Source organism: Gossypium raimondii, chromosome 11 (assembly GCF_025698545.1).
Source record: "Gossypium raimondii isolate GPD5lz chromosome 11, ASM2569854v1, whole genome shotgun sequence".
In the NCBI taxonomy this organism is placed as follows: Eukaryota; Viridiplantae; Streptophyta; class Magnoliopsida; order Malvales; family Malvaceae; genus Gossypium; species Gossypium raimondii.
In genome coordinates, this window is record NC_068575.1 from 17,460,028 (window position 1) to 17,532,116 (window position 72,089).

The 72,089-nt window shown below is 32.7% G+C and overlaps 4 protein-coding genes across 5 annotated transcripts; all 4 read left to right on the forward strand.

Annotated features, from left to right (window-relative positions):
• Positions 1 to 20,036: 20,036 nt before the first annotated feature.
• Positions 20,037 to 25,808, forward strand: LOC105804417 (probable inactive leucine-rich repeat receptor-like protein kinase At3g03770). Of its 2 annotated transcripts, none has more exons than XM_012637028.2 (10): positions 20,037 to 20,284; positions 20,658 to 20,703; positions 20,890 to 22,434; positions 22,529 to 22,662; positions 23,023 to 23,263; positions 23,763 to 23,965; positions 24,059 to 24,108; positions 24,564 to 24,675; positions 24,843 to 25,134; positions 25,314 to 25,808. In XM_012637028.2, the coding sequence occupies exons 3-9, from the start codon at positions 21,081 to 21,083 to the stop codon at positions 25,119 to 25,121; spliced, it is 2,373 nt and encodes a 790-aa protein (XP_012492482.1). In that variant the 5' UTR covers positions 20,037 to 20,284; positions 20,658 to 20,703; positions 20,890 to 21,080; the 3' UTR covers positions 25,122 to 25,134; positions 25,314 to 25,808. The 2 variants fall into 2 exon arrangements, with proteins under 2 accessions (XP_012492482.1, XP_012492486.1); XM_012637032.2 differs by lacking the exon at positions 20,037 to 20,284 and adding an exon at positions 20,313 to 20,457.
• Positions 25,809 to 27,309: 1,501 nt separating this feature from the next.
• Positions 27,310 to 31,478, forward strand: LOC105804416 (probable zinc metalloprotease EGY1, chloroplastic). The gene is made up of 10 exons (XM_012637026.2): positions 27,310 to 27,787; positions 28,416 to 28,880; positions 29,016 to 29,156; positions 29,350 to 29,451; positions 30,075 to 30,286; positions 30,482 to 30,532; positions 30,623 to 30,692; positions 30,793 to 30,861; positions 30,962 to 31,012; positions 31,103 to 31,478. Exons 1-10 carry the CDS (start codon positions 27,428 to 27,430, stop codon positions 31,259 to 31,261), a joined length of 1,680 nt encoding a protein of 559 aa, XP_012492480.1. The 5' UTR covers positions 27,310 to 27,427; the 3' UTR covers positions 31,262 to 31,478.
• An 8,448-nt stretch (positions 31,479 to 39,926) lies between these two features.
• LOC105804414 (histone-lysine N-methyltransferase SUVR3) lies at positions 39,927 to 42,357 on the forward strand. Its single transcript, XM_012637024.2, has 2 exons — positions 39,927 to 40,692; positions 41,787 to 42,357. The coding sequence occupies exons 1-2, from the start codon at positions 39,996 to 39,998 to the stop codon at positions 42,173 to 42,175; spliced, it is 1,086 nt and encodes a 361-aa protein (XP_012492478.1). The 5' UTR covers positions 39,927 to 39,995; the 3' UTR covers positions 42,176 to 42,357.
• Positions 42,358 to 44,776: 2,419 nt separating this feature from the next.
• On the forward strand, positions 44,777 to 48,813 carry LOC105804415 (ubiquitin-conjugating enzyme E2 2). The gene is made up of 5 exons (XM_012637025.2): positions 44,777 to 45,113; positions 45,199 to 45,224; positions 46,276 to 46,365; positions 46,469 to 46,557; positions 48,261 to 48,813. The coding sequence occupies exons 1-5, from the start codon at positions 44,989 to 44,991 to the stop codon at positions 48,387 to 48,389; spliced, it is 459 nt and encodes a 152-aa protein (XP_012492479.1). The 5' UTR covers positions 44,777 to 44,988; the 3' UTR covers positions 48,390 to 48,813.
• Positions 48,814 to 72,089: the final 23,276 nt, after the last annotated feature.

Here is a 72,089-nt window from a genome sequence, read left to right on the forward strand (position 1 = left end):
CAGAATTACAGAAAATTCATGATGTTTTTCATGTTTCAATGCTTAGAAGATATCGATCGGATCCATCTCATGTTATTTCGACAGAAGATATTGAGATTCAACCTGATTTATCATACGAAGAAGAACCAGTTGAGATTTTGGCATTTGAGGTGAAAGAGTTGCGTAATAAGCGAGTTCCGTTAGTGAAAGTATTATGGCGTAGTCATAGTGTTGATGAAGCGGCTTGAGAACCAGAAGAAACTATGAGATCTCAGTACCCCCACCTCTTTTTAGGTAAATTTTAGGGACGAAATTTATTTAGGGGGAGAATTGTAATGACCCGATAGTCACGAAATTTATTTTTGGGACTCCATTACCGTGAATCGGACTCATAAATATTTATTAAAAATATTTACGAAGCTAGTTGTGTGGTTAATTAGGTTTTGGTTGGGGGAATTTGCATGAATTAAGAGTATTTAGGTATAAGGACTAAATTGCATATAAGGTGAAAGTTGAATTATAGATTAAAAATTAAAGGGACTAAAGAAGCAATTATGCCATTTACATTAAATGAGGCGGCATAAGATTTAAAACATGTGAAAATTTATTATATATTATAAAATAAACATTAAATGTTATTATTATATAATAATATATTATATTATTATGATAAAACAAAATAAAGAAAGAAAAGAAATAGAAAGATAGAAACGAAACAAAAAAGAAGAAAGAAAGAAAAAGAAAAAGGAAATGAAAGAAGGAAGGAGAAGTGAGAATTTCAATTGTTCAAAGTTCAATTGGTTAGTCAATTTAGTCCATTTTCTTGTAATTTTTATGTTTTGGAATCCGGTATTAAATACTACTTGACTCATGTCGAAATTTTAGAAATTATTATATTTTTAAGTGTTGTTTATGTTGAATAATTTTAGTATTAGGGATTAAATTGATAGATTTTAAGTTAGAAATGAAAAAGGATTGAATTGTAGAATAAATTATAAATTTTGAGTAATAGGGACTAAATTGTGAAAATTCAAAATTCAAGGATTCAAGTGAAATTAGGGAGTTAAATTTAGTTTAAAGTAGAATTTGTATGAAAATAGAAGATTAATTGTAAAGAAATAACGTTAGTCTCGGTTTAGAGACTAAATTGAAATTTAGACAAATATTGAGTAAAAATTGAAATATTAAATATGAAACTAAATTGAGTTGTATTGATAAACTTTAATTGTTTTAATTTCGTAGCTAACGTCGTACCAGAATCCTCGACTAAAAAGGGAAAAGATAAAGTCGACAAGGAATAGCTCCGAATTTCCGGTTTGTATTTCTATAATTCGAATCTAATTATTAATTGTTGTATTTTGATTTAATGCTTATGGCAAGTGGTTGAGGTGAGTATTTGGCATTTTGATATTGAATTGAATTGAATTCATATGTATATGTGATTATATGAAAAGTTGATACTAGATATTGATTGTTTTTGAATGGAGAAATTAAACCCTATTAACTGTATCAGGCTGAGTCGGATATAGATGGCATGCCATAGGATTGGAAGAGTTCAGAGATTTCTTCGACTTCGAGTCGATGAGACACTGGGTGTCAATTTACTACTTCGAATTAATTCGATGAGGCACTGAGTGTCAATTTACTTTGGTTTAGCCAATGAGACACTGCGTGTCAATTTATTACTTCGAATTATCCGATGAGGCACTGGGTGCCAAACTGATGTGTTTTGGTTGGATCCATGTATCCGTTCGAGTCTGAGTCGTGTTAATAGGGGTAAATGAATAAATAAGTTCTATAATTGATATTGAAATGGTATGGTATGAAAAATGGAAGTGAAATAGTGAATTGAATATGGTATAAATAAGCAATTGCATAAATGAAATGTGAGTTAAATTGTGAAAGGCTATTTTTATAGCAAATGATGGAAATTGAGTAATGTATGGTTTTAAATGTTCAATTGTGCTTAATATTTTCTTTATACATATTATATTATTTATCATCAAATATATTCGGATTATAGAAATACCACTGAGTTTTACTCAACGTACGGTTTTGTTTTCCGTGCGCAGGTTAGGTACTAAATTTTGATCATCGATTCAACATCCAACAACGGTCCCGAACTCAAATGTGGTGACATTTTTCCTTTTGTGTCGGCATGTACCTAGGGCATCTAAATATTAATCCTTTTGTGGATTGATTGTAAATAAAATTAAAAGTTAATATTGGTTGGATATATATATATACATATAAATATGTGTTTAGGTTTGAGGCCATATTATGGCATGTTTAAGTTTATGTTTAAATGAACATGAATTAGGAAAAATAGATTAAATTTGGCATGTTTACAAATTGGACTTAAATAATTTTTTATTGATATGTTTTGATGATATAATTGCGATACCTCTAACCGTACATTGGTTATGCACCTAGGATGATTGTTTTGACATATTTTGGATGTGTTTGTTTGGTTTTTGAATTGGTTAAACGAATGACTTTTGAGTTGCTTATTGTTCAAGCTTTCAGGGAATGGTAAACTTGTCATTTAAGGTACATTTTGTGTCCACACGGCCAGACACATGGGCATGCAAGTGGGCCGTGTGCGACACACGGCTAGCACACGGGCGTGCAAAGCGATTTCGAAAGGGCACACAGTCTGGCACACGGGCGTGTGGCTTGGCCGTGTGACCCAAGTCAAAGAGTTACAGGGGTATAGGCACGGGCTGGGACACGACCCTGTGTCCCTACTTCGAATGCCCATACGGTCTAAGATACGGGCGTGTCTCTTGGCCGTGTGAGTCACACGACCATCTGAACCCTGCAGTTTTGAAATTTTTTAATATTTTTTAAAAAATTCTCTGAGTTTCTAAATTAGTCCCAATTTGTTTGTAACTCGTATTTTTGGCCTCGAGGGCTAAAATAAGGGACATTATGTATGAATTTAATTGGTTTTTACCAGAATATTATATGATATCTGTAACAGCCTGATTTTGACCCTAATCAGAACAGTGGTTTCGGGACCACAAATTTGAGTCCAAAAAATATTTTAATATTATTTTCTGTGTTAAAGATGTGTGAACTTATATATGTGAAAGTTTCGTGAAATAATTTTATCGTTTGTGTGCTTAATTTGAGAAAATGACTTAATAGCGTAAAGTAAAAAATTTGAGGGTTAAATATGAAAGTGCTTAATTGTTGTTGTCTTTATAAAATGGAGGTTTTATGTGGTAATTAGGCCATTTTAATGTTAGTGGGTGGCAATGGTCAAAATTAGCCTTATATTATATGTTACAAATATTTATTACTAAAAGGTTAATTTTGTAACTTAGTTAATAAATTAAGTTATAATAAAATAAAACATAAAAGATGGCTACTTTCATCTTTGTTGGCCAAATGGAGAAAAGAAAGAAACCATCCATGTTTTCTTTAGGTTTCGGCATTATCTAGCTTGATTTAAGGTATGTTTTACTTCGGTTTTTGTTAATTTTTACGTTTTTGAGATCGTTACTTCGTGTTCTTCAAAACCCATGGCTTCATTTTTTGAATTGATGGTGATTTTGAAATGTGCCATTGATGAATGTTTGAGATTTTTTTTTGTTTGGTCATGAAATATTAAAGATATGTGTTAAATTATCATGTTTTGTCCTTGGATTTTTGATGAATTTGAGTAAATTGAACTAAATTGTGAAAATAAATTTTTGAGGGACTAAAATGTGAAATAAATGAAATGTATGGACTTAGATGAGCTAGAGTGATATTCGGCCAAGCATGGGTATTATGAAATTTTGTGTATTTTGTGTTTTATGCAATAGGGACTAAATTGTAAAAAGTGTAAAACATCAGGGGAAAAATGGTAATTTTCCCGTTTATGTGTTTGTGGATTAAATTGAATGGAATTATGTTTAAATAAGTTTATTTTGAATATGTTTAGATCATGAACCAAAGAAAACGGATTTGGATCGGAGAAAAACAAAAATAATCAAATAGTCGTCTATTCTGTTCGTCGATATCTGAGGTAAGTTTATAAGCAAATAGACGTTGTTAATTTTAATTAAATGTGAATTATATGTGATGAAATGAATATGTGAATAAATATATGTATTAGTCGAATGTGTACAAGTTTGGCAGCTATGTTTATAAATTCGTTTCGACTGAGTTACGTCGTCCGAAAGCCCCGTATGAGCCTTAGGAATAGTTAGGATACATATGTCATGACATAGGATTTCGATATGTGTTTTCATGTAAGACCACGTCTGGGACGTTGGCATCGACTTGTGTTGACGTGTAAGACCATGTCTGGGACATTGGCATCGTATTTGATTTGTGTATGACCCTGTCTGGGACAGTGGCATCGATATGTGATTACATGTAAGACCACGTCTGGGACATTGGCATTGTACAAGTCTTCCGACTATCCGAGTATCTTTTTTAATTCCGAATGGTTCAACGGGCAAAGATAAGTTGTGTACGAATGTATAAATCAGGCTAAGTGACCAGGTATGTGATAGTTGATTACCTATTTGAAAATAAGGTAAGTTGTATACTTGAATTGATCATATAAAGTTATGTGAAATATGAATTATGTGATTGCATATTTGAATATATATGTATTCGGCCTTTGATGAATATGTGTATTGAGGAAAGTGATGATTGGTTATATTAATGTTCAATTGATTATTCGGTAAATAGAGAAGTTATTACAAATTATATAAGTTTTGATATATAAGTTGATAAATTGAATTATATGTGAAATTATAATGGTTTATTACTAATTGGCTAGCTTAATTTATGTAAATGATTAAATATTTATTTGCTTATGACTTACTAAGCTTTAATAGCTTACTGTGTGTAATTGCTTTTCGTTTTATAGATTTGGAAGTTGGTTAAGAGTTTGGGGATCGTCAGAGAAGTCTATCACACTATCGACTATTTTCGGTATTTTACTAAGTTTGAATTTGAACTTATGGCATGTATAGTCTAGTTAATAAGTTTGATTTTTGGGTATGTAAATATGAGCCATGCGAAAATGGCTTTTTTATTTTGTTAAGCATGGTTTTTATGCTTTTGATCAAGTGATAGATATGTTGATTTTGGTATTTCGGCTATGGCATATTTATTTATGTGAATTATGTTTGATATGTTTTGTTAAGAAGGTGGTAAATAATTCGGCATAGGTGAGCTTAGTTAAAGCATATAAGTGAAGTGAGTTTGGTATAATATGTTAATCTCTGAATCGACCATGGTTTAATCTTATATGGATAGTAATTACATGGTATATATATATGTTATGGTGTTTTAGTCATGCGCTTCGGTAATGAGGTAAATGATATCCAAGCGTAATTAATCTTGGTTATGTGTTATATATATATATATATATGATATGTGTGATATGTTTGGTTTTTGTCTTGGTGTTTGGCTATGGTTTATTTATAAGTAAATATATGTGAATCTTGTTTGATATGCTTTGTTAAGGTATTGTTTTGTAATTTAGTAATTAAGTGAACTCGGTTATGGCATATAGGTGAAATGCTAAGTAAATCATAGATGAAATGATAGTTAAATTTGGTTTGTAAAAGTATATTTGCATTAATAAATTGATTTGAAATAAACTAGTAATGTGCATATGTATGTACGGTTATAAGGTACGGAAGAATATGTGTATATTTGGTCATGATCTAGACCTATTTTGGAAGTGTGTTTTATACTATAAATTGGTGTATGGACATAGGTTTGGAAAATGTGAATTGATATGTATGATTTTATTATTTGAATCGATATGGTTTGATTAGGAAATGGCATATTTTGACTTATGATTTAATGGCTAAGTCTTGTACAATTTATGAGGTTATTTATGGATGCCAACTTGTTATGAAATAAATTAGGAATGTGGAGTATTTAATAAAGGTACGATTTGCTCATGCAAGTGGACTTAATATTCGATTTTATATTTGTAAAATGATATGAATTGTATGAATTTTTGGATATGGCTAAAATGATGTATTCATATGCTAAACTTGTAATAGATAAATATGCATGTTTTGGTCTCTTAAATGATATATATAAATGATTTTAAAGTAGGCTTAAAATTTATGAATAAGATACATACAAATTCGGGTAATGATAGTTAAGTGAGTAATACAAGTTTGACTTTAGCTTTTATAAATTTATTGGATTAGTCGATTAAAGGATAAGTTGATTTGTATTGGCGTGTACAGTTTATGATTGAATGATTTCATTGAAATGGTTATATGTGTATAATATAATGACATCAAAGGTATGTACGGCCATAATATAATGTTACTAATGTTGTATATGTGATTGGACATTAAGTTGTATACATATTGGTTTCATTATGTACATATATAGAAGTTATGAAATGCAATGTTTGATATTTAGATAGTGAAATTATGTACGGACATATTTTCGTATATGAAAAGTGAAGATATATGCTTGAATATGATTTAATTATGAAAATGTCATTAATCGATGGATTTAGGAAATCGAATATTGAAAGTATTATATAATTGAACATGACTCGATGTATACAAGTTTGGTTCGAATTTGTTAATTATAGAATATGTTCGATTGAGCTTTGATGTATGTTTAAATTGAATTAGTTTCAATTTTGAAATGTGTTTATTTGTGATACATGCTTAGTAAGATATGATTGATTCGAATCGTAATTATCATTTATATATTTAATTTTAAAATAAGTAAATTGAGGATATTCAAGTTTGATAATGTTATAAATGTATCGTTATTCTTTGGTGTATGAAAGGTGATAAATGACTGTGCTGAACTGTATCTTGTTCGGTAATGTCTCGTAACCCTAATTCGACGACGGATACGGGTTAGGGGTGTTACAATATCAATGTTTAAATTTATGTCTGTTTGACCGATATGCTTCGATAATGCTCTGAAACCTTATTCCAGCGACGGATGTGGGTTAGGGGTGTTACAGTATGTGAGGAAAGGAATCCGACAGACAATTTCTATCATGATCCTTGTTAGTTCCAGTTGCATGTTCTAGATGCAATGTCAATTGCAACTCACTTTGCAACTAAATGTCGTCTAACTTGCCTTAGTTGTTGGCATGTTTTGAGCTACATATCTTGATTATTTACTTACATCTTTTTGATAATTTTGAACAAAAAATCTCAAGATTATAATTGGAGAAGAGACTGGATCAAGCAAGGATAGGTTTTAAGAGTCTTTGTATGATCTATTTAGCTTATTTAAAAAGATGGTTTTAAACATGTTAAAGGAAAGAAAATCTTTTTTATTTTATTCCATATTAAGTGATTTAATTTGAGATAAACTTTAGAGATTCATTTTTATCATATTTTCTCTTTTACTAAGTACTACTGTAATGACCCAAAATTCATGGGCATTGAAAAAGTATGATATCGGGCCTCCGTCTTAGGAGATTGAGTCATAAATAATTATTAAAAGTAATTATGAGTTTAGTTGAGTGCTTAATTAGGTATTAATTAGGTGAATTTAGCCTAATTGAAAGTAATTAGGAAAAGGATCAAATTGAATAAAGAATGAAAGCCTAATTATAGATTAAAAGAAAGTAAAATGGCTAAAATGACAATTAAGCCATTTATATGAAATTAAGCAGCATATATGCATTAAAATCTAAGATTTTATTTAAGTTATACATAAATATTATGTATATAATTATTATAATTATTAACCATTATTATGGTTTATATTATTATTATTATTATTATTATTATTAAATAAAGTAAATAGTAGACAATTGTATAGTAATAAAATATACATGTGTAAAAATTATATTTGTACATTTGTAAACTAAATACCTAAATTACTTATAATTTAAGTATGAAGATATTTTATAATTATTAATTGAATTAATTATATTATGATATTTTATAGAATAAATAAATTAAAGACATGACAAGTGTATGATGATGATAAGGTACAAATATAATAATATTTATGTGTACAATCGTAATAAATGTAAATGATATTAAAATAATTATTTACTAATTATTATTAAGTTAAAGATTTTATTAAATTAAATAATTAAACTATGAGATTTTTATTTGATAAACAAATTAAATAATAACAATTGTAAAAAATTATTGGTACAAATGTAGAAATATAGGTGTGACCAAATGTAAAATAAATATTGTTATTAAAATAGATATTTATTATAATCATTATATTATGTTAATAAAATAAATAAAATATGAAAAGAAAAAGAAAGAATAGAAACACAATTGAGATGAGAAGCAAGGAGAAAAGCGAAAGGAAAAAAGGAAAGAAAATAAAAAAAAGAAAACTAGGGCTTTGAAGCTTGAAACTTTAATTGGTAAGTTTAATCAAGTCATTTTCTTATAAAATTGATGTTTTGGAATCCAAGAGTGAAATACTCTTGGATTTAAGTTAAAATTTTGAAAGTTAATAGATTTTTAGTAGGGTTTATGTTGAATAAATGATGGAATTGAGGGTTTATTTGATAGAAATTTTAATTGTAATTGAATAAAGGATTGAATTGTAAACTAAGCTATAAGTTTTGAGTTTTAGGGATTAAATTGAAATAAATTTAAAATTAGGAAAATATGTTGAAATTTTAATAGTTAAATTTGAGTTTGGATGAAATTTGAATAGAAATAGAGTGTGAATTGAATTAGGAAAGTAAGTGAACTTAGTTAGGATCAATTTGAGAATAAGGAAGAAATTTAATAGAAATTCAATTATTTATCATAATTAGTCTGTAATTAATAGTGTAAATTATTATTATTTTCGTAGCTAGCAAAGAACCAGAAGCATCGGCATAGAAGGGAAAAGAGAAGATTATCGAGGAGTAAACTCAAGAAAATCACGGTTTGTATTACTATAATTCAAATAACTTTTTATTAAATGTTTTATATAAATTTTATATTTAATAAACGAGTATAAGGTAAGTATTAATATTTGAGTTGAATGGGAATTGGATTGGATGGTGAATGTGTATGTATAATTGAATATTGATTTGAATGTGAATTGAATATTGACTTGAAAAAAAATTGAAAGGTGAATTTTGAATTGAATTGTGATTGAAAGTGAAAAAGGGGAATTGAATTGAAATGTGAATTTGGAAACCCTATTAACTAGTCGAGCTGAGTCAGATATAGTTGGCATGCCATAGGATTGGAAAAGTTCAGGGATACTTCGACCTTGAGTCGATAAGACACTGGGTGTCACTATATTTCTTCGGATAGATTCGATGAGGTACTGGGTACAAACTTTCTTCAGCTTTGCCGATGAGACATTGGGTGTCAACTATTGCTTCGAACTATCCGATGAGGCACTGGGTGCCATACTGGAGTGTTTGGCTGAATCCGTGTATTCGCCAAAGTCCGAGTTTTGTTAATAGGGTAAATAGTAAAATGATAAACTGAATAAGTTGATCAATCGAGCTATTGAAATGAAATGAAAAGTTGAATGGTGAATTGAAATGTGATATGAGATTGGGAAATGAATCTGAGGTTCGAAATGTGTCCAAGTTCCAAATTGTGGATATATGATATTAATTGATGAATTATTACTGTTGAAACATGAAATTTTAGTTTAAATTTGTATGTATGATTTTATACATTACATGCTTATTAATATTATAATTTGAATTATGGTAATACCACTGAGTATGAAATACTCAGCGTAAGGTTGTTTCCATGCGCAGGTCATTAGAGTTCAAAGTCTAGTTCAGTATCCAGAAAGATCCCGACTCCAAGAAAATTTTGGTGATGTATTTCTTCCTTTTATTTAAGTGGCATGTACTAGGTGATTGTACACGAGTCATATATATAAATATATATATGCTAAATGATCTTGGTTGTAAGTAAATGTTTATAATCTTTTGAATGATAAATAAAGTAACGAATCAATTTATTAAGCATGATTTAATAGCGTTTTAAAGTATAAAATTATTGATTGAAATATTGGTATTGGGTTGTTTTCGGTTTTAAGTTTGCAGGGGGTTTTATGTAAAAAATAGCAAAAATACTGCCGAAATTTTAAAAAAAGTAAGCCAATTAGCATAATTTTATAGGAATATATGATTCTTTTATATATGTTCGTTATTTATTTAAGAATTAGTTGTAAATTATCCGAGATGTCCGGAATGCCTCGTAACCTTGTTCCGGCGACGATTTAGGGTTAGGGGGTGTTACAACTACAGTGCTCATATAAAGGCTTGTGTTTTAAAATTTGGAGAAGAACAAGAGAACACTTATTTTTTCAATGTTGGGAACTTGTTTTTAGTGTAATTGTACTTTGAAAACAATTTGTTCTTCATGTTCAGCTTGTAACTAAGATTTTAAAAGGGAAGTCTTAGTGGGGAGTATGATCTAGTTAATGTATAGGAGTGAAGTTGCAACTTGGTTACTGAGTTGAACTTAAGTTACATCTTGTAATGCAAACTAAAAATGAAGAACTTTATGTTAAATCACATCTTGCAATACCAATTAATAGTGGATAACTCTTTATGAAAGGTCCTACGAATTAAGAAAGTTCTTCCAAATTGTGTAACAACTTCTATATCCATCTCTAATATTAAAATTTCAGCTGTTAAAGTCAGTTGCAATTGAACATGCAACTAATAGGAAAATTCAATGAACTTTCAATTGGTATCTAAGCTAAGCATTTAACGTACTAAGTGAAGATCATATTGTTGAATTGCTTAAGAGATGAGAGGAATCTTAAGACTTCTTATGCTCAATGGCACAAATAACGCCTATTAGAAGGCACGCATGAGAGTTTTTACAAAGCGAATTGATGAAAGGGTTTGGAAGGTTGTTTTATCAAGTAATGAGCCACCTACTAATGAAATTAATGGAGCTTGAACCATCAAACCTAAAACCACTTGGACAACAAATGAAGACAAAAGCAGTTGATTACAACTCAAAGGCCTTGAACGCTATCTTTAATGGCATAGATCATCAAAATTTCAGGTGCATCTCCAAGTATATTTCTACTCATAAAGCTTGGACCATTCTCAAAACAAAATATGACACTTTTGTGAAATAGTAAAAATTCTAGATGTTAACATCTATGTTTGAAATTTTGAGAATGTCATATGAAGAAACATTTTTTTATGCTAAATTATGTGTCCTCTTTAACCAAGCTTTTGCCCTTGGTGATGCAAAATTGGTACACAATGTCTTGAGATCTCAACCAAAAAAATTCTACATCAAAGTGACAACCATAATGGAGGCAAAAGATGTTGAATTGAAAAGATGAGAATTGATTATTTGATTGGGTCTTTCCAAACATTCGAGATGAACTTGGAGGAAGCTCAAAGGGGTAAAGTAAAGTTAGAAAAGAATATTACTCTACAAGTTTCTTCTTTAGTTTTTACTAATGCTAAAACTTTTATTGCATATATACAAGAATAGTTGTCCCTTCTTAGAAGAAATTTAAGTAAATTTATCTATAAGTATAACAATGTTGGCCAGTCTGCAACCATGAATAAAACCAAAGATGTCATGGTAGAACATAGAAACAAGAAAAAAGATCAATGTCTTAAATGCATAGGTTATAAATTTACGAAGGTTAAATGTGCAAACACTATTAAAGGGTTGAAGTATTCTAAAGTTACCTTAAGTGATTCTAAAAGTAAAGATGTTGAAGAACAGAATATCAACAACCATGTTGCTTTTACTTCCCAATTGTTAATAGAAGTTGCAACTGATTTAGAATTTGACTGTGACAGTTATGCAAAATCAGCAAAAGACTTTATAGAGTCGTACAAGACCATGTTAGAAAAATGGAATATAATATATAAAGTTAATGAAAAATAAATTGGTGAAAATTTTGCTCTTAAACAAAAAAAATCACAACCTTTTGAAGAATCTTGAGGAGAAAGACTCATTGCTAGTAGAAAAAGAAGTTAATCTCAATGATGATCTAAGGAGTTTGCAACAGCCCAATCTAACTTTAAAAATATGGGATCAAGAAGAGATAAATTGGATGATATATTTGCTATTGGTAAAAGATGGGATAAAAAAGCTTAGAAAAGCTATTGGTAAACGTCTTTCCAATCAAACGTTGGCCTATCGTAGGGTTTATACGATCCGATTTGGGGTATAGAACCCATTGAATGATAATTTGTTTTTGTATAAATTGTTCTTTTACATATATCATCGAATTGTAAACTAGCGAGTATTTGCATTCTGTATCAACTGAGTATAATCTGAATCTATAACACATTATGTTTATATTTGTATCTGTTACATCGACATTGGGGTCGGGATTGAATAAGAAGGAAGTTGTGGGTAGTTTAATAATCTGCCAAGACTAGTGGCTAAGCCACGTATATATATATGATTCTGGTGACTTGTACATTCTGTTTTGGCGGCTAATCTACGACATTTTGAATGTGACATATAGTCACTATGTGGTGTGTAGGAATGGATGGGTACTTAATACCCTTTTTGGTGTGTAAGGCTGGACGAAGGTAGTGTGTAGCAGATGGGGGTAGGAAATCTGCATTTTGTATCTGTCATAATTTGTGTTTGTAACTGATATATTTTGTTCTGCTTGTGTATCTGATTTTGAGAATTGTTTGAACTTTGAGAATCTGAAGATTTGTTCTGTAGTTTCGCTTAATAAAAGTTATAAGTTATAACTATGTATATCGGCTCATTTTATCTATTTGACTAATTTTCAAGTAACTTATCGACTTAGGTCGGTCGGCATGGTGGGAGCTCAGTCATCCTTATCTAGTATTTTGTTGTTCTAATTAAACTTATATTATAGTTGTTTTATCTTGAATTATGGATTTCAAGTTTGGATTCTATATTGGTTCAACTATTTAAACGTTTTCTGACAGTTAAACTTTAATTAGTTAAAAGTGGGATTTCCTGAAATGATTTGATGTAGCTTCCCAGGCTTGATCCTAACGTCTAGGTCGGGCATAGGGTGTTACAAGTTTTAAGCTTAGATTATGAAACGGACTATATTGCAAAGTTAATTTAGCTTATTGTTAACTTTGTTACATTATGGGCCAAATTGAATAAATGAAAAACCTGTCATGATATTTTGTTAGAAAATGAAAATATAGAGTCCCCAATAAAAGAATATGAAATTTAATTTTAATTCGAAGCTAGGGATCAAAATATACAGTTGTCCCAAGTTTAGGGACTCAATTGAATAAAATGCAAAATATTTCTGGCTTTGTATTTGGATTTGAGTTGAATGACATTTTGATATTGTCTTATTATTGAATTATCGATCATGGCTATAGACGACGTTGGGCTGTCGAGAGGGAAAGGAGAAACAAGAGACATCGACGAGTGACGCAAGATATCAATTTGTAATTTTATGATTCGAGATAGATTTAATTGTTTGTAAATAAATGTTAATTGTTTGATAGATTGTTAAGATAATCATATGTTGTTAGTATGAATTGATTTGATTAAGTTTGATGTGAGATGTTAGAATAAATGACTAAACTGAATAAAATGAAAAATGGCATGAATTACTTGATTTATGTTATGTGATATGGTAAATGGATAGAAATATGTTGTGTGGCATGTAATACATGTGATTTGATGATGAATTGGGTTATGGTTGTGAATATATTCAAGAAATGATATATGTATTATATTGCAAAATGAAATTGAATATGAAATTATTTATATTATATAAGAATTGGATTAAATTAAATTAAATGAGATAAATGTTTATAATGCGATAGAACAGTTTTCAGGGTATAGAAGTACAAATGTGATCGAACATAGGGTATGATAGGTGAGTAAGGATGATTACATGTATGATAATGTACATATGTATAAATTATGCCCATATGAACTTAGTAAAATGTTAAGATACGATTAGCATGCCAATAGAGTTATACGCACGTTTGATTAGGGATTTTTGAACTTATAACAAGGTCTAGCATTTGTTGCAAATTCTCGGGTTATATGTAACATAAGTTTAACCCGGATAGGTAACCTAATATAGATTCAGCTTGTGTGAGCAACTTAGTTCACCCGTGTATCTGAGTTCGTTTTACTAGAGTCCATCGGGCGATATATATTATAATTTAAATAAAAAAGTTTGATAATGTATTGAGTATGGAATAGTATGTGCTTATAATAATATATGTGGCATGAAATTACTTTAGTATCAAGTGATATTATTTATAAGGTGTATGTATGTTTAATCTATTGGGATGACTTAATATAAATGGCATGTGTGTATAGATGTTGAATTCATGTTTGGATATGAAAGCTAAATGGTTAAATGATGTTTATTGATCATGGAATTGGGAGACTTGATGTTAAAGGTACATATGTCGGTTCATAAATGGTATGGAATGTTTAAATGGTATAAAGTTTGACTTTTGACAACTGGAATGAATTGGTAAATTCTATTGCAGTGATGAATATATTGATTTGACTTCTATATGTTATTGATAATGGCATTGCTTGGCATGGTAGGGATATAAATTAGGTAGATATTATGTTTGTACTTATTATGATCAATTACTTATGTTAATGTCATGCTATCTTGAATCATAAAAGTATTATTGAGTATTATAGCTCAACTTACAATTTGTTTATTCAGTGTTAGGTTCAAGTATATTTCGAGGTTTCAAAAAAGTGATTCCAACATCTAGCCAAAGAACCTCGACTCAGCAATGTTTGTATAGCTCCTTTCGTTTTGGTATATGGCATGTACCTAGGTTTGAGTCATTTTTGTATATCATATATGGTTAGGTTAAGATTTAAGTCAGAAGGGCTAACTTGATATGGTAAATTGGTATTGTAAATATTATGTTTTTTTATGGCTGAAAATTGAAATGGTCTTAATAGGTATATGATTTATTATGTTAAATGAAATAATTAATGCCAGTTGGTCAAATGGTTACAAAGGAGGAAGTTTTCATAGGTAACAAAGTATTGAATGACATTTTGAAATGATGTATATATGTAAATGTTGATAAATGGTAAGAATTGAGCATATAAATGTAGCATATTTGGTTAAATGACTCAAATAATAGAAATGGACTTGTATGTTAAAGTTAGTTCTTGAATTGAATGGTCAGTATGATGAATTGGTTGGAAAGAAACATTTAAGGTAGTATATGAGGACATTTGGTTAGGTCATTTTGAATTGGTTAATATTGAACTTAGATAATGGGTAAATCCATTTTGAATTGGTACAATTTGAATCATTTGCAAACAGACAATCACGTCGTGATGTCGAGAATTTTTTGTCGCAATGAGACCAAGTCAGTATGTTGCATTGCGATAAGGAACCCCTATAACCGCGACGTCAACTTGAGAGTTTAAAATATTACAATTTGGTCCTAATTTGAACTCGAGTAGAAATAGAGCTTTCGTAAGCTCGTATAAGACCCGTAAATGATGGAAAATCATATTAGGTTTTACTAATATTGCTAATAACATATATAAAAGGGTAAATTGAACCATAGTTGCTTCGACGACGGATGTGGCATCCCGTAGCTCAAACCTAGCGATCAGGTCGGTATAGGATATTACAAGGTGCAACTGAATGTGCAACTAAGAGGCAAATTCAATGAACTTCCAATCCCTAATAACCACTTCAGACCCTACCTTTCTTGAGTTACCTAAAGAAGCTCCATCTGTATTAATCTTTACCTAAAATGGTGGAGTAGGCTTCCAAGAGACTACAATATGTTGGGGAAGATAGTGGGTTGATGAGAGGCTTAGAGAGGGTTTAAAATTCATAGACCTTTTCAACTGCACTTGAACAAGTATAGCCTTATACGATTGGTTCCCAAAAATCTTGTTATTATGAAAAATCCAAATTCGCCAAAATAATAAAGGGGAACATAACTTTATAAGGCAGACGAGATTTTTGGTATCAACATTAGAGGTGTAGTTAGACAAAAGCAAATTTAGCCAATGCTCCTTAGTCAAGGAAAAGTTGTGCCACTAGGATCAATGACATTCCATCATTTCTTGTTCACAAAGAAATAACAAGGAAATAAAGAAACAGATGTTCAATTATTTTTTATCCCACTAAACATAAGAGGCAAGTTAGGGGTAAGATGAAACCTTCCCTCGTAAGAAATAATCTTGTATACATGCTTTATATTAAAGTTTTCGTAAAAAGAGTTTTATTTTAAAGGGATGTTTAATTTCTATAAGTGGCTCTACACCTCATTTTCAACATATTTATGCCTACTCCCAACTATCATATAATTCGTCTTTAGTGTAAATTGTCCATAATACAGAGCATTCTAACAAAAGGTGTCTTTGGAACTCATATCAATTGCCAATGGGGTGTTTAGGAATTACTCAACTAACTCACTTGGAACTTCAAAATTCAATGCATCACCAAAAAGGTTTCCCATTTTTGCTTCATGCTAGTGAAAGACGTGCTCTTCGCATTTTCTAGGAGAGGGGCTCGATTAAGGCTTTAGGTGGGTCCTTACCTAACCACTTTTAACTCCAAAACTTACATGGATTTACCATATTTAATAATCCATCTAATCTCATGTTTCAACAAGTAACTCATTTTTTGAAGTGCTTTCCATGTTACAAAGGTACATTGTTTTGTATTCTTCCTAATGTTGTAGTGCACATATATTTATCAAGTAAAACATGTGTCTATAATCTCTCTCTCTTCTCTCTCTCTCTCTCTCTAATGTGAAGATCCAATCATCTAATGTTCTTTGGCTCTCCATATGAAGTTTTCTATTAACTTAATCAAATTCGATGCAAATAAGCAAACAACACTTTATGTAAAAGGTTGTGATTACTAAAGTAGTGGCTTGGATAAGAGTAAGCTAACTTGTTGGGTATCATAACTTGATTTTTCATGCACTGAGTATGTTTATTTGTCAATAATAAATTATTAGTCGCTTTTCTTGACCCAATTTCCATGGATAGTAAAATCTATATATTTGCCCAAATCCTTTATTGACCGAAACTCCAAGATTTGTGTGCCCCATTTTTTAGTATTTTCACTCACATTTGGGAGAATAGAATTTGAGATTTATTAACACTAACATTTTATCCTGATTCTACTGAGAATTTTTTTGGACATTTTTAATTGTTGAAACCGATTTTTTTGTTTTTTAAGAATATGAGGTGGGAGATTAAAGGTCTCTTTTAGAGTTTTTGAGTGGGGCTCACATGATTTATATGTTAAGATATTCCATGCAAAAGATGAACACAGGTAAAAAGATAACAAAACTCCCTATATAGGATTGACTTACAGATACCAAGTTTCTTTAGTTGACTTGCAGATACAAAGTTTCCCTACATGGACAAGGATTGACATGCTTGATGTTGCCACACAATATAGGATACACTTTTAATCCAAAGATGAGGGAAACCAAAGAAACGAAACATTTTCTTGATAAATCCCCACGCAAACCTATCATAAGATCCAATACTTTCCTTTGTTGATTTCATTGAATGGATCATCTCTTGGACATTATTGGTGATTTGGGGTCCAAGTACAAAACTACCTTAGGTTGGATCAATTAAATGACTTTTGTCTAAGTTTTACAAAATCTAATGGGTGAAGACTGTCCAGTTCTTGGGATTCCAGAATGAATACTAACAATGTGATATTTCTCCCATGTGACCAACATCTTTGAAAGAACCGAACCAGATGCCCTTTATACAGGTTGAAGGATCATACTGCTTTTGCAAACTAAATATTTTATGTCCCTTAAAGCAAATGAATCTAAATCGATGAAATCGAGTAGAATCTAGTCAAATAAATAAGATATTCACTACTTTAATTATGATTTAATTTAAACAAAAATACCAATGAATATCAGAATGAAATTAAACGGAATCTTTTGATGAGCTTAAGTCACATGCTAATTGCAAGTGGCAAAAAGCAAAGAGATGTCCATTTTCTGGTCTAGGATTCAGTTTAGTATTAAATTTCTGACGACCCGGATTTCATTTCAGACACAAACTAATGGTCTCCGTCTCCCTTTCAATATTTATGTTTAATGGTGAGATTAAATTATTATTATTAGAAGAAGAAGAAATGTTCTTTTTCCAGGAATATTTAAATTTAAATTTAGAATATATCACAAAATTTTACACATCCAGTTTTTGTAAAACTCATATTTTCTTCCTGTAAGTTACAGGTAAGGCGATGATGTCTTCATCCAACACTATAGAAAATGTGATTGGACATGGAAGACAGAGCTGAATTTTCCTTTACCCAATAGTATTTTGGGGTGATGAAACAGTAAAAAGATTCCAAATTTCTTAGTTCAGTAATTATTTTGTTTTGTTTTGTTTTGAGATTGGAATTTTGCCTTTAGATAGGGGTCCTGAAGTTTGAAGTACAAAAAATAATTCTTCACTAAAAAGTCGGCTGCTAATTACGCCTCTTAAATATTTTTATATATATTTTTAATAATTTCATTAAAAGATTTTATCCTATTACCCATTATTCCTCCTAACTTATAAATAGGAGAATAATATACTTCAGCGCGCTCGAATCTATATCTTCATGCATTTATAACAATGCCCATGCCAATCAAGTTAAGACTCAATCGACAATAATTATACATTTTTTTTATAAAGTATTTGAGAAAATTTTCTTTTGTAAGATTGGATCAAATTAGTCATTTTATTATTTAATGAATCAATTCAACCTCTATACTAATAAAAAATTAAATAATTTTAAAATTATTTTTCAATTGCAGTTCAAAATCTAAATTAAAAAATTTGCCACTCAACTATTAAATTTTATTTTTCACTCAACTATTTTGGATTTTTGGGCGTTTTCATTTTTATATTAGTCAGTTAGTGACTAAAAAAGACAAAATTGAACAGTTAGGCGACCAAAAAAGAAATTTACTAATAGTTAGGTGGTCATTTTGTAACTTTTCATAGTTGTATGGCCAAAAAAGAAAAAAATTTATAGTTAAGTGACCTCTACTGTAGCTTATCACTAAATTTAATTCTAAAATATATAAATATAAATATAAAATTATTTTATATAAACTCAAACTTGACCCAATAATAGGATTAGGCAAGTTATTTAATTCATGAACACCATTAGAGACAATGTTATGCATTTCTTAAACTATTTATATATGCTAGATTATAATACGCCCATGATATCATGTAACAAATACATTTATAAAAAAAATTAATGTAAAAATAAATAAGGTTTTAGTTAAAATAAATAAGATGTTGAAAATCATGTTGTTTTGAGTTCAAATATCATGATGCTTGTACTTTTTCAAATTTTATAAATAAGTTTTTGTATGGTTGCTTGAATTGAATCAACAATGGTATTGGTTTGGAAGGAGTTATTAGATCAATTAACTTGTAAATTTATACTGAATTAGTTGAATCATTCTAAAATTTTGTATGCATTTTTAAAGATTTATTTAAATAAACTGTAAAAATTAATCCATAGCTTGATTGATTCGACCATTATTTTAACTATAAAATCTTGAATTTCTTATTTTATAAAAGTAATAAAATTTGGATAATTCATTGAATGTAGTTAAACTGGGGGTAGTCGGAGATTGGTGCATGTGACTTTGTTAGGCAGACATTTTAACGATTTTGAAAATATATAAAATGTAATGGGAATTGGATAATATCATAATATAATATCTAGTTTAGAAGTTGCCTTCCTTGAGTTCCATCCAGCCTGGTTTAGTACTTAGGGATGATAACAGTGTAACTTAACTACAAAAGCTGAAACTGGTTTCTCACCACCCACAAACTGAAATTTTCAGTATGAGAAAAAGGTGTGTATTGAACTTAAATGCATGTGGGGACTAACCCTACCACCAAGGCAATGACAACAATGGCGGCAAAGATAACCGAAACATGGCTGTGGGGTCACACCCAACTCAAAGTATACCCAGAAAGCGAAAGCTTACACTGCACACTCTCCCTTTTCATTTCATTCCTATTTTTTTTCCTATATCTCATCACTTTCACTGTCAAAACCTCTTTACTTGGGGATTCTCAGGTATGGGGAATAAATAAAGCCTCTTCACTCTTCATCTATCTTCTACACCAATTCTTCTTTTCTTTTCTTTTTGCTTTTGCTTTTTTTTTTTTGTACTTTTTTCAAATCTAGCTTCTCTTTAAGACCCCTTTTAAGGAAATAAATAAATGAAATAACAGTGACAAAGCAATAGGACGAGAAAGAAACTTGTTCCTGAGCTAAAATGTCGGTTTGTGGGGATTAACAGGTCAGCTTTCGTGTGCAACATATGGCATTTTACTAGTTTCTTTTTTGAACCCGTGTCACTTGCTTGTCTTGGCTTGCATCATCAACCCCAAAACTAACACAGGTAAGTAGGATGTAGAGCTCCATCACTTATTGTTTATCAATGGTTTGATAAGGTTTCTGGGGTTTTCCCTTTATTGTCAACGGTGATTAGAAAAGAGTTATATAATAAATGAAAAACAAACTCAAGTGGATGAAAAGTGTGGAATGCAAGTGGGACTCCATAATCTGAATCTGGTTTAAACTACTTTTCAGAGAGTTTCCTGTTTTCTTTTTGGAATTTCTTCTTTTTCAAGTCTCAATTATTGAGTTCTTAAGTCTGTTTCTGAGTAGTTTAAAGTCTTCAAGTGCTCTCCAGCAAGAAAATTCATGGTCCAAAATTTGTCTCCATCTACCATTTGAAGAGTTTTTAAGAAAAAATAAATGCTGTTTTGCAGGGGATTCCAGTTGAGCTGGGGTCAGTTCAATCTGCTGTCTCAAGATGTAAGCTGTTGTATATATCTTTGAAATAAGTTAATAGTACTAAGAACACTATAGCAATAAGCAATGGGATTTGTATCCTGAATCCTCTACTTAAATCATAGTATTATGCTAAATTCTAAAGTTTCAGTTATCTATCTGTTTGAGTTTATTCCTTCTCTCAATTTTTCATCATGGTTATGTTTGCAGAGGTTCCTTAATCTGATCTTATCAATGTGAGCTTTAGTTATTCAGAGTGCCAAACTGCAACACCCTTCTCTGGTGTTTCTGCATAATTTGGACAAGATTGCTACTTATTTTGAGTTTCATGGTATCTCTGCAACTCATGCTCAGTTTCTAGTCCTTCAAAAGCTGCTTGGTTCAGTTCCGGGTTTCACCTAATGCTGCTGCTGTATATGCTTCCAATGGCTAAAGGATTCAAGCATCAGGCATTTCTAGTTCTTGCTATAATTTTACTTTTAATCAATCAGTCAGAGCAGCTAGAATCATCCCAGACTCGAACTCTTTTACGAGTTCGATCGCTTCTGAATTATCCTGATATCTTGAGTGGCTGGAATAGCACAATCGACTTCTGCAACACCGAACCAACATCCCAAGTAACCGTGGTGTGCTATGAAGGAAGCATAACTCAGCTGCATATAATTGGTAGTAAAGGAACTCCTTTGCTACCTAAAAACTTTTCCATGAATTCGTTTGTAAAAGCACTTGTTAAGCTACCAGAACTGAAAGTTCTTACGTTAGTTTCTCTTGGTTTATGGGGAACATTGCCTGGTAAAATTTTGCATTTATCCTCATTGGAAATACTTAACATGACTTCAAATTCGCTATATGGAACCATCCCTGATGAGCTTTCATCTATCACTAGCCTTCAAACTCTCATACTTGATGATAACATGTTCTCCGGTCGGTTACCTGAGTGGCTCGGTTTGTTTCCGGTTTTGACAGTTCTTAGTTTGAGAAAGAATTTGTTCAATGGCTCTTTGCCAGAATCATTCACCAGTTTGGAGAATCTTCGAGTTCTTGTGCTTTCACATAACCACTTCTATGGGGAAGTGCCTGATCTTAGCAGGTTGACAAATCTTCAAGAGCTTGATCTAGAAGATAATGCTTTTGGACCTCGGTTTCCTCAACTTAGCAACAAGTTGGTTCGCCTTGTATTGGGAAAGAACAGATTTCGATCTGGCATTCCTTCTGAATTGAGCTCATATTACCAACTTGAATGGCTGGATTTGTCATTCAATAGATTTGTTGGGCCATTTAGTCCATCATTGTTATCTCTACCTTCCATTACTTACTTGAATATTGCAGACAACAAGCTCACTGGCATGCTATTTGAAAACACTTCTTGCAATGTGGAGCTGGAATTTGCAGATTTATCCTCAAATCTATTGACTGGACACTTGCCTACCTGTCTCTTGGATTCTAAAGACCGAGTTTCCCTGTATTCCCGAAATTGCCTGGCAACTGAAAACGAAAACCAACATCCATTTTCCTTCTGTCACAATGAAGCTTTAGCTGTGGGAATCTTACCTCACCATAAGAAGTCCAAAACTTCTAAAGTGGCTCTTGCCATGGCCATAACTGGAGGAATTATTGGTGGAATAGTACTTCTTGGTCTCATTTTCATGTTTGTTAGGAGGTCGAATGCGGATAAGACAATCAATAAACCTACTACGAGAGTGATTGCAGAGAAAGCAACTACCGTGTATTCATCAAAGTTTCTATCTGATGCAAGTAAGACCCCCTTGTACCTCTCTTTCTCTAGTTACACACAATGACTCTAGTTTTCATCACTTGTAATCTGACTATGACTTTGGCTACTTGAAAGGGTATATATCGCAAACAACGAAGCTGGGAGCACTTGGACTTCCAGCTTACCGAACATTTTCACTAGAAGAACTTGAGGTTGCTACAAACAACTTCCACACAACTGCTTTCATGGGTGAAGGTTCTCTAGGGCAGGTAAGCAATGTAGTGAACATATACTTGATATTTTTGACTTGCAGCAAGTTTAATGAGAGCTTCAGCTTAATTAAAAGTTGAATGACTCTCCAATATGGTGTTGAAGTTTGTTTAAGTCAGTGATCAGATTTCGAGATCTGTAGCCTTATCATTAGTAAATTATTGAAAGTGAGCCTGTGCTTCAACAATTTGCAGCTGAATAATGTGTTTTCATGTATATTGTTCAAACCAAGTAATTGCTTTAGTGGCCATTTTGAGTCTTTATTCTTTTTTTTCTTTTTCTTTTTTTTTTTTCTAGAACCAAAATATGGGAAATTTCCCTTTGTAGAATGTTCTAACACAATGATTTTATGATTTCAGATGTATAGAGGTAGGCTGAAAGATGGCTCCTTTGTGGCCATTAGATGCCTGAAAATGAAGAAAAGCCGTAGCACTCAAAGCTTTATGCACCATGTAGAGCTCATTTCCAAATTGAGACATCGCCATCTAGTCAGTGCTCTTGGCCATTGCTTTGAATGCTACTTGGATGATTCAAGTGTCAGCAGAATTTTTTTGATCTTTGAATATGTACCAAATGGCACTCTCAGGAGCTGGATATCTGGTAATCTTTAATTTCTATGTTAGTTTTTTTCCAGGACAGATAGCAAGGCCACACTATTTGCACTTCTTCTCCATGTCTTAGAGCTATGTTGCTTCGACTCTTTATTTCTCTTGAAGTATCCATGTCCGACATTTGTGTTTGACTCAGACATGGATTCAGGGACGTAACCTTCGAGACCCTTCGAATACGTTGGAAAACTTAGAAACTAGTGAACATACCCGTGTTGGGCACATAAGTCTGAGTATTTTAGGATGAACAAGCACATAAGTAATCCTGTTGAGGAAAGTTCATTTACTTTGGTTATGACAATCAGTGAGTGCTTTGTTCAATTTGTTTCACTCTTGCTCATCAAGACCAACAACATGCAAGCTCTTAAATGTTATAGAAACATGTTTAAAACAAAACCATTCATTTTCCTATCATCCATTTTGGAAGATCTTAATGTTTACTTTATCTATGTGTTTGGATTGTTTGTAATGTCTGATATTCCGGTTTGCAGGACGTGACAGATGCTCACTTACATGGGCGCAGCGCATATCATCGGCGATTGGGATAGCAAAGGGCATCCAATTTTTGCACACAGGGATTGTACCTGGTGTGTACTCAAATCATCTGAAAATAACTGATATTCTGATGGACCAGAACCTTGTTGCAAAGATTAGCAGTTACAACCTGCCCTTATTAGCCGAAATTTCAGGGAAGGTATGAACACAGAAGAACAATTTCATTCTCTATGGACTTTTTGATTCGAATTCGCCGGTGTGTGATTTTGTTTACTGCTACTTGTTCTTGCAGGTAGGCCATGGAACTTCTGCTCCTCCCAAGGATCCAAGTACTAGTGCAAGGTTTGTAATGAATGATATTCTGGATGATACTGAAATTACATAAACAGTCATTAGAAACTGATATTGCTCAACAAAAATGTTCATTAATGGGTTTAGTACATAAAACAGTGCTTTAGATTCTCATTACATATCGTCATGATTGTTTTAATCCGTGTATGATTTGTTTAAAGCTAAAACTAATATAAACAAAAACTATAATATATTTACTATCATGAGAAGTACCCTTACTTCGTCGCAATACATAGACATGAGAATGGGGATATGATCCTCTAGGGACCATCCAAATACAAGGACATCTTGTAAAAAAATTAAATATACCCACGAAGGACAAATGACCCTGTTTGACATTCACACCGAATCCGAGTAGCTTAGATATTCTCTCAGGTTTATAAAGGGGGCATCTAAAATACGATGTTTCATTGAAATTGTTAAATTTGGCTGTTGTTCCATGACAGGGTAACATATGATGATAAGGTCGATGTTTATGATTTTGGAGTGATTTTACTCGAAATGATTCTTGGGAGGCCATCAAAATCCAGGAATCAAGTTCAAGTTCTTAAAAACCAGGTAAATCATTGGATTCCTCTAGCATATTGTGAGTTCAAAGTCTCATTTCCATTTTCTTTCATTTTCTCATGACAAACTGAAACTTTGAACTTAAGTTATGAACTTAGAACATACAAAGAAACTCAATGTGTACAAATCATTAATTCACTAAGATTCAACCTGAGCAGCTAGAAGCAATCATGGCAACGGATGATGCAACGAGAAGACGCGTAGCAGATCCCGCAGTTCGGACATCTTGTTCGGATCAGTCATTGAAAACAATGATGGAAATTTGTGTGAGATGCCTGGTGAAGGACCCTGCAGAGAGACCTTCTATTGAGGATGTGCTGTGGAACTTGCAATTTGCTGCTCAAGTTCAAGATGCATGGCGGGTAGATTCCCATAGCAGTGAAGGATCTCCGATCTCTCCTTGCGAACCCCAACACCTTCGTGTCGCCTTCCATTAACAATAACATTCAGGTACTTCCACCTATGTTGCTCCAACTCTTCATTTACCTTGAAGTAAACACATACCAACGCACCCAAGTCCGAGTAAACATAGATTTCTTATCTGGTTGTTAAAGTTGTTTGTCTTAATGATTTAAAAGAGTGTCAATGATAAACTATCAGTAACTGAAAACACAAAATCTTCTATGCAGTATATGGCAATGACAAGAGAAGGAAGGACAGTAGGGGCTAGTAACCCTTTGTTTGTTTGGTACGAAAGATGGAAAAGTGGAACATCGGAAAAGATCTTTCAATCCAACGGTTAACCGTTGGACTAAAAGTAATTTCTGTCATGTTCCTTCTCTACCTTCCCTACCAAACAAGGCCTCAGCAAATTTTATTTTATACTGCAACTGCTACATTCTTCATGCCATCTAAAGACTCGTTTAGTTAATTAGTTGACAAAGTTTCAGAACCAAATGCACTTGTTTATACTAGTTTTCTGAGAAATACAGAAACCTGTGTTTACAACAGAAATCCGGAACTAGCTCATGCTGCCACCCTCTGCAAATATGGGATTCGAATTTTGGCATCTGTAATATTTTCTGTTATTCGTAGACTATGGTGTCTTTTGTACTAATATTACATTATATGACTCCCTTAATTCTGTGTTATGTTGAAATCAATATTGTGAAGTTTGGCTATAATTTGCTTATGAACAACTCTCGTGGAAGACCAGAGATTGAAACATATAGGCAAGCCTGTGAAAGTTAATTTGGAATCTTAACACTATTCCAGGGGTGAAAATATTCATATGGCATATCTAAAAGCATCAAAAGAGAATATAAATAAGCAACATGGATGATTGCCACTACATTGAAGAAGCTGTGGAATGTAGTTCATCATAAATTTTTGTAAGGTTTGGGAATGGGTGGTTGTGAAATTTGAGAATCTTGATCTTGTTAACACCCTTAACAGAGTTAATGAAGTGCCTTGGAAAGTTGATGAACTCGTTGTCCTTTTAAGAGAACTAAATGCCTAATTAACACATCTTCATCGACTCATTCTCCTTTTCTAAGTTTCCTCGTTTATGGACCCAAAAAGAGAAAAGTTTATATCCAGCCATCCACCGATATTAAACTAAAGGCAAGGTTTGAAACTGCATTATTTGTCAAATCACTAAAAATGAATGGAAAAATTGAAGTTTGTTAATTTTATTGACTTGGCATTAATTAGCGATTCATTAATTTTTTAAAACTGAAAATACAGGAAATAAGTTCCAAATTTACAAATAGTACGGGGACTTATGGTTTGTTTTAGCCTAAATTTATACAATTTTATTATAGAGTTACTTGCACTAAACATCCCCAAAATATGGCTCTCATTCTAAATTGATTTTCAGACTTTAAAAATTCTAGTTACATCCTCAAACTTCAAAATATTCTAATTACATCCACAAAATATGTATATTATATCAATCAAGTCCTTTTATTATTAAAATCATTAAATGATACGTCAAATCTTATGTAGATAAATTTAAAATTAAAAATATAGAATGTTGTCGCATAAGTAAAAACTAATAATAAAGTAAAACTAAAAAAAAAGAGTGAACGATAAAGTTTACGTAAAAGTTTTGAAAACCGTAAAATTAAAATTTTAAAACATTCGCTTTTACAATGTTCATTTTTCTTAATTTTTTCATTTTAAATTATGTCACATAAGATCTAGCTTGTCTTTTAACAGTTAAACTAACGATTTTAGTGACGAAATAACGTAATTGATATAATATCGATTGTTTGAAGATGTAATTAGAACGATTTAAAATTTAAAGATCAATTTAGAACAAGGGTCATAGTGTGGAGATATTTAGTACAATTAACTCTTTAAATTTATAATAGACTAAAATTTAATTTCAAATGTTTAAAACTTAATTAAAACATCCATACCCCTCATCAAGTCCCAACTCAATTAGAAAATGACTAATATGCCATTTTATTAAATGACTAATGTAATGTTTTGTCTTTTCATTATTTTATATATGAAATTTTAAAATAAAATAATTAAAATTAAGGATTTACTGAATTTATTATCATTACACCAATAATAATTTAAAATATTAGTATGTTATATACTAAATTTAAAATATTTATATAATTTAAATTAAGAAAATGGAAATAAAAGAAGAAAAGATATTTGTTTTTGAATATCCCGCAAAGAAGAGGATAAAATTTTATGCTCTCACTGTCTGTGTTTCAGAAGACCCACCCAAAACCAAGAAGAAATAAATAATTCAAACCTTTTTCATTTTTCAATTTTATTTGATTGGATGGGGACTCTCACCAGCTTTAGTTTTAACGCCGTGAACTTGAGGTTCACTTCCAGTTCAATTTTCCGCCAAAGAGTTGGGGTCCAAGTCTTCGGGTCCAGGAAATTGAACACCAAGTTATGTTATTTAATCCCCAAGGAAGTTTCTCGGGAAAAGTTTCTCAAATTTAGGTGTTTTTGCGCCACTAATAATAGTAATAATGACGCTGATTACACCCAAAATGATGGAGAGATTAAGGAGGATAGTAGTAATACTGCTTCATCCACGGAATCCACCGTCACGACGGCGTCGCCGCCCGAAGATAAGGCTGTGCAGGAGAAACGCACCAGTAATGAGCTGCCTCCGTCCCTTTCCTCCAGGGTACAGCGTTTTGCTATCTTTTGCTTTGCATTTCTTATTGATTTTATTCTCTAAATTTATTTGGCAATTTTGTAGAAAATTGTTAGAATAAATGAAAGAGAAAAGAAGACGAAAAAGGTTGTATGTTTAGTTTTAATTGTCTTTTGAATATAAGAGCAAATTTCATTTTATTTCCTCTAGGAATTAAGAATCAAATTATATTATATTGCAAATAAAATGCCCGAATTCACTGTTATATGGAACAGTTATGTTACGTTTGGTTTTGCATTTTCATCATCTATTCATTTGTAATCCATTATGATTTTGAGTTTTAGCAACTTTAAGGAAGCAAATATCAAATAGTGAATAACAAGTGGTAATACAAGTGACTACACATATTCAGATTTGGGAATGGGATATGATCCTCCAAGGACCCTTAAAATACGTAGAAGAAACTTAGAAAAAAATATATACCTAGTGTCAAATACAAACTCTTATCCGACACTCATACTTGAGTTGAGTAACATAGTTTTATATAAATGCTGCCGAATTTTGTAAATACTGGCAAGATGAGTACAGAGAGGGAAAAATGTGATAACAGTGCAATGACATATCAGATTCTAATCTGTTGATGCTTTCCTTTCTTCAGCCACCAAACATAGCTCCTCTTGGATCAGTCTACAATGATTTCCAAATTGATTCTTTTAAATTGATGGAGCTTCTTGGACCTGAGAAAGTTGATCCTGCTGATGTAAAGCTAATTAAGGACAAGCTTTTTGGCTATTCGACGTTTTGGGTGACTAAAGAAGAGCCATTTGGAGACCTTGGTGAGGGCATCCTATTTCTAGGAAATCTAAGAGGGAAGAGAGAAGATGTTTTTACCAAACTCCAGACTCAACTGGCTGAGATCGTGGGTGATAAATACAATCTTTTCATGGTTGAGGAGCCTGATTCTGAAGCCCCAGACCCGCGTGGTGGACCACGAGTGAGTTTCGGTTTGCTGAGGAAAGAGGTGTCAGAACCTGGACCAACTACACTTTGGCAGTATGTGATAGCTATTTTGCTGTTCCTCCTGACTATAGGTTCCAGTGTGGAGTTAGGTATTGCATCTCAGGTATTCCATTTTTGTAGAAATACTTTGAGATCGCTGCATTTATCAGTAGGAAGATAGGAGTTATGTTTTCTGCATTTTTTTCTCATTACCATTTTGATCTTTCTGAATATATTGATAATGTGCAATCTCTTACAGATAAACCGACTTCCTCCAGAGGTTGTAAAATACTTTACAGATCCAAATGCAGTTGATCCACCAGATATGGAACTACTATACCCATTTGTAGAGTCAGCATTGCCCCTGGCATATGGTGTTTTGGGTGTTCTTTTATTTCATGTATGCATATCATGCTTTTTGATGGTTTTCTGATGTTTCACTTTCCATTTTTTTTTTCAGTTTGAGCTGTTTTGTTTTTGGTATAGTTATAAAAAAATCATCTGCTTATGATTAACATCATTGAACTAGATCGATTTGTATTTTGATGTGCTCATGTTTGACTTTGCTATGTTATGAATTTTGTTGCCTGCAGGAACTTGGGCATTTTCTGGCTGCTTTTCCAAAGAAAGTAAAACTAAGCATTCCTTTTTTTATTCCGAACATCACTCTTGGAAGCTTTGGAGCTATTACTCAGGTGAGTGTGACCTATTTCTATGTGGCAACTCAATATGTCAGATTATCTTTTAATGGTTTCTGTCCAAGGTGCCCTTTTCAAAGATCTGATTGTTGCCTTCTTTTATAAATAGGATATTTAAGTCAGTATGAGCCATGTTGAGTCTTGATCAAGAGCTTCGTTGTTCCAACTCATCCTCTAACTCGAAAACCCTTGTTTCATGTGGTGTAATGTAACTTGTCCTTTTAGGAGATTTATATTAAAATAATTAGTAGTGATAGATTGTAGTAATTATGTTTTCTTTTGCTAAGTAGATTGTCTTGAGATCCATCTTTTGATGATCCAGTGTCTCTTTCTGAATGTACATCACTCTTGTTTCTCTACCTTTTACCTCCCTCTTCCCCTGGGGTCAAAATGACCTTGTCTTTGTTTCCTGAAATTGTAAACCTTTCTGGCAGAGCATGGATTTTATATTTTTTACTGTCAAAAGTTTTCTTAGGTGGAATCTTTTCTTCAATTATTTTCTGCTTACCTGTTTTCTTGGTTTGACTTGCTTGATGCGAGGAATGAGGAATGTCTAATTGAAATACTTTTGCTTTTCTAATGATATTTTAAAAGCTTTCCTTAACTCTCACTTCCTGCAGTTCAAATCTATTCTTCCTGACCGTAGTACCCAAGTTGACATTTCCCTTGCGGGTCCATTTGCTGGTGCTGCACTGTCTTTTTCAATGTTTGCTGTTGGTTTGTTGCTTTCATCAAATCCGGATGCAGCTGGGGATTTGGTGCAGGTTCCTAGCATGCTGTTTCAGGGTTCATTGCTTCTTGGACTCATAAGTAGAGCAACCCTTGGTTATGCGTATGTCCTTTTGCTTCAACGGCTTTATTATTGACTGAACAGAGTTTATGCATGAGCTTTGATGAAACTGAGATAATAATGTTGTTTTCCACATTCCCTCTTATATGAATATAAATTCCAACAGTTGTACGTGTGAGGTCATTGAGATCAATTTTTTGCAATGAATATAACAGACATCACATTCTAAATGTACAGGGCAATGCATGCTGCAACAGTATCAATTCATCCACTTGTGATTGCAGGATGGTAGGGTTAAATTCCTGGATATCTGCTTACCTAAAATCTTTGTCTGGAATTTCTTGGTAAGCTTACCATACAAGTTACCCACCATTTCAGGTGTGGCTTAACCACGACAGCTTTTAATATGCTTCCTGTGGGGTGTCTTGATGGTGGACGGGCTGTGCAGGTACCTTCATACTGATAGAGAGCTTCAAGTCATTCCCATTCTTTAGCTTTGATGGTATCTTGCCACAAGATTTTTGATAGTTTAATTGCATGTTTTTCAGGGTGCTTATGGAAAGGGCGCACTGGTCGGGTTTGGTCTGACAACATACACACTGCTTGGATTAGGAGTGGTATGCACCTACTAGTTAGAGTCATCCCTGGTCGTGTGTTTTAAATGAGTTCCTCCTGTCTTTGATACGATGCAGCTAATCTGTTTCATCTTATTTGCAGATTGGAGGACCTTTATCGCTTCCTTGGGGTCTGTATGTGCTGATATGTCAGGTATGCCAATTGGAACTTCAGTATAATAAATTAAAGTAGAATTAACAACCGTCTTTCTTATTACCTTTATTTTTAATGAAAAATACTCAGAGGACTCCCGAAAAACCCTGCTTAAACGATGTAACCGAGGTTGGAACATGGAGGAAAACAGCGGTTACGGTCGCTGTTTTCCTTGTTGTGTTGACCCTACTTCCTGTATGGGATGAGCTTGCTGAAGAGCTAGGTATAGGCCTTGTAAGTACATTTTGATGTGTTATACATATATATATCATATGTTCAGAAAGAATTTAAGAGTAAAGCCAATTTTGACATAAAAAGCCAAATATAATTCAGATGACAGCCATTAACTCTTGCCTTTGATAGTTCATAATTTTGGTTCCAGATTCATTGGGGAACTCAACTTTCTACATTTATTGTAACTTATTCCTAGAAAATTAGATATGATATCTTTGCTGATTTTCTTTTCTCCTCATTTTTTATTTATTTATAATTGTTGGCATTTACTCAGTTGCCGTAATTATAATTAAGGGTGATCATGAATCGGCTCGGTTCGAATAAATTTAGTAGTTCATGTATTTAGATTGCTTTTATATATTTTAAACATATAAAATTAAATATTATAATATTATTGTAAATATAAAATAGTATAAAATTACTAAAAATTTGAACTTAAAATTGTGATTTATTAGTCAGTTGTTTATTTATCTCAAAATATTTTGAATTGAATTATTGTTATATTAAAAATTTATTAAAATAAAATAAATTTTAGATTTTGAATTGGGTCAAATTTGAACAAGCATATAAATTAAAATTCAAATGTGGATGTGTCATTTATTTTATATCCATTTATCGTCATTTGAATCGTTGATTAATAATGTGCAATGATATTTTCTTACGTGATTATAGTTTGAGAGGAGAAAATGAATGATCAAGACTTAATATTCAATTTAGCTTTTAAATTATACCTTTTTCATTCGACAGTATTAAAATGGATCACGTGTCTATTTTTATCTATATTATAAAAATTAATGAATATTAAAAGCTAGTTTTATCTTCAATAATTAACATAAAGAGAATGGTTTAAAGGGAAAAAAGAAAGCAGCCATTCCTTTTATATGATCATCCATATTATTTATCTTTTGTTAATGCTTTTTCTCGAGACACTCCCAAGAACAAATCTGATGGTTTGAGTGTTTTTCTTAATTTTAAGAAACAAGTTGAGCTTCAATTGGGTTTTAAGATCAAACAAATATTAACTGATGGAGGTGGAGAGTTTCGTAGCTTCTTGCATCCTCTTCAACAGTTCTGCATTTGTCTTGTCCGCATACTTCCCAAGTTGAATGACAAATTGTGGAAATGGGGCTTGTTCTTCTTGCTCATGCCTCCCTTCCTCTGGTTCATTGGTGTGATGTTTTCACTTCTCCAATTTATCTTACAAATTTGTTGCCTACAAAAAGCCTCAGCTGGAATATCTCCTTTTGAGAAACATTTTGGTCACAAGCCCAATTATCATTTTCTCAAAAGTTTTTGGCTGTTTGCGCTATCCACTTCTTCTCCATATAATCCACACAAGTTGGAGTTTCATTCTACACCATGCACAGTCTTGGGCTATAGTAGTCCACGTAAAGGTTATAAATGCTTTTCCATTTGCTGCTGCCACTTCTGAAACAGTGAATTCATATAAAAGGTTGACACTACAACTCTTCCAGTTCTTCCGGATATACACTCTTACTCCGTTTCTGATTGTATTATGAGTTCTTCTTCCCCCTCTCTCTCTTCATCTGGACCTTCTACTTCTAATATGGCATTCAATTCTTCACCTGATGTTTCATCTGTTGATGATTTACCAATTTTGGATGTTACTTCGCCAACAACTATTGTACCTAGGTTGACTGTCAATACTCATTCTATGGTGACAAGAAGCAAGGTAGGAGTCTTCAAGCCAAAAGCCTATAGTTCCACAATCAGTATAGAGGAACCTACTACCATACATGAGGCAATGGCATATCCTCTATGAAAGCATGATGAACTTGAAACATTGATGCGCAATCAAACTTGGTCTTTAGTGCCGCCACCACCTGACAGAAAACTTGTTGGTTGTAAATGACTTTTTAAGGTTAAAAAGAATCCTGATGGTACTGTGGCACGACACATAGCCCGTCTTGTTACACAAGGCTACTCTCAATCTGCCGACTATGATTTCCAAGAAACCGTCAACCCTGTGGTTAAAGCCAATACTGTTCGAACTATTTTTGCATTAGCCGTCTCTCAGAAGTGGCAATTGAGACAAGTAGACGTGAATAATGCCTTTGTAAATGCAGATCTTTCTGAAGATGTATATATGATCCAGCCTCCTGGTTTTGAGGTTCTTGAAGATAATGGTCAACATTTGGTGTGCAAATTACACGAAGCATTATATGGTCTCAAGCAGGCTCCCCGTGCGTGGTTTGAAAAGTTAGAGGGTTTTTGCTCGAACAACTTCAGTTGCAGATTTCTCGAGCTGATCCTTCCCTGTTTTTCAAGAAAACTGCATTTGGTTGCATCTTTCTATTAGTACATGTTGATGATATTGTCGTGACAGGAGCTTCTAAAGAGAATGTAGAGCAGGTGATACAAATTCTGAATACTAAGTTTTCCTGAAGGACCTTGGGGAGCTTCACTATTTTTTTGGATTGGAAGTCACTCGAAGTGGTGATATTATGCATTTCAGCCAGCAAAAATATGTGTTGGAGCTGCTTAACAGAACTAGAATAACAGATGCTAAACTTGTCCCTACTCCAGTGGTTAGTTCACCAACTTTGTCTTCTTTTTCGGGGGTTCCTTTGGTCAATGCTAAGTATTATAGGTAAAGCGTTGGAGCCTTACAGTAAGTCTGCCTCACTAGACCAGACATTGCATACTCAGTAAATAAGGTCAGTCAATATATGCAAAATCCTCATGATACTCACTGGGTCGCTGTTAAAAGAATCATTCAGTATCTTAAAGGCACATCCAAGTATGGTCTTACATTTTGAGTTGCTCGCTCTTTCCTCTCTCTCGCTGGGTTCTCAGATGCTGACTGGGCCGGTTTCTTAGACAACCAAAAATCCACTTTTAGGTATTGCATATATCTTGGTGATAACACTTCAAAGAAACAAAGAGTCATTTCCAAATCTACTTCCGAAGCCGAATATAGAAGTTTAGCTAATGCTACTTCAGAGATGATGTGGTTTCAATCTTTGTTGAATGAAATTGGTGTGATGCTTCACTCTGTTCTAGTGATTTGGTGTGATAATTCCAACTCCATAGTGTTGGATAGCTAAGCATGTTGAACTAGATGTTCACTTCGTCAGCCAAAAGTCATGGAAGGTCATTTACAGGTCAATTATGTTCCAGGAAAAGACCAAATTGCTGATATTTTCACAAAGCCTCTCACAGCAGGAATGTTTGAAAATTTCCGAGATAAGCTCCGTGTCTATTCTGTCAAGCAATATTTAGAAAATAAAAGTGCTGATGATTCAAAGAGTGCTAAAGCCAAGCCAGACCAACTGCGCTAAAGCTAAATCAGTCCAAGTAACTATAGAATTGTCATGCTGTTGTGATAAGCCGTGATTGGTTATGCTTTTTTCCTTTCTGCTATCACTCCGATGATTTCACTTTGTTATCACTTTGTTAACGCAGCTTGCTTTCTTTTGCATACATGTAATAATTACTCTCTTCTTCAATACTATTCTAGAATCTTTCTGTTAGAGAATATCGATATCCGTAAGTGTTGAAGTCCTTTGTATTAAACGAAGTGATTGGACCTACGGATAATAAATACTCGATCAAATCTCAACACTCGTGTGTCAAGGCCTCTATACTTTCCTCTTGAGAATCTAAAGAGAATAATAATTTTTGGAGAAGCAAAAGTAAAGCTTATTTGTTAGGTGAGAGGGATGTTAAGGATTTTTGAAAAGAATTTTCAATGAAAACAAAGGAGAATGGGATGGAGGTATTTATAGGAGAAAACATAGATAGGTTTCTTATATTAAATGAATTGCTTGGGCTTACATGTACTAAATACTCATAAGTGTCGATCAATGTTGATTATTTTAATCTTACACCATAAGTATCAAGGTCTTCATACTTTTTTCCTCGCCGTCAAAACATAAATTATGTGGAATTCGACGTTATATTGATCTTGACACTCATGAGTATCGAGGTACAACTATCTATATGCATATTTAAGTAAATCTTTTCTTTTGCATTATGCTAATAAAAAGGATTTCAAAAATTTTTAAAAAAAATGCATAAATGCAAAATTGACTCCCAAAACTACTATACTTAAGTATCTAATGTATTTTTTTGGGTAAAAGTATTGCTTAAAGCGTAATATTTATACTTGGGTTAAAGTATCTATTTTCATTTAAAATAACCCAATAATCGAAAGATTTTAGATCCAATTTTTTTCTAAAGCCCTAAACATATCCTAATATTTCCTAATCTTACCAACTTAAAAACGATTTGGCTTTGGATATGGTCCTTTGATTTATTTTTTTTGGTAGATTTGAACCCACTTTTTCATTTAAGTTTACAAATTTTACTAACCCAAAAATTCAATGATGGTACTTAATAAAGGAAAATTCTAAGAAAAATAATTAATTAAAGGTTTAAGATGTAAAAAGTCTTTAAATTTTAAAAATAATTAAGTTTTTTTCTTTGTGCCTAATTGTATTCTTGAACTAAGAAAATGCATCCAATCAACCTCTTTGACCATTAACTCTGACCTTTAAGTGTAATGGTTCCCTTAATCACTTTTTGAGGTTGTGTTTACCATGTGGCATGATTTTAAAAAAGAAAATTTGTTAAAAGATTAAAAACTGTAAAAGAAGAAATTTTACAAAATTACAAAACATAAAATTTATAAAAAATATTAAGTATTAATAAATAATTATAAAATTATGTATGAAGTAAAAATTCCAAAAATAGCTGATTCAATAAAATTTAACAATTGCTCTCTAGGACTTTAGTTTATTTTTAAATGAAGAGAATTTAATAAGTATGACTAAATCTCATTTTGTCCACTTTTTAATGTTACAACATATTTAAAATTTACCATTTACCTCTTTGAAACATAACATCTGTAATTAGTTATAATATTAAAAGATTAATTTAATAATATACAATCACTATCATGCATTAATTATCTAATAATCATATCTCTTAATCAGCCCGTTCTTAATATTTTAGGGACTATAGGCGAAATAATAAAATAGGATTTTAGGTCTCCTAAAAGTTAGAGAATTTTTTTAGGTTTTAAATGTTGGTAAATGAATTTTGAGCCCTTAAAATTTAAAAAAATTAGAGGCCCTTAAAAGTTGGTAATTTTTTTTTTACTTTTAAAAGTTGAAGTTTTTTTTAGATCCCTTAAAAATTAGAAATTAATATTTTAAATCTTTTTAGCCTTGAGCTTTGAGCAGCCGCACCTTCAAACGACCCTAAAGCTGGGTCTGCTATTAATAATACTTTAATTTGTTTCTTTTCTTAAAAAAAGTTAATCTGATCTTACTATTAAAAAATATATTTGCTAATCTTTAAATAAAGATATTGACGTGTCAATAAATATATTAATTAATTACAAATTGCAGATATTATGGATATTATATTTTAAAATTATTTATAATAAAAAGTTGATTCAAGTCCATAATATTCATAATTAAACTTCATGCACGGGAATCTCATTAATGCTATTCATTAATAATATTTTATAATATTGAATCATAGATTATCTATATTATTTTTAAAAGCATAATTACTTATTTAGCACTCCAACTTTATAAAAAATCATTTTAGTCTTAAATTTAATTTTTATTTCTTTTAACCATTGAATTTGCATTTTTAATTTAAAAAATATTTTATTGCTAATGTGTCATTGAGTGCTATGTCAATAAAGTTAACAACAAAAGTTAATTTTCTCATTTATTTTTGGGTGATTTGACAAAAAATACAAGTCCAAAGGCTAAAGGAGACAGAGAATTAAATAAAAAGTAAAATAATTTTTGTAAAATTGGAGGGTCAAATAAGTCATTATATCTATTTTAAAACTATTTTAAGTAGGAGGTAATTAAGTATGCTTAAAATAAAATAACAAATGGCGCAAACACTTATCTATTTTTGATCCTTTTAAACTTGGAATGAATATTAAAATTTCATTCTGGCAAATCACACTATAAATTTATACTTATAATTGTTAATAATCTAGCTTATTATAATCCAAGTGTATTAAAAATATAAGAAATAATCAAAGAACTTCAATCCCAGATGATGACTTTTTGTATTGTTTTAATATTAAATATTTGTAGGACTAATATAACTGATTTTAAATATTTTTTCAATTCCTTAATTATTTTTTGATGAAATTTATTCATGATTTTAAATAAAAAGTAATGTTATAAAGATATTATAAAATTAATATACACAAAGAGAGAAGAAGGAGAATAAGAAAAAGATAAAAGAAAAAATTGGTTGGATTAAAATGTTTAGTAGTTCCAAGTAGACCTGTCTATGGGACGGCCGGCCCGAAATATGGGAGGGTTTGGGTAAAAATATAAGCCCGAAATATGGGCTTGGGCAAAATTTAGGCCCGTTTTAAAAATGGGTCGGGCCTCGGGCAAGATTTTTTTGGCCCGGCCCAAAAAATATTAAATATATTTTTTTTTATTTTTAAAATATAATAGTTTTTTATTTTAAGTTTATTTACTTTCATTTCCTTGACTAGTGTTACAAAATAATAATAATAAAACATCAAGTTTGTTTTACTAATCAAATGTTAGATTTTGTTACAACAATTAATACAATTAATAATTTGATAAATTTACTAATTAAATGTTAGATTTTATTACAACAATTAATACAATTAATATAATTAATAATTTGATAAATTTACTAATCAAATGTTAGATTTTATTACAACAATTAATACAATTAACAATTAAAAATTTGATAATTTTACTAACAATTAGTTTTAATTTTATTAAAAAAATAATTTTAATTTTAATTAAAAGCAATTTGGCGGGCAGACTCGGGCCCCATATTTTTTTTGGGCGGGCACAGGCAAAATCTCAGGCCCATATTTCAGGCTGGACCGGGCTCGGGCCTAGTAAACAGGCTGAAAATTTTCTATGGGCTCGGCCCATGGACAGGTCTAGTTCCAAGTAATTTGGATAACGAAAATATACTTTACTTAATAACAATTCATCCTCAATCAGATCGTTAATTCGGTTGGAAAATTATGCAAATACCTTCCAGTAATTAAAATAAGTTATATTATTTGAGAGTAATTTAGTCTTTTTATTTTTAAAAAACGAATAAAAATATGCATGTAAACCCAAATCAATTATATTAATAAAACTTTTAATTTATCATTCAACTAAAGTTTTATTTTTATATTTTATCGTTTCAATTTTAATTATGCACATTTTATTACCTCCGTTAATTATGCGTGTATATATATGCAATCTTTGGTTTTTTTTAAACTTTGATAAGTACATTAGTATATTTATTATATAAATTTATTTATCTATATTATTTATTAAGTTTTTTACTAAGTGTCGCCTAATACAATTAGAAAATTACTAAAAAATAGTTTATATGTAAAATAGTGTTTTTGTGCTAATTTCATGTTTTTTTTTGTATAATTTTCATTTAAATTCTTGATTTCCATGGATAAATTAGTCATTTATGTCAAAAAAATTATTGGCCAAATAATTTTTTTTGAAAATTTAGGGAAATAGGTCGATTTTGTTTAGAGTGCATCCTTTTTGCACAGGTGGCAGAAAAGCGTGTCTAGCTGTACGCTTTCCCTTTAAATCTTTTTTTTTTTTACTTTTTTAATATAATTATGTTTTTTGGTTAGATGGATAAATGTTAATGATTTTAGTTTTGAGTCGTAGGCTCGATTCCTTTCTCATTCACATTTGTATTTTTTATTTCATGTTGTTTTAAGCTTTTTATTAATTTTAATTAATTTTTAACATATTAGCTCCTTTGGTTAAATAGTTAAATGATAATGATTTTATCCTTGAGTCCCAATTTCAATTCCTCCTCTTCTAAATATATTTGTAATTTATTTCATGTTGTTTTAAGCTTTTTATTATTTTTAATTAATATTTTAACATATTAACTCCTTAGTTAAATAATTATGATTTTATCCTTGAATCCCAAGTTCAATTCCTCCTCTTCTAAATACATTTGTAATTTTTATTTTATGCTTTTTTATTTTTAATTAATAAATATATTGTTTTCAAATTTTTTATTTTTAAAAATTACAAATATATTTAGAAGAGGAGGAATTGAACTTGGGACTTAAACATAAAATCATTATTATTTAAATATTTAATCAAATGAGCTAATATGTTAAAAATTAATTAAAATAATAAAAATTTAAAACAACATGAAATAAAAATACAAATGTGAGTAAGAGAGGAATCAAACAGTGAAGCTTGATTAAATTGTAACTTTTACGATAGTAAAATACAATTTCACCATTTTAATAGCCACTATCTTTATAAATTCTAAAGGATTAAATCAAATTTTATTATTTTTAGGGGCTAAAATGTAATTTTACCTTTACTAATTTAAAATTTAGCCCTGAAATCAAACCAAGGACTTAAGACAAAATTATTAACATTTAATTATTTAACTAAAGATATTAATTATATAAAAAATAAAAAATGCAATTTAAAGATGGGTGTGCTTTGTTACCACCTGTATAGTTGGATGCTCTTTTACAGTTTCCCTCCGAAATCAATTTATTTTCTATAATTTTTTTTTTTACATATATAGCTAATTTAGACGATTTCCCCACATATGCTGTGATATATAATATATATATATATATATAGTATATTTTTTGAAAGGTGATTAACTTTTAGGCCCAAATTAAAAAAACAAAATCCAATTAAACAATCCGAAAGTCTATAATTCATTACAGGCGTGAAGCTGATGAGATCGATGGTTTTCCATGTTGCCGCCATCACCCAAAAAACCCCCCCAAAACAAACTAGGCTTGAGCCATGCTTTCTTGCAATGCGCAGACCTTATCCTTCCATGGCTAACCCCTCAAGAACTGGCTAATGTCTCCCTCACCTGCAAAACCCTTCACCGAGCGGCCCACTCCATCACTCTCTACCGCTCCCTTGACGCTTCAAGATCTTTTGAAAACTTTCCCATCCCATTTCACAACACCGTCGATCAATACCCTTATGCCTATTTCTTCTATACCCCTTCTCAAATAATCCCCTCTTCTTCTTCTTCTTCTTTAAACCGCCAATTTTGGGGGCCCAACTCGTCGCAAACTCTGGTCCTTCCCGACTCAGGCTCGTCGTATGCTGAAATGGGTTGTACTCTTGACTCAATGGATCTCCTCGGGGGGAGCTGGGTGAGTGTAATGGACGAGTCAGGGTGTGAGTGTGAGAGGTGTGAAAAAGTGAGCGAAGACAATGTGATCGGATGTCCGTGCATGGAATTGGAAGGGGACGAGGGGATGGGGATAAGGAGTGAGTGTGGACCGAGTTGCGGCTGCCGTTTGGAGTGTGGGAATCGGTTGAGTCAGAGAGGAATACAAGTTCAATTGAAGATTGTGAAGGATGTAAGAAAAGGGTGGGGATTATATGCTGCTCAGTGGATTCAGCAAGGCCAGTTCATCTGTGAGTATTCAGGTACTTCATTTCAACACTTAACCTCCATTTTTTCTCTAAAATTAATCTTTTATTGAATGTTTGAAACTGTTGTGGTTATTTACTTTTTAGTATCTTTGTCTGATAAATTTAGTTAGCCTTTCCTCCCCTTTTTTCGTTAATTTCCATCGGAAAATGAACTTTGAAGATATATGTGTGCACAACATAGAGAGAACACCATCACAAATTAATGATGCAGGCCAGATAATATTTCTGCTCTAGCAATTAGCTTTTTGCTTCGAGTCACCGATGTGTAACAACTTGGCACCTTTTGGCAAAATTGGGGCCGTCACTCATTTCTGATCAGCTGATGTTTGCCTTGCATCTATTCCTTTCTGCTTTCTAGCTGTTGCTGTCTTGTCCACTAATCCAGCTAGCTTCCTGGTTCTCCCCAACCCAACACCCAAGAGGGGTTTCCCATGCTATTCTGCTTTGTGATTAGCTCATGTTCGTTTTGCTTTTTGTTCTTACTATAGTAAATCTTTAACAGTCCAGCTAGCTTTCTCCCTGTTCCCCCATGCTATTTGGCTTTGTGTCGCCAATTGATGACAACTTGGCATATTTAGCAAAATGCCAGCTGTCTTTCCTTATTATCAGACTGATGTTTACCTTGTATCAAGACTCATTTTCTTCTCTCTAGCAGTTACCGTTGTCTTGTCCTTGCTTTTGTAGTTCTTACCATTGAAAGTCCTGAGCAATCCAGCTAGCTTTCTCCCCATTTCCTCCTAGCATCAACTCGTTTCTGCTCACTGGTTGTCACCATCTTCTTGTCCTTTCTTTGTGGTTCTTACTGTTGTACAACTTTCATGTGTCTTTTCTTTGCCAAATACAAATCCATCTCGGTCTGGTTGTAATTAATGCTGCTACGTAAGGTTTTTGCAAACTTCTTGAAGAAAAGCCGAGGGCTTGAATGATAATTCATTCACCAAAGCATCAGGGAAACATGCTGTCTCAAAGAAATTGCTTTAGATATATTTCGATGAAAGTAATTTCTTTTATTGTTTCTCATGTGCGATGCATAATTGTGTGGAGATTAGCCCTTAAAATGCTGTTAAATTTGCAATCTACATTGATAGGTGAGCTGTTAACAACCAAAGAAGCTAGGAGGAGGCAACAAATCTACGATAAACTTGCTTCAGATGACCACTTTTCGTCTGCTCTTCTTGTTGTTAGGGAACATCTTCCATCTGGGAATGCATGCTTGCGAATTAACATAGATGCCACAAGAGCTGGAAATGTTGCTCGCTTCATTAACCATTCATGTGACGGTGGTAATCTATCAACAGTACTTGTAAGAAGTTCAGGAGCTCTTTTGCCTCGCCTTTGTTTCTTTGCTTCGAAAGACATAAAAGAAGGCGAGGAGCTCACTTTTAGCTATGGGGAAATTAGGGTTCAGCCTAAGGGCTCGAAATGTTTTTGCGGTAGCTTTTCTTGTCTCGGAACATTACCTTCAGAACATACTTGAAAGCCAACCTCAAAGATGTCATCAACCAAGAGTCGTTTCTCCACAAGTGACTGGTAATGCTCGTAGATGGCTAGACAACCGGTTAGAACCCTTTACTCAAACTTTCGTTTCTTAGTGTACATGAAGAACAACTTCGATTTCGTTTTCAATCTGATATCCGTTTGAATTCATTGTTTTAAAAACCTAGAAATTAACTCTAAACCAATATTGTTTTTGGGTACAAAAGATGCCTCATCCCATAGATAGAAAAAGGTTGCGGTTCTCGAGATCAAAAATAATTCCTAAAAAATAAACTTGCAGATAGTAATCGATAATAATTCTATTTCTTAAACAAAAGTAAACAAAATAAAGATGAGGGGGGATTATTTAAGAAAACTAAAATTAAAATTTAGCAAAAAAAAAAGTGATAATCAAAAGTTGAGTAGCTTTAAAACTCGTGGTCAGCGTTTACCCCTTTAATGGATTTATAAAACGTGAAAGATTAATCACTGGGTTTGCTAATAGTTGACCCCGCGCTTGGATAATCAAGGGGCATTTCGTTTGAAATTATTTTCTTTACCAATAAACAACCCTATAACTTTGTGCCTATAATTTAGCTTAATGGTAGCATTAAGATTGAGAGAAGTCTAGTTCTAACCAACAAACAAATACAAGTGGGGTTTATTTAAGTTGGATCACATGCTCGCACAACATAGAATGTATAGCTCTTCATGCCTATCTATGTTACACAAGTACTAGAATCAATTAAGCAATTATGGATTTAACAATTCTAATTAACAAGGCAAATATTCTAAGCAATTGTATATGAACTCTATATTCATTAAACCTGAATATTCATAATTAAACCAGAAGATATACAAATACTAAACTACAATTAGATTTGACAAACTTTAAAATTCATTTAAATAGAAAAGAGATTTTACCAATCCATAAAATAAGAAAAACGCAAAAAGCAATAAGTTGCAAAAGCTGAAAGTTTAATGCAATAGAAATTATCTAACCCTCTCAAAATGTCCTATGTATAAAGCCTATTTGACCTAAATTAATGTCACAATACTTGCTTGGACTTTAATATTTGAAAAAAAAAGGTTAAAAATAGCCTTGAGTCTAGAGTCAAAACGATAAAGAAATTCCATGTCATGCATGCTTGGTGTCGTGGCTTGGTAGCAAGGTGCTAGGGCTCACAGGGTCAATTGTACTAGGACAGGTGGCAGCTTGAAGCCAAGGCATCACGTTTGAGTTGAAGTGCGAGCGTCAAGTGTTTAAACAGTTGCACAATCCACGTTGGGGTTGGAGTATTTTGGGTCGTGACCTACTCGTCCTTCGACCCTCCTCGGTTTTGCTCTTGATAATCCTCAACCTTGCATTCCAACGAATGCACTTGATTAATGTCACAAAAACGCAGAATTATTTATCACTAACTAATATAAAGTCAAAGTAGAAATAAATAAAAATGTTGATGTATGTAAATATAATACTAAACATGCAAATGAAGTTAAAAGGCATAATATTTCACTTGAAGATCAATAAAAAGTAAAATAATAATGAACTATGAGCATTTATCACACTCCTCATGCTTAACTTTCTTTTGTTTGTCCCCAAACAAAATTAATAATTATACACATGTAATCTTAAAGAAATACTTAGCTTGAATACATAGTTACACACCAATGAGACAAGTAAGCATGTTTCATGAATACAATTGAAGTTTCAACAACAACAAATCATACGATTAAAAAAAAATAGAACCAATAGGTCGTCTTCATGTGTGTATGCAATCGTATTTCCAACCAATGTACAAGAATAGTCGAGAGAACATAATCAAGTTTTAGCATGCTTTCTAAACTCATTTAGGACTTTCATTGTTAGGCTCCAACTTGATGGTGCGGAAAAAATTTGCTCCCATTTAAGTACTTTATTACCTTTGGAGTCAATAAGCAAAAACTATCAAACTTTTTTTTTTCCTTTTCTCTCCCTTTTTAACCAATACCTTTTCATTAAGTATGAGATAGAAGTGAAATTGAAAATCTTTATCAATATACATAATTAAGCATTTGTCTATAATTTCATAATTTATAATGAAATTTTATTACTCAATTGTCTCAAATTTCTTTTGCACATCCCCAAAGATAACATAATGATGTTTCAATACTTTTATATTTTTATTATATTTTAACAAAATTAAAAAATAGGATTAAATGATTAATTAAACTTCAAAAAATAAAAAATCAATTAAACCCTCTATGTTAGTTTACTCATTACCATGTCAACATTTAACTACGTGCTAGAGATTTTAACAGAGAAATGAGTTCAAAGGGCTTAATTGGTATTAATCATGATTTAAAAGGTTTGCACTTTTCGATAAATAACATAATTAAATTTTTAATTATTCTAGGAGGGTTATTTGGGATTTTACCTAAAATTTTAATAGTTTTGTATGTTTTTTTAGTTTTTTGCCGTCTTAAAATTTTCAATTAAAAAATAGAAATTAATTGGCATTGACGTGGCGAGATACTATTCGTCGGTTCCAAAACTCATTTGACCATACTGTCACAACATTGCCGACCGTATTTTTTTTCTCCGTTATAAACAAAATACAAACAAATCCGTTCTCCCAAGCAGAAAAAAAAGGAAAACAAGGGAAAAAGAAAACCCTAGCTTTACCTTTTTGTTCTTTGTGAAACATCAAATCCCAGAGATGGATCTTTCATAGATTTCACCTCAGATCTCTTTCTCTTTGAAAAAGAAAATTGGGTTTACTTATTTATTTGGATCGGATTGGGTTGGTTTGGTTTTAGAAAAGAAGGAAGGCGATGTCAACCCCAGCAAGGAAGAGGCTGATGAGAGACTTCAAGAGGTTACAGCAGGATCCACCTGCTGGTATTAGTGGGGCTCCTCAAGATAATAATATCATGCTTTGGAACGCTGTTATTTTTGGGTATTTCTCAATTTTCCTCATTTCTTCCTCTTTTCGTTTCCTTTCGCTCTTTCGTTTAATTTTGGGGTTTTCGATATTTTTGCAGGCCTGACGATACTCCTTGGGATGGAGGTAATACTCTTGTTGTTTTCTCTTACTTGAATTTCTTGGATTTTTGGTTTTATTTATTATGCTGTTGATATATTCTTTGGGGATTTTGTCGAAGTTTCGAAATTTGAGCTGCTAATTATGTTATCTTTTTGGATTTTGGTGAAAGTTGATAAAATTGTATCATTTTGTTGTTCCAGTTCTTGCTAAATTTGTCATTTGTCCATGCAATGTGAAGCGTTATGTGGTTTTTGCATGCATGCTTTAATCAATTAGCAGTGATACATGATTCAAGCCCACATGATTTCTTTGATTTGGTGAAGACTGAGTGCGGCCAAATTTTTTCTCTCGGTTTTTTCATTGATGCACTTTTTTTGGTTTATGCCTCTTAGAGTTCTTATGTGCGTGCCTCTGTTGTGTTGTCCTTTGATGTTCATGAATCATGATTATTGTCAATTGACCATTGGTTTTGGCCATAATAGCAATTGCATTTTCGCTACTTTTCTTTGCCACTATTGCTGTTGAACATTTGTTTGATCAGTATAGTGCAAGGAATTGGCAACTCATGTTTAATGAATTGCCTTATTATTGGAAATTCGGGGGGGGGGGATTTTTTCTCCTTGTCATTGGAATTGTAACATGTCATCTTTGGAGTTCAAAAACTGTGGCATTTAAATGATAAGTTTTGTGCAAATTGTTTTGTTGCTATAACTTGGTGGTTTGATTGTAAGGAAATTATTGAGGGCTTGCTTGGGTATAATGAGGTAAGGGTAGCAAGATTAAGTGTTGAATTTATGGTGTTTGGTCCTTTGAGGGAGGTTTTCCCCTAAAAAAAACATGATTTCAGTTGCATTTTTTGTGAGCTTTGACGAGGTTGGCTGTAATCAATAAAATGGAAATTTAGTTGATAAAACCTTTACTCAATAGGCACTGGTTTCTTAGATTAGATGTCTTATTTTTTTATTGCCTGGTTATTCTTTCTATTTACCACAGTGAAATTTTTGTTTTCTTGTTTTTAGGATAATAATTTATTTTTATTTCTCAAGTAACATGAATGTTTCCTTGAAATTCTCAGGCACGTTCAAGTTGACTTTGCAGTTTACAGAGGATTATCCAAATAAGCCTCCAACTGTCCGTTTCGTCTCACGAATGTTTCATCCGAATAGTATGTATAAGATGTTCATTGATTTTATTTTTAGCTTTATGTGCAAAATGTTCCTTTTTTTTTGCTTCTTTTCCCATCAAATGATCGGTCATGTTTTGATCAGTCTATGCAGATGGGAGCATTTGTCTGGATATTTTACAAAATCAGTGGAGTCCTATATATGATGTTGCAGCTATACTCACCTCTATCCAGGTGCAGCATTCTCTGCCTATTTTGCATTTTTTATTTCCTCTATGAAGAAACTATGTTTTATCAATTGCTCCCTCTAAACCATGGTGTTCGCCCTTTGTTGAATTTCAAATTCTAACTTTACGAGTTACATGTGCCTTTACATAAGTAATTGCTCCCCATAGCGCATCTCTTTATTGCACAACTCATTCAATATGTGTCTGCTTTCGATGTTTATGTTTGGCCTATCAGTGTTTATGTCTAACAAAAAGGTAGGCACTTGACAAACATAAAAAAGTTATGAAGCCAGTGATTGGACTCCCTGAAAATCATTTATATCAAACTTTTATAAAACAAAGACATTTGAAAGGACTTGAGTAGTTGTGAGGATAATGCAATAATAAACTTCAAATAGAGGATGACGTGTGCGGTAGAGGTGCATGTTGCATAAGCAAGTGCAAGTCTATGTATTATGGCTCAGTGGTAGGCCAGTTTGCAGATGAGCAAGCTGTCATATCCCTCTTACCTTTAACTTTAGTCTATTTCTCCTTTTTAGTGGTCCTTTAGTTCTTGTCCATGAATAAAAGTTAATAAGTAGTCATTGTCAAATTTCTTGTCATAGGTATGCATGTCTCTTCTTTAGCAAATTACTTATGCAGGGTGGACAACTATTAAGGGATGGAGGGTGTCTCTTCGTAACGTGTGAAAATTAATTATATTTATAACGAAGTCAATAAACCAAAAGAGTGACTGATTTTAGTCTGTGTAGCCTTTTATGTGTTTCAAGTTTTTTTTTTCTCTATAACTAGATAATTGAGGGAGAAATCGTAGGAACTTTGGCCCAAGGTTTTATTCTAGTAACTCTCCATTTTCTAATCGATTGAAGTAAAATTCATATTGTTGAAAAAGGGGCCAATATGTTTTGCCTTCACATCGAGTGCACCGATACAGTTAAAAATGAGACAACTTTAGACAAGTGCTATTCTTTTAATAAAATAAAATCTAAGTTATATCTATAGAAGCTACTTTTCTAGAAGGAAGGTGAATATCTTAGAAACAAGAATTGAAGTAGTTTCAAATTATAGGAGCCCATCTTTGACTAAACATGGGAATAACATATTGTATTATGGCCCTTCTTAAAAATATATCAACTCCCTTCTACATTTCGCAATTCTCTCTCTATTTTTTTGTTTGTTATCTTTGGTCGATGAGTACCTCATGTATCCTTTGCATCTTCATTCACTTCTCATAACATAGGAAGATTTTCATGTAAGAGATCAATTTGTGTAAAGGAGGCAAGACGATGTCCCTTTTAAACCATTGTTCAACATTCTTTTCAGTATGAAGTTAGCATAAGTCTTCGGACATTTTGGTTAAAATTACTTGTGGTTTGATGTGCGCAATTATCAAGTTTAATCTTGTCTTCATGTAGTGAAGAGATCTTAAGATGTTTTCCTGTCCTCACAACTTCATCACGTGTTCAGTCTATGTATTACTGCATGCATTTGATACAAATTGCTTTGAAATTTGTGATTACAAGTTAATATTTTGATCAACATCAAGCAATCATCTTGAAAGTGGGCTCCAATCTGGACTTTTTCTTTTTAATTATCATTATCAAGTTAATTACCTTTGTTTGCATTGCTCAAAAGCCAAGGAAATGTCTATCCAAGATTCTTAATTAAAGCAGGCTAAACATGCTAACAACAATTATGTGCTTTTGCCAGTCTCTACTTTGTGATCCAAATCCGAACTCCCCAGCAAACTCGGAAGCTGCTCGAATGTTTAGTGAGAATAAGCGGGAGTACAACAGAAGAGTCCGTGAAATTGTGGAGCAGAGCTGGACTGCCGACTAAGTGCAGTGCTAGCAACTGTAACCTGGCGTCATTCTATGAAAAATGACATGCTGACGATGGTGCTGGTGCTGGTGCGGGTGTTGGTGAAGTCGAAATGCCGTTCTCTTAGCCTTGTGTTCTGGGAATTAAGTAATATAGTCTGCTTTAGTTTCGTTGATGATTTCTTTGAATGGGGTTTGATTTTCTGCCTCTTAAAACAGCTCTGGTTTTTTTACTTGTTTCTTGATGTTGAATACTATTCTTTCCTCGTCTTTTTATTCTGTATTGTGTGTCAGTGTCATCTGTATATGAATATCTTTTTTTCAAGTACTAATGTCGTAGGCAAAAAACAAGTACTGCTCTTACAGTCCAAAATTGGAGGAGCATTTCTTTGTAATAGAATTTGTAAGATTTTCAAACAATATGAATGGTTGCTTGCTTGGAACCCCTGTTTTGCTTGAATCCAGTTCCATTTGCTTCTTGTATATGCTCCACTTTCTAAAACTCCAAGCATTTATATAAAGGAGTTTTGAATTTGGATATTTTAGTTAGATCCGTCATTTTTACAGACTATAATCATGGAGCATCGGATTGAACTTAATTAATTAAAGTTTGTGTTTGAAGTTATTTTATTCGAGCCTGTTTTGTATTTTCGTTAAATATTGAATATGCCATGTCATTACCATAGGATTGTTAGGGGTAGTATACTATTGAAGTTGAAACGTGTTTTGAGAGGGATGACACTATGGCAGATATGATGACTTTAATAAGATCCAAAATCACTTTCGTAAAAGTTTAAAAATTTTGATCTTTTTGGTTTAGGTAAAACTTCTTGCTTAAGAACATGGAAAAACTGTCCATTGCATAGTAAATGGAGTTTTTGCGTATAAATATTTTACTAGAGGATTAATATAATTGATCGTAATAGGTAAATAGAGATTTATTATCATTAATAGAGTTTTAATAAAGATAATATATAATCCTTGTCGATTCATCATATTTTCTTAATTTCCATCAAATAGGCATCAAAGCTTATGTTAGAAATTGTTTTTAAAGCTATGATTGGATGCCCGGTGTTCAAGATGAGGTGCAGACTGAAAAATTGTTGTAGATAACACAAGCTTTGTGACAACTTTATAGAAAAAGTTTAAATGTTTAGATAGAAAAGTCTATGGACCACAACACTGCTAAATTATAATATGTCCATTAGAATTGGTTTGAATGAATTTAATGAACAACTTACAACTCGCTATTTTGTGGGTTTGGACAAAGTATTAGATATGAAATTAGAGGTGGTTCATGTATATATAGAAGATGCTTAATAGTATTTTTTTATAGGTTGAGTGTTGGGGATCGGCCATATAAACAACGAAATAGAAAAGGTAGTTACATGTATATATAGAAGATCCTTGTTTCTCTTAGTAGCCCTATTTTTTTTTTTTTTTTTCAACTTATAACATTTTGCGTTTATGTGACCCAACTTCTTGCAGTAGTTACATGTCTTGTCATGATTCCTCGACTTCGATCTTGAACTATATTTGTTCTGACCTGAATCCTTAGACTGTTGTCTACTTCTAGCAACCAAAATTGAGGCTTGACTTCCAAACTTGCTGCCGAACCTAACTTATTATCAGGTTTTTCCTTACTCAACAAGTTACCCTTCACATCCTCAAATGAGAGTTTATCTCTACCATAAATTAGGGTCTCCTTGAAAGTTTTATACAAAGGGGGAAAAGAGCACAATAATAGCATAACCTAATAATCTTTATCATCTATGTTAACCTCAACATTTTTCAGATCGTTCAAGAGAGTAACAAATTGACTGATGTGACCCTTAAGGTTCTCACATTCGTCCATATAGTATGTGTATAGGCGCTGTTTCAACACCAATCGATTTGCCAAAGACCTTGTTATATAAAGGGTTTCTAATTTTCTCCATAAGGCTGCTACTGTTTTCTCTGTAAGCACATTCTGCAACACATTGTTCATGAGACAAAAGTAAATTGTTGACAAAGCCTTCTCATCAAGCTCTTCCCATTGACTAGTCTAGATTTTCGGGCTTTTGCCTGGTAATGACCTTTTTTAGGCAGTTCTGAACTAGAATTATCATCATTCGAACTTACCATAAACTAAAATTTGCGATCCCATCGAACCTCTTGATGTCGAATCGCGTTGTTGCCATCCTAAACGAGTCGATTGCAGAATTCAAATCAAGCTCTGATATCAGTTTGTTGGGGATTGACCCGTATAAACAAAGAAATAGAAAAGGTAGAAAAGATCGAGCACAAATTTTACGTGGAAAAATTCTTTGAAGAGGATAAAAACCACAAGCAAAGGAGGCTTCGACTTTCACTAAATGAGTAAACAAACGAGAGTACAATATAGAGAAAATAAACCAAAACATACTAAATGTACAAATCCAAACCTCGAAAACAAAACCCTAACTCGGAAACAAAATTCTCTCCATAGTTACCATGAAAACTCTCACCAAAACTCATCTGCGACTACATCTTGTCACCCCTAAAAGAAAAACCTTGTAGTACTACATATTTAATTGCCTCTTAATTGGCCTATCAAAATAGGGATACAATGACCCCTTTAAATAGACTAAGATTAGAGGTCTAATCATACTAAAATATCTCTGGTATAATCGGAGTTCAACTAGGAAAAGATAGCAAAGTTTAACTAGGAGAAGAAACTCAATTTAACTAGGAAAATATCTATGTATATTATCCTGAAGATTTTTTCATGTAAAGCAAAATGGAAGCGAATATTAGTTTATTAATTATCTAAGATTTAACTAAGACTAAGCGGTATTATGTGGTTGGATCGTAATACGAAAAGATAACTTGTATTAGTATATAATCTAAACATGTCCTTAGTCTAATAGAAAATAAACAAACCGATTAATAGATTAATATATTGTCTACCAAGTTGAATTAGAGAGATGTTTTGTCTTGAGCATCGAGCAGATTCCCAGAAGATAGAGATATACATGTGATTGACTATACTAACAATACATCAAACAAGACCCAAGTAGAATAGATCTATATTCATTGATGGATTTATTCACTTGTGACATTTATAGTGTGGCATACCTTAATACTAAGTGGATGACGAACTATGTATGTGCAACTTGTATACTTTGATGTAAGTAAAATATTGAGTTCTAATAGATAAGGAATCGACAGCCAGTGTGTTGGGTATACGACTTTTGCAGTATGTAGTATCATTCAAAAATAGTGAAATTCATATCCCAACTAAAGAATAAGTGATATCCTCTCATTGACATTACATGATAGATGAAAAGTAAACATAACCACGAGTCATTTGTTTTTATGATAAATGATTTGATTTCTATTTGATAGTAGTTGACTTTTTATAAAAGAAAATGTAATGACTACCATGAGATAAAATATGATTATATAGGAGAACGAATTTATCCCAAAGCATTAACGATATCCTATAAAGTTAACACACTTATGGGAAGGTCATTGGATGAACACTTGTTAAGTAGCTTTCTTAATGATATATAATTAGGGAGAGTTCAATCACAATACTTTAGTGAAATGAATTGTGACTAAATAAATTTTATAATTAATAGTCAAAAACTGAAATTTAATTATAAATTATTTGAGCCCTAATTATATATTTTCAATCAATCCTTTTGCTAGTTTGTTGAAACCACAAATGAATTGAATGTAGAACCAAATGAATGGAAACAATGAAGTAACAGAAATAGTTCGTGCTCACAATTGAATGTGTTTTCTCGCTAAGTACAAAAATAACTTGAGAATTAATTTAAGATTTTTGAATTATTATTTAATTAATTATAATTAAATAATTAAAGTTCAAAATGAAATTAAATTAATTAGTCATTATGAGTATGTTGAATAAGGAAATTAAGTATATTTTCTTATAAATTCTTTTACGGTGAAGTTGTTATAACTTTAACGAAATTAGAATTGGGTTGAGAAAATTATTTAATTGAAAAATTAATTAAATTAATTGAATAAGTAATATTTATTATGAGAAATAGAAAATAAATATTAAGTTGAATTAAATTATAAAGTGCTTAGTCAAAAGTTCAAGAAGCATATATAATTGGATTCAATACATAAGAGACTTAACATGCCCTCATATAACATGTAAGGGGTGACAACCCTAGTAGAAAATGGTATGATGTGTCACTCATCCCTATCTCACTTAGAGTGGGATTGTATTTTCTATTTAAATAATATTATTTATCAATGGCTTGTTCAACCCAGATTCTTGTTATTCCCTCTATAAATAGAAAGCATTAGTTGACCTAAAAATACACTTCATACAATATTGGGATTTTATTTATTTTTTCCAAAAAGTAGTGAGAATTTATTAACCTAGAATAAATTTTATTTTCTAAGAATTACGATCTTTTAGCGGTTTTTATTGAGAGAAATTACTTTTCTACCGAAAGTAATTAATTCGTTTCTTTTCTTTTTTTGGTTCGTGTTACTTGAACCCACATTTGGCGCAATTTGTGGTACAAGGATAGCAAAAAGATTTTTTGGTCGAAAACCAAGATTGACTTGAGTCCATCTTGCACAAAGCACAGGTACTATTCAATTAGTGTTTATTGCTATAAATATCACAAACTGACTCAGTTTTGAATTTTTTTTTAAAATCTGTCGCTGTAAATTTAAAACTGTTTTCTTTACCGATTTTTCAACAATTGGTTCTTTGAATAAGGCCTATGGAGGAAGTACAATATAAACACAAAAAGTGACAAAAAAAAGTGAGGTTGCGGGTTGAAACGTAATGTAACACCTTAAACCCGGTCTAGACGCTATGGCCGAATTAGGGAGTGTAACAAAGGAGGTTTTGAAAATAGTGTTACTTTGATAAAACTTTCTACAGTTGTTCGATAGATCATTTAAGTTATAAAACCGTTATTCATTTTTAAAAATTTTATCGGAAGCATTATTTAATTATTTCATTTGCCAGGACACGATTTACAGCGAAAGTCTAGCAAAACCGTTATATTTTGGAAATCCAGTTCGTATTTTCAGAAAAACTTTTGTTTGCGTAAAACCGTCATTTTCATAAAACATTTTGACAAACCATGCAAATAAACAAGCAAACGAAATCAAAGCCAACAGTTAAAAACCATACAGTCCAGAGAGTCCCAAAAATTACAAACTCTCAATTAAATCCATAATTTTAAATAAAAGCCATAAATTACTAAGTATATTCAGTACTCGTTCGAGTGGTCACTACCGAGTCTCTGTTGCACCGATCCGCCTAAGTCTATGGATTACCTGAACATAGCAGACAAACAGATGTGAGTTTATGTAAACTCAGTGTGTAACCCAACAAAAATAAACATGCAAACATTCAAAAATCTTATATACAGTCAGAAACAGATTCGGACTCATATCCATTATAGATACAGATGATAGAATCAGATATACAGATCAGATATACAAAATCCTACCCCCATCCTCTACACACCAACTCCGACCATCCCATCACACCATGTGGGGTTAAAAACACCCACCCATCCCTACACACCATATTATGTCATTAGGACACATATCAGATAAGATGCAGCTAAGCTACCAGAATAGAGGTGAAGGTCTCCATACAAAACACTTCCTCAACATATACAATTTCCACCCCAAACATATTTACAGATTACAGATACAGAATATCATGCTTAACATGCTTGCATATAGATATCAAATATACATCTAACAGAATAATCAGACATGCATAACAATATCCTACTTAGAGCATACTATCAGAATAACAGATCACATTATCTAGGGTTTGGTTAGCCCTTACCAGCCCTACGATAGGCCCACAGCCGATCGGAACAACCTGTGTGACCCTAGGGAAAATTTTAGAATTATGAGCCCACATGCCCGTGTGGGCCCACACACCCAGATTGGCCTCACCCGTGTGGCCCACACGGCCTGGCCCAAAACTTATACGCCCAACTTGGCCTAGCCCGTGTGGCCCACACAGCCACACTCACACCACCATACGGCCGTGTCTTGTGCACCGCCATGCCATCGTCAAACACACGGTCGTGTTTCGTACACAGCCAACCACACGGCCAGACACATGCCCGTGTGGCGTCGACAGTAAGGTTTTTCGACTTTCGTTGAAGCTTGCTTTTTTGTATTTTGGGAATACACCTGGTTCAGTTTTGATGCGAAAACACTCCCGAGACCATCAACACCTAAAATTGACCAATAAATCACCGTATTAGCCGCTTAAACCGATACCAAACCAAACTACCATGAAATAGACAATCCTTTAAACCATAAAAACCCTTACCTTTGATTGAACAATGATGATTTTGTACAACTACAACACCGATTAGAAGCCTTCAGCCTCTTAATCTTCTCTTAAACACAAGACGAACTCCATTAATCAATGATTCCATAACTCGAAATAGTAACCACACTTACCACACTTACTAGAAAGGACAAAAAACAGCGAAGAACTAAAAAATAGAGATTAATTGACAAGATTTTGACAGAATTTCAGAAGTAAGGAAAAAAAAGAATTCTTCCAATCACAGAAAAAAAAGTCAAAAGAGATGAGGGAAATTTTGGGAAAAAAATAGAAACAAAATAAAATCTATTTTAAAATCCCACTAATATCCTAACTCCCCACTAATTCACATCCAACTACCCTAGAATCCCAACTCCACCGAAACACTGACACACAACCGAGCAAAAATAACATCCTCGCTAACGTATGGACTCAAACACAGGACCCCCAGCACACCAACTCCTTACCACTCGAACCAGCAGGCTCATTCTAATATGGATTAACAGAGAATTTTATATAAGCCCACTGAACAAGGTTAAGGCTTGGATAAAAAATAACAAAATTATCAAATGTGAGACTTGAACCCAAGACCTCATACACACACCCAAAACACTTAACCACTGAAGTAGATACATATTTGCATTAGATATTTACAGAAATAAGAATAAATAAGGCAGGGTGTTACATGTAATCCAACTTCAATAAGAAAAGGAATGGAACTCAAATTAGACGTTTTGGTTTTGGTTTTGGTGATGAAGTCATACTTCTTTTGCTTATCCTAAGAGAAGGGTAAACCTAATTAAACATGATAAAGAAGGCAAAGAACTATCTAATCCCATGTATGATGATTATAATGAAGACGATGATAACATAGACACTTACATGGTATAAGGGGAATCATTGATGTTCATGAAGGTAAGGGCAACGACCGACATAATAGACAATGAAGATTAGAGGAGGTGAATCATTTTCAGGACTCGTGTTTATGGTTCTAAAGTATGTGATGCCATTGTTGACAGTGAGAGTTCACAAAAATTATGTCTCCAACAATGTAGTTGCCATGTATTTGTGTTTCTAAAATATACGATTCCATTATAGATCGTTAGAGTTTAGAAAATTATATCTTTAAGAAGTAGCCATGTTAAAGTTACCTATGGGGAAACACCTTTGTCCATAAAAAGGAATTTGTGACACCCATGAAATCTCAATGTCTAAATCAATTATAGGTAGTAATGTAAATGATTAACAGTGTCTTATGTTGTACTGATGGATGCATGGCATATTCTTTTAGGCCAACCTTGGTTATTTGATCATGATATGTGGCATTTCACCTAAAAGAATACATATTCTTTCCATGGGGGGTAAAAGGTACATTTTCACCCTTTTAAGGAGATGTCTAGCTCTAAATCAACCAATTGAATAAATTTTTAATAGATAAAGAGTTGGGGGCAAAAGGAAAGTAGGTGGCAGTGGTGTTTGTTGTCATTTAGTATAGATGACTCAAAGAGTTTGAAGAAGGAACCTCGACCGTTGTTGCCCAACAAGTTAGTTAACTCCCAACAAGGTAAAGTAAGCTTATCCAAGAAGTTCTCGATGTAAAAAATGTGAGATCAATGAAGGGTAATGGCTATAAGTGGTTCCTAATAAGTTGGAAGAACTAGCTTGTGAAAGTATTTGGGTTGCACAAGATGGGTAGTGGAACCTAGTTAAAATATGTTGTTAGTCACTATACTATAACAAAATTTGGGATTTAATCCCTATACATAAAAAGGTTAATAATTAAACCCTACTTTTTTATTTAAAAGCCTCAATACGATCATTAAAATTGTAAGTATTTTCTGTCAAAAATTGTCAACTTGGAATTTTGATTAGATTGTCCTCATATGACATGCCATATGATTAACAAAAAATGTTAAATTGAGAAATTTTGATAAAAACTAGCCTTGAGGATGATGACTGGACTAGGATTTGTAAATTGAAAAAGTTGAAGGATTGAATTTTTAACGTTTAAAGTACAGGGCACAAATATCAAATTCTATACAATTACAAAGACTAATAGTACATTTTGACCAATAAAACTATTGGATATGGTGCCCTAAGTGTAGTATTTTCATCTGTACACTTGTAATTTTTTCAAACAGATTGCTTAATAAAATTATTCATGAATTACATAAATATCTTATGTATACTGTCCTCATGATTTTTGCATGTAAAACAAAATAGAAGCAAATATTAGCTCACTGGTTGTCTAGTGTTTAACTAATACTAAGTGATATACGTGATCAGATGGTAATAAGGAAAGATAGCTTATATTAGTAGACGAACCTAAACATGTCCTTAGTCTAATCAGAAATTAGAAAATGGATTGAAAGACTGATATGTCATTTATCAAGTCCAATTGGGGAGATGCCTAGTATTGAGTTCGAAACGGATGATTCCTAGAAGATATAGACATAAATGTGACTGGTTGGATTGACAGTACATCAGACTAGACCTAAAAGATATAGATCCTGAATCCGTTTATGGATTTATTCACTTGTGACGTTGAAAGTGTGGCATACCTTAATCCTGATTGGATGATGGACTATGTATACGTGACTCGTATACTTTGATGTAAGTAAAAGCTTGAGTTCAAATAGATAAGGAACCGAAAGCTAGTGCGTTGGGTATACGACTTCTTCAGTATGTAGCGTCATTCAAAATAGTGGAATTCATATCATATGACTTGGGTAAATAATATCCTCTCATTGGCATCACATGATAAATGAAAAGTAAATGTGGCCATTGGTCGTTCGTCTTTGTGATGAATGACTTGATTACTATTTGATAGTAATTGACTTTTCATGAAGGAAGATGTAATGGTTGCCATGAAATAAAATAGGATCATATTGGGAAAGTGGATTTATCTTAAAGATATTAAGGATATCCTATGAGGGTAACACACTTATGAGAAGGTCATTAGATGAGCACTGATTGAGTAGCTTTCGTAATGGTATGTCATTTGGGAGAGCTTAGTCATGATATTATAGTGAAATGACTTCATTACTAAATAACTTTATAATTAATAGGTAAAAAGTTAAAACCTGATTATAAATTATTTGAGCCCTAATCATATATGTACAATCAGTCCCTCCGCTAGCTCTTTAAAATGAAATGCATGTTGAATGAAATGAACAGAAATGATAAAGTTAGAAAAAGAAGAAGAAACATTCGAAATGAATGTTATTTTCTCACTAAGTATGGAAATGACCTAAGAATAATTTATAGTTTTTGAATTATTTTTAAATTAATTAATTAAAGTTGAAAAATTGAATTAAATTAATTGGTCATTGTGAATTCATTGAATGTAGAAAATTAAATATATCTTCTCATAGATTCTTTTACGGTAAAGTTGTCATGATTTTAACGGAATAAGAACTGGGTTGGGAAAATTATTTAATTGAGAAATCTTTTTATTTATTGAAATTTATAAATAATGTCTATTTTAAGAAATAGAAAAACATGAATTGGGTTGGATTAAATTATAAAGTGTTGGACTAAAAGTCTTGAAAGCACATATAATTGGACCCAATATAGGAGAGACCCGAATCTCCATCATAATACATATGAGGGGAAGCACACCATATTAGTCAATATCTCTCCTAGTTCAATTAGGAAGTTGTTTTTCTATTAAATAGACTTCTACTAATTCAACAAGGGTTTTTCTTATAAATATATGACATGGATAGGGCTAAAGAGAAAATAAGTTTTACACAACTTCTTTAAGATATTGTTATTATACCCAAAAATAGTGAGAATTTATTTTCTAAGAATAAATTTTATTTTTCGGAATAACAATTCTACCGGTTTCTATTAAAGAGAGAGTTTTGCTTTCCCATTGAAAGTAAATGAAATATTTTTGGATTTGTGTTTGATTCGAATTCGTTCGAGCCCAAAATCGAAGCAGTTTGTGGTATGATAATAGCAGAGAAAACTCTTTGGTTGAAATCTAGGAATGACAAAGATTCATCTAGCCAAAAACACAGGAGCGATTTCAGTAAAGTGTTTATTACTATAAATATCACAAATTGGCTCGGTATTCAAAATTTTAATTTTCCACTATACAAGAAAACTATTTTCGAACTGGATTTTTTTTTCCAAAAATTGGTATCAAAGCCAAGTTGTGCTATGTTTATAATATAAATTGATACCAAATTTTTTCCCTCTTCTTCATGTGTGATTAATTTTAATTAGATATTACATTTTGTAATTGTATGCATGTTTAGGGAATGCATACGAATGAATGTATGTTATTATTTGATTATTATGTATGATAAAATAAAATTTTCAAAATTGTTATTCCTAAAAAATTAAATGTAATTTTATCAATTTCTTCAGTATGTATAAATTAGATCGTGGACTATCATCTCCATGCATGGTTTAATTTTATTAGTTTAGAGTAAATTATGGGAGCCGAAAACGGACATAGGACTTATGTAACCTATATTTTTTGATGGGACCTGGAGAATCGAGACACATCCTGGCTGACCGAGACGACGCAAACTTGATCCAACCAAATCTGTAGTAGAACAAAAGTGGTCCAGCAACAGAAGGCTAGTAGTGGTCTGATAGTGATGTTTGACGACAAGGGTCAACGGCAGTGGTTGGCTGTAGTTTAACGGTGGCTGACAGAGACAACGATACGAAAATGGCGACGAAAAGACATCAATGATGGAAACGTGAACCAATATCGCAACAGAAGCCTGTGGCAACAAAATAGAAGACCCAAAGTATGCTTTGGGGTGAATTTTATAATTTTTATTTATTTTTTCTTTTTTATAAGATGGAATCATGGAAACTTTGACTAGTCAGAGTCTTTTAAATTTTATGCTTTTATATGTGATAGCATGATGATATTTATTTGACTTTGAATGTATGTTCATGCATGTATGATAAAAATGCCATATAATTTTGGGAAAGAATGCCACATGTACTTGTCATTCACGCTTGAAACCGAACATTAAAAACCTTGCATGCTTTTAAAAGATTAAGAGGGAGAAAGTCCCTAAACAAGATTTATGACCTCCATTCTTGGTCTCTTATGATGGCTCGAGATTTAACAACCCCAAGATAGGATTTTCATGTGGAACTCACTAAGGAGATTTCCTAAAAGTAAGAAGAATTATCTTATAATTGTATGATAGTTGGCTGACCTTGTTGTAGGTATTACCATGCGATATATCAAGAAGTTTTTATTCAAAGAGAAGAACTAGTTACAATATGTTACTTAGTGAGATTGTCCCAAGATGACTATTTTGTGATGCATGATGTGATAGGTGTTGAGTTGATAGTTATACACTCAAGATGTTTTAGTTAAGTAACTTCTAAAGAAGTTATGCTTAAGTTATAAAAATGGCCAAACATTAAACGATTATTAGTACGTGTGAATGCCTAAGGAATTAGGTTAATGTAATAATTGGATGGAAATCCATGTTTTTACTAGTTGTTTAAGATTGCCCCAAGGTGACTTGAATCAATGGGTGTAGGAATTATCACTGCAATGACTTACAAATGTTTTCAAGGTTTAATGTAAGATGAATGCATCATCTTAATGCATATTATAATGTTGAGAAAACTTTTTCAAATATTTGCTTAATATAAAGATATTAATGGATGAATGCTTTATTTTCAATTTGAAAATGATACTTACTCCCTTATTAAATATACTCACTAAAAATAAACTGAACATAAGTAACTATAATGGATAGAAAAGGAACATGATGATTGTTCTAAGCTGTGAGAAACTAAAAATAGTTCTTGATAATAAGTTCCCTCCGGTGACTCAAGTTGAGGCTAGAAAATGCTAGGAGGAGTCTTATGAGATAGCTCGTTTTTATATGATGGCAAGCGTGACCAACACTCTTTATAAGCAACTAGAGAGATGTAAGACTGCTAAAGTGATTCTAGACAAACTAGAAGACATGTTTAGAGGCCAAGCTACCTTGGCTCGACAGTCGATTATTACTAGTTTGATGAATACCTAAAAAAATCCTGACACTTTGGTCATAGACCATATGGTTACTCTTATTAGATACTTTGCCAAGGCTATGGATAATGAGGCTAATCTGGACCAGAACTTTAAAATTGATATGGTGTTTAAAAGCTTGTCTAAGGATTTTGCAAGCTTTCAGGCCGCATATAACCTTGGGAACAAGAACTTGATGCTTTCACAACTCATGAAGGAATTACAATCTTATGAGTTGATGTTGAATGGTGGTTAGTCGGTCTAAAGAGAAAAAACAAACTTAGCGGTTTCTTCTTCCTTAAAAGGGAAGGGAAAATACACTAAGAAATGCAAAGGTAAGTTTTCTAGGCTACCACAAATGAAAAGAAAGAGAACCAAGAAGCCTAAAGACTTATCTAAGTCTAAATGCTTCTTCTACAACAAGAAAGAGAACTTTAAGGCAATCTGCAAAAAGTGGAAGGATTACTTGGCCACTAAAGGCAAAGGTATGAAACTTTTTACGATAAAAGCTTACTTAGCAGAAAATTAAATAGACCACTAGGTCATTGATTCTGGAGCCACTAATTATGTGTATGTTTTTTTACAAGGGTTTGAGCAGATGAAAGATCTTAGAGATAAGACTCTATAGTTGCGGACCGAAAATGAGAAAACTGTGGCAACTAAAGTAGTGGGAGATGTACATCTTTATTTTGATAATTTTAGAAAGATTATTTTGATAATTCTATCTTAGTTAGACTCGTCGAGCACTCCATAATAGAATGGCATGCTAGAGAGAAGAAATCGAACATTGTTAAACATGGTCCATTCAATGTTAAGTTATTATAAGTTGCAAATCTCTTTTTGGGGATATGCATTGCAAACGACTTGCTATATTTTCAGTGATGTGCCAACTAATGTAACATCTAAAATTTCATATGATTGTGGCATGGTAGGAAACCAAGTCTAACTCATTTAAGGATTTGGCGATGCTCGGCCCATGTATTGGATAAAGATGAGATGAAGATAGATTCATAGGCAGAGTTGTGCATGTTTGTAAGATATCCAAAAAAATAAAAGGGTGGTTTGTTTTAGAACCCAAAAAAGTAAACCATGATAGTGCCAACTAGAGGTGTTCATGGGCCGGACGGCCTGGCTCGGCCCGATGGCCCGCCCGAAATATGGGAGGGTTCGGGTAAAAATATAGGCGCGAAATATGGGTTTGGATAAAAAAACGAGGCCCGTTTAAAAATTAGGCCGAGCCTCGGGCACCACTTTTTTGGCTCGGGCCCAACCCGGATATAATAAATATATATTTTTATTTTTTTAATTTTAAAATATGTTTAAAATAAATTTTTTTATTTTTTATTTTTAAAATAAATTTTTAGTGTTTATTAAAAAATGGGCCGGGCTGGGCTCGGGCTTAGGAATTTTTTCTCAGGCCGGACTTGGACAAAATTTCAATCCCATATTTTGGGTTGGGCCAGCCACAGCCTAGGGCGCCGTCAAATTTTTTGGGCTCACTCGAACTTGGGCAGGCCCGGCCCGACCACCATGAACACCTCTAGTGCCAACTCATGCTACTTTCCTTGAGGAAAGTTACATAAATGAATTTAAACCTCGAAGTAAAGAAGTACTCAAGGAACTTTTAGAAAATAAACAAATCCCTATACAAATGATTCCAGAACAAACTCCTAATTATAGACCTACAAACAATTAGTAGCATAGGGTGCTTCATCGCAATGAGAGGGTCTCTAGCATGCCCGAGTTCTTTCAATCTGGTAGAAGTGTTTTAAACACTAAGTCTGTCGAATCGAAAAATGATGACCCACTCACATATGATGAAATGATACATAGTGTGTAACAACCTTTACTCGACCCGATCACCGAGTTCGGGTACTGAATGTCACAATTAAACTGTATTACTTAGCTACCTTTCTAGCTTGATTTATTTATATCCTTAGACAACGCCGAATTGAAAACCATATTTAGAGTAAAACTTTATTCTAATTCCTTGGCTAATAACATGCTTCTAGAAATTAACTTTAAATAAATTCTCTATTATAGAAATACTAAAGTTTTTACAACCATTTTCCTATGATAGGCCCGTATGTGTACACTTACTATGACTTCAGACTTAATTCAGAACCATACACTTGCCCAACCCCTGAGGCATAGTCTCTGAGGGTACCCCTCTATATACATGATACAACTAAGACGCCTTTCGCTTGAGCCTGGTGGTGTCTTGCTTGGTCCCTCTACACAATCCTTGAGTCATTTTTTGACCTTACATTCAAGGTAAAATACATGTAAATTCGAAAAAACTTAGTGAGAATATATACAACATTGTTTGCAATGAACTTGAAGTTTAAGAAATATATGACTAATGCGCATAGTTTAACTCCTTGTATATCATAGGAGGTCCCGCGGTTTGATTGGCATAAACGACGTTCATACGTTCTTCTTGAATGAATAGTGGACAGAAAAATTGAGCTGATTCAGTTACAATTTTACTCTTACTGATGACCCTTTCTTGAGACTTGACCTTGTCTAGCTTCATTATAGACTTATCCATTTTACTTTTCCTGGTTTGACTCATCAAAGGTAACCATATACCCAAATATATGGTTTGGCAAATGCTATTGGCAATTTATTAGATATCTCACCACAACTGCGGGTTTTTACCCAATCCCTTCATTCCATATTGAACTTGATATAGACCTACCGTAGAAGCCCGACAATTACCCCCTTATAACTTAGCCTGTATATAAACCCTTCTTTTAAGGAAGACCTATTTACTAATATCCTTATTTTCAACCTTGATTATAAGATTTGACTGATAAATAATTACCCCTCTCTTTGCAGACTCTTACTGGTAAGACAGCCCCATAATATTTTCCCACTTTAGACCATTCTACGATTGAATAAAAAGAATACAAAGATTTAGCCACTAATTATAGACCTCTTTTTACAGTTTTTAATATTTTCCCAATAAGAGATAGTTCTCATCGGACTATCTCTTTTTTAGATTGTCTTTGGTAGACTTCCACATTTAATAGTCTTAAGCAGACTACCTTGCACTAGATAGTCCTAACGGACATCCACTTCTTTTGTTAATTCCTAACGGTCAATCCACTTCCTTTGTTAATTCCTAACGGTCAATCCACTTAAGATAGTCCTTGGTGGTCTTCTCTCTTAAGAGAGTCCTTGGTGGACTCCCCTCTTAAGAGAGTCCCTTGTGGGCTTCCCTCTTTTCTGGTGACCCCTTTACCCATAAATACTTGGGACCAAAACCTGAAGAACCATTTCGTTACCTCATAACCACTTATGGTTTATACGTCATCTCTATCAAACTCTTAATGGCAGGTGTAACAGCCCGTTTTTCAATGGTGTTGAAAACAATAGTTTTGGTACCACAATTCTGATGTGTCAGCCTGTAAATATTAATTATTTAACATTTACGAGGTCTTAAGGGTCATATTAAAATTTTGTTAAGAAATTTTAGTGTTTGTGTAGTTAATTAGTAAAAAATACTAAATCATAAAAACTAAAAATGTGAAATTCTATTAATTAAAGGTGTTAAATAGCAATTGGAAGGTGGCATAATGGTTTTAATTGGAAAATTTACCATAAGTATATATAGTGGACGGTTTGGGTTGGGTAATATATGCAAATGTTGTTATTTTTAAAGGGTAAAATAGTAAATAACTAAATAATTAACTTAAACTAAAGATGAAACCTATCATCTTTTTCTTATTTTCTTCTTGCCAAAATTTAAATTATGTTGTTGGGGAGAGAGGAAGCTTTGGTCAAACTTAAATTATTTGCATGGTAGGTAATTCTTGCTTGTTTCTAGTGATTTTTTTTGTTATCGTTTTAGCTTAATCTAGCTAACCTAGAGATTAATGTTTGAAATTTTTAATAATTAAGGGACTTACCATATGTGAGTTTAAGGTGTTTATGAATTTTTTTGGTAGATTATTAAGTCTGGTTGTTGAATATGACTATTTTGTAAAATAGTTTTGTTGATTTTAATGTTAAAGGGTTAAATTGTTTAAATGGTAAAATATCATTGTATTGTTATTAATTGGAGGGCTATATAGAGACCCTAGATATTCATTGTCTTGGGTTGTGTAAAAATATGATTAAATTGTATATTTGAGTTTAGAGATTAAGTTGAATTAAATGTAAAAGTTTGGGGCAATTGTAAAAAATTGAAAATAGAAAAGGGTATTTACTAAATTGAATAATATAGAAATTGGGGCTAATAAAGTAACATTAAACTATTTTATAGATCAAGAACAAGTTGATAACCAAGGAAAAGAGAAAGTTACGGAATAGTCCCTAAACTTTTGCCATTACTGTAGTTTATCCCTGGTAAGTTCGTTCGGTTTATTTTAAAATATTTTAAAATGTATGTTGAGTGTAAAAGTGATTGTTGAATATCTTGATTGAATGCTTGATGAGTCTTTAGTATAAATCAAGAATGTAAATTGTTTGGAACTTATTTAACGATAATGTGATTTGAGCTGAATTAGTGGAGGATAGAGTATGATTGCCATGCCAATACGTTATAATGTGCAATGTATGGGACTAATATGTGAAGGGGTGATGATTCCTGATTTATTTTTATACACTGAATATATTGAGGTTTAGCATTTGTTGCGAACTAGTGAGTTATATTACAATGATTCTGGCATGTTATCGGGGGCAGATGTAAAGCCTTCGGGCTTGACACTTGGTGCCCAAGTGTGTTTTTGGAGGGATGATCGCCTTCAGGCTAGGAACTTGTTGCCAAGGCATGTTTTCAGTTGGATTATCTCATTGGAGCATTTGGTGTGTTTCGTGTGGATAATTGTGTACTCATATCTGTATATCATTCATTGGGTAATATTTTTCTAGTGTTACACGATTTGTTATTAGGTTGTTGGTAAATGATGAACTCCTATTAGCATTGTGATTTCGCATGATTATATTGAAATGCAACTCGTACTCGTTTGCGTATAACTCACCTGTTATGGATTGTGGTTGACAGGAGACACTGACTATTTATCTTGTGAATTAAGTTTTCATGTTATTTCGGTAAGCTTTATTATTTTACTCGTTGAACTTACTAAGCTTTATAAAAGCTTACTCGTGTTATTTATCTTATTTTCTTATAGATAGCGTTTCGTGAAAATCGGACGATCAGACCAACTTAAAGAAATCACACTATCCGGATATCTTTTAGTAGTTGTTGAACATTTGCTTTTGGCTTATATGGCATGTAATAGGTGAAATTTGCATATGTATTGATTGTGTTCTAGATGTGGTGTTGGTTAGGTTAATAAAATAATATTTATGTTTTGTAATAGCTTTTATGTGATTATTTTTTAGAATTTAATGAGTTTATGATATTGTTGTGTTAATTGATCACTTGGTGTAAACTTACAAAGGTTTTTGATTATGGTACATGTGAATGTGGTTGAATGAGAAGAAAATGGTATTTTTTTACATGAGTTAATGTATGGTTGTTTGAGATTAAATGCAAACCATTTGTATATGCTTATGACATGAGAACATTACTTTGGTTTCAGATTGTTTAGGTGATTGAATTGTGGTGTAAATGAGGACATATTAGTTAGACACTTAGGATGGATGTTTTGTCATGTTTTGAGCTTGTTTAATTGTGTTTGAGTATATTTAATTGATGGAAATTGGATTGCCTGATGTCCAAGTAGGCATGTTTTGGTAAACTTGAATTTGAAGGTACAAATAGGAGCACACGACTTCCTCACACGGCGTGTGTCATTGTTGTTTTAGGTCCAGGTTTCACATGGTCTGAGACATGGCCTACGACACAATCGTGTGTCTCAAGTCAGTATGTAACACGGTCTGGCACACAACCAATGATACGACCATGTGATCGAACATCGAATACACACACGGGCTGACGCACAGCCTGCAACACGACTGTATAGTCGTAATTCAAATATATACATGGTTTGGCACACGGCTTGCGACATGGCCGTGTAGCCCTATTTCGAATATTCACACGGGTGGACATACAGGCAGGACATGGCCGTGTGTCCATATTTTGAGTACTCACACGGTTTAGGTTGTGTCACATGGCCTGGCTACACAACCGTGTGACCCCTGTTTTTTAATTTTCCTAGATTTTTTCTATTTTGTTTCAAAATAACCCCTGATTGTTTTCAAATTATTTTTAAGGTCCCAGAGACTCGATTTAAGGTCCATAAATGTATTTTTACCTTGATTTATATAAATTATGGAATGATATAAGATAATTTGTATAATTGTTTCTATTTGAATCTAAATGTTCTTAATTGTACTGTAATACTTCATAATCTTAATCCAGTGAAAGAGATGAGTCAGGAGTGTTAGAACGTGTACCTTATTGTAAATGCTGTGATGGAACACCCCTTCCTTTCACATATGCTCACGTTTGAGACGCTTCTACCAGTTCCTCTTACCTTTGTATTTAGGCGGATCCCCTTATTAGCATGCTTGACTACATTCTCAGACGCCCATGATTATCATGTCCGACTGCTCACCATGCGAGTCATACAATGACTTATCTCTTTATGCCTTAGCAGGCTTTCGGGTTCACTGTCCTGGAGGACTCCATTTTTTTCCATATTGTGTACCTATTCACCACTAGATCACGCTATAACCAACCATGTAAATTTGATTCCAAAGAATCAATAAACCCTTTTCGAGGTGTCACCACGAAGGACTTGTCTATTATTTGCACGGTGTCACCCTGAAAGACCTATATACCGTTTACATGATGTCACTCCGAAGGACATATATACCGTTAACACGGTGTCTCCCTGAAAGACCAGTAGATAACCGCTCCTCGATGCGACCTTGAATCCCCTACCAATCCACTTATTCCTCCATTACTTCAGTTTTTCCTAATCTTCGCTAACCCGACATAGTAACTCCCTCCGTACTCCGCATTTTTACAAGCATACTTTTTACACATAACAATTTTCTTATTATTATAATATGTAGTACTCCATATATCAATACGTCAATACACAACCATGTATTGCATTTAGAGAACATACTCTCAATCAGTCATATATTTCCATGTCATTTTGCATGCATAGCTTACTCACTCACCACAGGCATACGAGCAGTACATTCCAAAAACAAAATAGCAAACAAACACCAAAAGTGGAGCACAGAAACTCAACTTAAATTCTTTGTCCTCGCCAGGTTAGCTTTTCCAAATGCCAGAGCCTCATTCGTCCTGGCAGCTAAGCATGACTGTAACAACCTAGGCAAATCGCACATCGACAAAGCATGAGAGAAACCTAGGCTACATAAAGGAGTAGCAACACTTAAATGGTAAGAGGCCTTTTGGGGGTGTATGGACACTCCCAAGTACAGATCTGTGAGGGCCAAGTGCGCCCGAAGCGGACAATATCTTATCGGGCTGGGTGTTAGCTATGACATTTAGTGGTTTTAGAGCCGAGCTCAAAGCTCGGACTGCGGATTTTTGTCACATCCCAAAAATCGTGTTAGTAGAATTGGACATTAAATTATGGGTTTGAGAGAAAAATCAAATTTTGTGTCATAGGAATTAAAATAGAATAAAATAAATCATTAGTTAATAATAGTAAAAATAATAATTAAATTAAATAATTATGGTATTAATAATTGGGACATTAAAAAAATTATTTAATAGGGACTAATTTGGAGGAGTGGTTAAAGTTGATGTTAATTGTGTAAATTAATGTTAATTGTGTAAATTAAGGCTAGTAGTTAAAAAAGGGAGCTATGAGAACAAGGGAGAAATAGGAGAGGACTTAAAGGGCAAATAGCCCAAATTAAAAAAAAAAGTTAGTTAGGCTATAAAAAGCCACTACCATCCCATTTTTCTCCATTATTTTTTTCATTTTAAAATTTTTGTTAGATTTAGAATTGAAAGTTTTCACTCAAATTTTCTACATCTTCTTTATTTTCTTGGCGTCCAAACACTCCTTGTTCCTTCAATTTTGCAAGAAAATCACTCTTTCTTTTCCAATTTCTCACCTAAACTTAGCTCATTTTTGCTCAATGGTGCAAATTCGTGGAGGTTTTCGAACTAAAGGTAAATATATTGTTTTCTTATGTATTAAAATTTTTTAGGTGTTTTTAATTTTAATTTTCATAGATCTAAGTAAGAAAATTATAGATCCATGGTTTTAAAGTTATATTTTGCATAAAAAATTGTGAATCTCATAATAAAGAGCTAAGAGATGTTTTTAAAATGATTTTTAGTATATTTTGACGAGATTAAGAGGTTTACAAATTCAATTTATCAAAATATTTAAATAGTTGTATGAATTATATGGTTTCTTTTGAGAATGAGGATGAACGTTGATTTTTCGAGAAATGTAGTGTCTAGTAAAATTGAGTTGAATTATCAACCTTGATCTATAATTAGGAACAAGTTAGGGGGTTAGGAGGTAGAAATTGAGGATTTAATTAAGTTAAAAAAGAAATTAGGTAAAATAGATTGCACGAAATAAGTCGAATAAGTATGTGTGAGTGGAGAGCTGTTGTATGAATACAAAAAGAGTAAGCTAGATTGTTGTTGAATGTTTAGTAATATGTATATTTTTGTGTAAAGCTGAAAATATTGGCGGAGCCTCAACAAATTGGGACAAAGACAAGCAAAAGCTTGTCTAGTTCGACGAGCCATAGTGAGCTACAAGTGAGTGCATTTGTATGTTGTGTTTTAGCATGAAGCAGACCCTTTGTGGTATGCAAAATTTGGATTTTCCTTATGCAAACCGTTGAATTGTTTCTTGAGCTTCTGAATATGCATGCTGTGCAAAGTTGAGGGTGCCAAATGTTTGTGAATGAATTGTGCATTAAAGGTTGAGTGTGTGTGAACATTGTGAGCTATTGTACTAAATAAGTATGTATATGTACGATATACATATGCATAAATAGGTATGTATGTATAAACAATATATATGCATAGCCGGTCTTGTTATTGCTGCCTGAATTGACCTGGGTGGTTGGAGTAATAATTGTTGCGTGTTTGGATGAAGAAACATTAGAATTTGGCTGAAGAAATAAAAGGTAAGTAATATATATACAATATATATGGGTGAGTCTATAGGTTTTAAATATATATATGCATGAGATTATAGTCATATAATATATATATATATATATATATGAGTGGGGTTTGTTGGTGTTAAACATAATATATGCGTGATTTTGGGTTATCTAATATATATGTATATAAGTGGGTTTATATATGAATCTTATTATATATATTTAGGGGTCTGGTTTTATATAATATATATGTATATGGATTAATGTATGCTAAAATTTAATGTAACAAAGTTCACTAAATAAGTACTAGAATTAGACTTAAACTTTTTAAATAAAATTTTCAACAGGTTGCAAACAGATATTATGGACAGTTTGTTTTTTTTTTTGGATTTTTGAATGTTATAATTGCTTGTTTCCTTGATAGTTTAGATGATTTTAATTACCTTTTTAATGTGATGATAATTAAATGAATTAAAAAATTTTTGCAGCTAAGGGAGACCATTGAGTATTGAGGTACGCCATATACCTTTTGATTGTGTGAATGAAATGATTAATTTAAAAAAGCATGCACTTAGGTTTAATTTCCTACATGAGATATTCTACAATTGTGTGGTGTGTATGGTTCGTTGGTGTGGTTTGTAAAGTTTTAAATGGAGAGTTATCTCGGTGGCTAATGTGATGTTTCGAATTCAGGTCATACTGTCTCGGTTGGGTTTGGGGGGTTACAATTTTAAATGGGACTACATACATATTTTAAAAGGTATTTTAGAAAAGTATTTTGCTATTAAAATTAAAATTAAAATTACTAAAATCCAGGACTCTCGAAGTTGATCCAAGATAAGTATTATTTATACTTGAAACTCTAGATTATGAAATCTTAGATTTAAGATGATATACTTTTAGATAGTGAGACTCTAATTAGTAATAACTCAAAGTGATAACATAAGACTTGTTTCTAAAAAAATTTTCAGATAAAACCCATAAAATTATCGATGAGCGTTATGGATAACCAATGAGTACGAACTCGTGGTGCACGTCGTTGTGAGGCTCAAGAAAGGTCATTTACTACTCGAGTGCCTACACTGGACCTTGGTGTCAATGAGAACAACCCAACTACGGATAATGTGAGCCAAGAGCCCGAGGGATTTGTTGATAATGAGGCTAACCATGATCCTATTGATGGTGCAATATTTTAAGCACTATTGAGGGTTTTATAACGAGTTGCTGGAGGCCAATTTAGTAATAGAGGCTGCAAGTTTATAACGGAGAGGTTTCAATCTAGTGGAGCCAAAGTGTTTAGGGGAGTTGCTGGGATGACCCCTACAATAGCTAAATATTGGTTGGCATCTACCGAGAGAATATTAGATGATCTAGACTGTACCCAAAATAGAAACTTAAGGGTACAGTGTCACTTCTGAGAGATGAGGTCTACTACTGGTGGTAGTCTATAGTTGAGGGTACTCAAGTTGAGAGGATAACCTGAGAGTGTTTCCAAGGAGCATTTCAGAAGAAGTATGTGGGCTTGAGGTATGTTGAAGCCCGAAGCCTAAGTTCATTGAGCTAAAACAGGGGGACAGGACTGTATCCAAGTATGAGGCTGAGTTCTTGAGGTTGAGTCGATATGCATGGAACTTGGTAGCTTCTGAATAGGACAAGTGTGTGAGGTTTGAGAATGGGCTACGACATGATCTAAAGGTCCAAGGTGCTATGCTATAAGAGAGAGTCTTAGAGACCTTAGTGGAGAAGGTAAAGATTCTATAAGAGGTTAAAGGGGCTGAACGACAAAGAAGGGACAAGACCAAGACTCCAGTTAATAGGGACTTTGGCTTGAAAAATTGTAACCCGTGTCCTGCAATGAGAGCCCGGATAATAGACCTCGATAGAACCTAATTGTAGATGGTTCTGGAAACAGAGCTTGAGATTGTGCTTACTGTGGGAAACCTCATGGGGGAGAATGTTGGAAGAAGCAAGCGGCATGATTGAGATGTGGATCTTTGGAGCGACTAATGAAAGACTATCCGCGAATGGAAGAACAAAGGTGAGCACCGAAACCCTAACAGAATCAGAATTGAAGGGGACGTGGTAATAACAGAGCTACTAATACTAGACAGAGAGCAGCTGGTCAAGGTGCAAATCCCACTGATGCTAGACAGCTCGCCTTAGTTTACGTAGCGAGGCGTAGAGGAGACCGTGATGCAACTGATGTCATTACAGGTACTTTTACAATTAATTCCGCATAATACTTTGCTTTGATAGATGTTTGTTCTACTCATTCTTATGTTTCCTACTCTATGTTTGATAAATTGGGCGTTGTAGTGGAAGATATGTTAGTAATATAACTGTACTTAGTCCCTTAGGGC

Excerpts from the sequence above, each read along its gene's own strand:
- LOC105804416 (XM_012637026.2), top strand. The coding sequence starts at position 27,428 with ATGGGGACTCTCACCAGCTTTAGTTTTAACGCCGTGAACTTGAGGTTC. Across the intron at positions 28,881-29,015 it reads AGTTAGGTATTGCATCTCAG|ATAAACCGACTTCCTCCAGA; the intron begins GTATTCCATTTT and ends AATCTCTTACAG. Across the intron at positions 29,452-30,074 it reads GCTTTGGAGCTATTACTCAG|TTCAAATCTATTCTTCCTGA; the intron begins GTGAGTGTGACC and ends CACTTCCTGCAG.
- LOC105804414 (XM_012637024.2), top strand. The coding sequence starts at position 39,996 with ATGTTGCCGCCATCACCCAAAAAACCCCCCCAAAACAAACTAGGCTTG. Across the intron at positions 40,693-41,786 it reads GTTCATCTGTGAGTATTCAG|GTGAGCTGTTAACAACCAAA; the intron begins GTACTTCATTTC and ends CTACATTGATAG.
- LOC105804417 (XM_012637028.2), top strand. The coding sequence starts at position 21,081 with ATGCTGCTGCTGTATATGCTTCCAATGGCTAAAGGATTCAAGCATCAG. Across the intron at positions 23,264-23,762 it reads TCTCAGGAGCTGGATATCTG|GACGTGACAGATGCTCACTT; the intron begins GTAATCTTTAAT and ends TCCGGTTTGCAG. Across the intron at positions 23,966-24,058 it reads TAGCCGAAATTTCAGGGAAG|GTAGGCCATGGAACTTCTGC; the intron begins GTATGAACACAG and ends TTGTTCTTGCAG.
- LOC105804415 (XM_012637025.2), top strand. The coding sequence starts at position 44,989 with ATGTCAACCCCAGCAAGGAAGAGGCTGATGAGAGACTTCAAGAGGTTA. Across the intron at positions 45,225-46,275 it reads CGATACTCCTTGGGATGGAG|GCACGTTCAAGTTGACTTTG; the intron begins GTAATACTCTTG and ends TGAAATTCTCAG. Across the intron at positions 46,558-48,260 it reads CTATACTCACCTCTATCCAG|TCTCTACTTTGTGATCCAAA; the intron begins GTGCAGCATTCT and ends TGCTTTTGCCAG.